Source organism: Grammomys surdaster, unplaced genomic scaffold, assembly GCF_004785775.1.
Source record: "Grammomys surdaster isolate TR1022 unplaced genomic scaffold, NIH_TR_1.0 236, whole genome shotgun sequence".
NCBI classification, from domain to species: domain Eukaryota; kingdom Metazoa; phylum Chordata; class Mammalia; order Rodentia; family Muridae; genus Grammomys; species Grammomys surdaster.
The window spans coordinates 1671930-1744018 of NW_021604681.1; the positions used below are offsets into that span (position 1 = coordinate 1671930).

General features: G+C 36.9%; 2 non-coding genes and 1 pseudogene across 2 annotated transcripts; 2 read left to right on the forward strand and 1 right to left on the reverse strand.

Moving 5' to 3' along the window:
* Window positions 1-9487: 9487 nt before the first annotated feature.
* LOC114626493 lies at window positions 9488-9596 on the forward strand. The gene has a single exon (XR_003712245.1). It is a non-coding gene; the product is annotated as a U6 spliceosomal RNA (small nuclear RNA).
* A 20002-nt stretch (window positions 9597-29598) lies between these two features.
* On the reverse strand, window positions 29599-32737 carry LOC114626464 (annotated as a pseudogene).
* Window positions 32738-41675: 8938 nt separating this feature from the next.
* On the forward strand, window positions 41676-41782 carry LOC114626492. The gene has a single exon (XR_003712244.1). It is a non-coding gene; the product is annotated as a U6 spliceosomal RNA (small nuclear RNA).
* Window positions 41783-72089: the final 30307 nt, after the last annotated feature.

Sequence of the window (72089 nt, forward strand, 5' to 3'; positions counted from 1 at the left end):
AACAACCAAAAATTTGAAAACTACTTACATCATAATGTCGTTGCACAGATGGAATATGATAATCCACTATCTATGGTGCTTTGAACTTATAGAGAAAAGAACACTGAGAACTCAAAATGGAATATACTTGGGTTGAAGAGATAGCTCAGCAGCTAAGAGAACATGTTGGTTTTCCAGAAGACCTGAGTTCAATTCCCATCAAATATTAGATGGTTCAAAACTACCTGTAACTACATATAGCTTCAGGTGATCCAAAACCTGCTTCTGGCCTCTGAAGGCATTGCACACACATACACAAACCTACAAACACACACACATGCACACACACACATACATACACATACACACATCTATACACATATATATGTGTGTATGTGTGTGTATATATATAATGTATGTATGTATGTATGTATGTATGTATGTATAATTGATAATTAGAACAGGTGTATACTGTGGAAATAAATGGGAGCCATAGGGAGAATTTTGAAGATCAAGTCATTGAATATAACCTGGCTGTATTCCATAAGTTGTAAAATTTTAAGAACTTAAAAACAAGAATATGATGCTCAATAAAATTTCTTTTCTCCACACAATATGGGCCGAATGGGACCAAAATGAGAAGCAGAGATACCACTTAATTATTGCAGTTTTTATACTAATGTCCACTGCTGAGCAGTGTCCACTAAGAAGATACATAAAGAATAGACACTTATTACTATGTGAGGCCATGTCTGTAACCCCAGCATCTAAAAGCCAGATGCAGGAGGATGAAGCATTTCTATTTATCCTCATCTACATAGAGAGTTCAAGACCAGCTATCTCCAGGGTTGGAGGGAAGGCTTGGTGGTTAAGAGCACTAATTGCCCTTGTGGAGGATCCAGCTTCAGTTCCCTCCACTCACATGGACATTCCCAAGCATCCATCACTCCAGTTCCAGGGAATCTAGCCCCTTCTATTGGCCTCTGCAGGCACTAGACATACACTTGCTGCACATGCTTGCGTGAAGGCAAACACTCATACAAATAAAATAAATAAATCTTAACTTTAAAATATTTCGAGTACTAAAGTTGTAGGTAGCAAGTTGTCTATTTGACTCTAACGACTGATTATCAGGGAGCACTGTTCAAATAACACCTCAAATAGTGGAGTACTTAATTTCCAAGCACCTCTAAAAGGAGGGAGATGGAAACAAAAATGAGTGAAAAATATAGGCTTATGTCTATTTTCAAAGATGCCTATCTATTTACGCCCTATTATGGGTTAACACTAAAGATAGCAGAGGCTTATTGTACTACTGGATGAATGTGTAAAGTACCAATTGAGATTCCTAATAAGATGTGATTCCTTAAAATAGCAAGGGTCAAGAACGTGGTCAATGCAATTTCCTTTTGATGACCGAACAAAATTTCTTCCTGTCACTCTCAGCTTCTTGTTTGTCTGGAACTCCTGACTATGAAGCAAAGATGTAGGAAACTAATTGCTCACAGCGGGACCTGCCAAGAAATTGTAGTTGCAACTTCAACCAATGTTATTCAACAGAATGCAATCTGACTTAATATAACAACATGATTTAGGATTCTTTAACTGTATACTGGTACAAAAGGTATGCATTCAGGACAAATTGTATTTCGAGTCTTGTGATGCTGGATAGTGTCAGTTGGCCCCAGGTCCCAGTCCCTAGTGGAAAAGAAGTGATACCCTGCATTTAGGTTTTGAAACAGGGTCTAGCTGTGTAGGCCAGACTGGCCTAGAGTTCTCAGGCCAAACTAGCCTCACATTTGTATTCCTCCTATCACCACCTCCAAATTGTTGTCATTACAATAGATTCATTGGGAAATAACTATATTATAAGTTGAAGCACACGTGACTGTTTTCCTCAGGGAAGTAATATTTTTTATATAATTAGAATTCCTTATGAAAATCTTTCCAAACTTCAGCAATAATAAATCTATTAAGGTCTTTCTTACTTGCTAACCAGCTCCATGTTTTTCACCTTAAAGCTAAGTGATACCTTAGGCTTTCTTAGTACAGAAAGCCTGCCTTGCCAATCTTATAACAGTCACTGGAGCAGCCCATGGGTTTCCCCTCAGAACACTTCATCATTGCCAGCCCTAAGTAGCTAATTAAGAAGACACTAAAGAAAGGCAATCTATCGTCAGTCATCTGGACTCCCAAGAGAAGACAACTAAAGATTGGATCATTCATCTTTGTCAGCGTTACTTTTATCACTTACACTGTGTGTCTGTGTGTGTGTGTGTGTGTGTGTGTGTTTCTGTGTGTGTGTGTGTGTGTGTGTGTGTGTGTGTGTGTAATGAGTGTGTATGGTGCTGACCAATCTTGGTCATAACAAGCAAGAACACTACCAAGAAGTTATGCCTCAACCACTATGCCTATTTTCAAAAGAAGGTGTTAGGGCTAGAGAGAAGAATCAGTGGTTAAGAATACTTGTTGCTCTTATAGTAGACTCAGGTTTTGTTCCCAGCAGGAACCATCTGCATATAGTGGTTCACAACCCTCTGTAACCACAGGCACTGGGAATTTGATACTCTCTTCGGACATCAGTGAGCACTAGATGTCATGAAAAGCATACGTACACATGTACAGGCAGGTAAAATATTCAGAAACATCAAATAAATCTTTAAAAATTCAAAAGGACAGACTTTAACTCTAAAATCTTCATGGGGTTTAAATTACCAATTTATTTTTTTTCCAGTTTATTATTCCAGCATATAGTAATACACCTTTATTGTTCATGGTGGCACTGGGAATAAAACCCAGACCTTGTACATGCCAAGCAGGCAATCTATTGCAAAGCTATGTCCTCCAAGCTTTCATATATAACACAAAAAAAGCTGAAGTACACAGTATGTAACCTTCATTTTAAATAAAGCATTGATAAACTTTAAGATAAATGATTTTTCTAATTTTGGTGGCACATAGCTGCCCAGCACTCAGGGGACTCAGGGAGAATAGCCTTAGTTACATGACGAGACTGTGTCTCTAAAGAATATTACAAATAAATTTAAAATAAAAATATATGACATTGAGCTTTCAACACATTGCCTTTCACATGCACGTGTTTTCTAATTTAATAATTTCCTCAGGTATGTATATTTACAGCACCTTAAAGTGTAAAAGCATATCATGAAGACAATAAAACTATTCACAGCTTCAGACTATCTGAGCCCACTAGTTTTTATGTTGCCAATAATAAATGAGAAATGCATGCTTTTTATTTTTTGACCATAGTCTCACTATGCAGCCTTGGTTGGCTTGAATAAAGACCTTAATAATCTAGGTCCTACAGGCACGTGAAATAACTGTCTTTCTGGGTTTGCAAATTCTGCTTCCAAGTAGTGTCTGTCTTTCTTTTTTTTTTTATTGGATGTTTTATTTACATTTCCTATGTTGTCCCCTTACCCCATCCCCCACCCACCCCAGAACCCCCAATCCCCTCACCCCTCCTCCTTCTTCTCTGTGGATGTAACCTCTATCTATTCCCCCCCACTCCCACCTCCCCACCCTCAAAATTCCCACCCCCTGGGGCATCCAGCCTTCATGAGGTCAAGGTTCTCTTCTTCCACCTATGCCCAGCAGGGCCCTCCACTCTTACATATTCAGTTGAAGCCCTGGATCCCCCCCCCAAGTGCTCCCAGGCTAGTGGTTTAGACCCTGGGAGCTGTGGTTGGTTGGTATTATTGTTCTCCTCATGGTGCCACAAATCCTTTCAGCTCCTTCAGTCTTCACTCTAACTCCTCTATTGAGAAACCCATGATCAGTTCAATGGCTAGTTGTGAGCATCTGCCTCTGAATATGTCAGACTCTTGAAGACCTCTGAGGAGACATCCATATCAGGCTCTTATCAGCATGCACTTCCTGACTTCCACATCAGCATCTACCTTTGGTGACTGAACATGGGATGGATACTCAGGTGGAAAGGTCTTCAGACGGCCCCTCCTTCAGTTTTTGTCCCTTGCTTTGTCTCCATATTTGCTCCCTTGAGTATTTTGTTGCTCCTTCTAAAAAGGACCGAATCACCCCCACTTGGTCTTCCTTCTTTATGGACTTCATGTGGCCTGTGAGTGGCATCTTGGGCATTTCAATCTGTCTTTCTGCCTTTCATTTGTTTATTTGAAAATACCTAACTGATATGCCAGCATACCACCACCAGATGGCAGTTGCAAGCCATGAGCCCCAGAGTGTATGCAAAGAAGCATAATCTAGACATGTTTGATTGACATGAGAAATTCTTTTTCACCTTGCTCTTATCAAACACTCATTATAAACTTAAATAATAACTCACCAGGAGAACACTTCATAACAAATGTCAGATAAATGAATCCCAGGGTTTTCTAATCATTTTTCTAAAGTTATAATAGAAACTACCTTTCTCCAACAATGTACCAGTGTTTTAACAGAATGGAAATCTTCATATCTACAATTGTATGGAATTAACTGTCCCCGACTTTCTTACCTTTAGTGGATAATATTATTCTGCATACATTTGACTTAGTTAAGAAAGAACTAGCCTCCCTGCCTAACTTACTAAACTGAAGGAATTTCTTAAGGCTTCATCTCCTTGCTATGTTCTGCTTCTTGAACACCTTCCCTTTTTTCCCTTTCATGTAGAAAACATAATTGATTGGCCTCAATTCCTGAAAGTTTTATTCCACTTTATCTAGTATACTCTTAAACTAGTTTTATATTTACTCAAATTGAATTTTAAAATGAGCAAAGTGGCTAAATGTGGACAGAAGCAGGAAATTTCTGTGACTTCCAGACCAGCCTACATAGCAAGCTTCAGGACAGCCAAAATTACATAGAAAGACCCTATCTCAAAAGAAGACAAGTCAAGAAGAAAGGAAAAGAGAAGAAAAGAAAAAAGAAAAGAAAAGAAAAGGGGCTGGCAAAAATAGCCCCGTATTTCAGAGCATGTACTGTTATTGCAAAGGACTCGAGTTTAGTTCACAGCATCAATGTGGGGTGGTTTGTAATCACCTGTAAATCCAGCTCCAGGGGACTCTGCAGGCATCTGATACAGAAATGTACATAATTAGACATAATAAAAATAAGCCCTTTTAAAAGAGAAGGAATAAATGGTGGCTCACAACTAATCCTAGCACTGGAGTGGCAGAAGCTGGGGAATTGCCTTTGGTTTAGCCCAGTTTGGTCTATATCATAAATCTAAAGCAGTCTTATCTCAAAAAAAAGTTTTAACAAGCAAAATACTTGGCTTTTCCAAAGCATATACACAAGCAGCTGATAAGCACACAGAAAAAATGCTCACAATCATTAGCCATGGGGAAATGCAAATGGAAACCATAAGTACTTCAAATCCATTGGGCTGATAAAATCTTTAAACTGTAAAATATGTGTTGTCAAAGATAAGAATAACTGGAATTTTTGCATGTTCATGGCAACCTTTTAAAATATTGCGACTCCTGATTCCTCAAAAAAATATAGAATTAGCATATGAATCTTCCACTTCTAGATTTATATAAAATATTGGAATTAGGGACTCACTCAGATAATTATACATACACATTTATAGCAGCATAATTCTAAATAACCTAGAGATAGCAGAAGCAAAAGTATGTATGAATAAACAAAATGTTCTGTATACACAGAATGCAATGCTTTTGAACTGTCAAAAGGAATGTAAGCCCAACACACGTAGTATCACTCATGAGTCATGAAGACACTCTACTGAATAATGTAACCATGGCACACAAATGGACACATGGGGTCTGATTCCACCTATTCCACTAAACTATTCAGAGTAGTAAAATTGACAGAAAGGCTGCAAAACCATGGTTACCAGATCTGAGTTTTCAAATTGTTGTGTGACTTGAGGTTTATTCTTAAAAGCAAATGAAATGAATTAGATTGGTGTGAAGTTATACCTTTAATCCCAACATTCAGGAAGCAGAGGGTAGCAGAATAATCCTTCTGAGTTTAGGCCAGCCTGGTCTATGTAATTGAGTTGCAGGTTAGCCTGGTCTATCTACATAAGCAAGTTGCAGGCCAGCCAGGTCTACTTAGTGAGACTGTTTCCAAAAATTAATTACATAAAATGAGTTGCTTAGATTTTTCTTTTAGATTTTTATTTGAATCCATCCATACTAGCAGCTAATGTTAAATGCCAATAGAATTGTTAAATGTTTTCATATCGAACCTGCATTTACAATAAAAAAAAATCAAAAAGTAGTACTCAAAGCTATTTTCTGACATGGAATGCTTAAACAGAAACTACCTCAATTTAAAAGTACAAAAGGCAGTTTGTCGTTGGAAAGACTTGGCATAACTAATGAGGAGGGAAAAACACAGTGTCACCTGAGAGTATTATAACCATTTAATTCAGAATGTGCAATAATCAATCGTATTGTTGAAGTTTCATTCTCTACCTGGAAATCAAACACAGAGCTTCATGCATGTAACTTAGGCGCTGTACCAACCAAGTTCCATCCCTAGACTAGAACAGATTAATTTAAAATAATTAGCTATGATTTTAAAAAATCATAAGAGACCATTATTTGGGGCTGGCATCTTGTACTAGACCCTAACAAACCAGACTAAAATTCAAAATGGAGTTATTCATGCTGTAATGAGCTGTCACCAAACTAAAACTATTCTATTAGTCTGACCCTTTGTGAAATCGGGAATATGATAGCCATCAAGTTAAGCAGGCCGTTTTCATTCCATACAATGACATTTCCTGTGCTTTAAACTGAAGGAATCTGATATTAAGCTATAAGTTATTTTTCTGTCGTCTGACTCACTATCCTGACTTTACAAGGAAAAGTACTTTGCAATGACTTCATCTATTTTTGTTCTGATTCTTCTTTATTCGGTTCTTCTCTGTCCATAAAACCAACTCTGCACTGCCCAGGGAGACATTTATTCTATTTTATTGAAGAAAGTGTCATTTAATTCTTCAATTACAAAGTGAAGCCAACTGTAACCCTTCAATAAATGTATTGTTATTCCCCTTTTTATCAAAGCAGTTTATATTTTCAACATTATATTAAATGCCTATTATTAATCACAAACGACTGTTCCAAATCTCCTTATGAAAATCTCCAGAGGTCAGCCAGGGCAATGTAGAGAATAAAGTAAAATGTCTTCTGAAGGTGTGACAAAGAAGGCAGGGAAGCCAGAGATTCCTGTGGATACTCTCTGTCCTACTGTCCACGAACAAGCAAAGGATCTAGGAATTGACGTGGAGCACAAAGATGAGGAAAATTCCCAGGAAATCTAAAACAAACTAAGAAGAGATGAACTGTTTGGAGAAAACACAATCTTTGGGGATCCAAAGAAGAAATATTACATTGTATTTTTGTTGCCTTCCATCCAACAATTACCTCTCATGCTACTCTTGGACCTTAACATCCCAGAGCTAATAAATAGCTGTTGAATAAATGCAAGTTCAACCCTCCTCATGGGAGAGCCCGCTCTGGCATGTCCTTAACATAATTCATGTTTCCCAGAATCCTTCTGAACCTGGTCAAGATTTGCTCTTCAGTGTGATTTATTCTCACCTAGAAACTCTCATCAAACTTTCTTGCTCAATTACTCTAATAACGATGTCAATGACTGGTAGTGATTTCATTTGTTAGTCCTACCAGATTACACAATTAAATTTCTGAGGGACTGCTGAAACTTCAGACATTTTTTTCTCCTAAATTGTTTCATTCCTTTTCTCATGTGAATCCATAAATTCAGTGATGGAGTTTTTACATCACCAATACAACAAGTATACAAGACCAGCTTATTTGTGGAAAAGCCACTTTTAGAAAGGTCTTACTATTTATCTGAAAGGACAAAACTAACATATAGGAAAATGCAAACTAGAGAACCAAAGTATAGGACTGCCTTGCTGGGTTAATTATGCAGAACTCTACATGGTGATCTGACACTGTTTATCTGAGACAGCTGAACTCAGGAAAAGAATTAAAGTAGTATCTTCAATGTATGTGACAATGACACTGGTTTCAGTGGCAGTTTCAATGATACGCTGTCACAACACATCCATAGCCATGGTACATACATTCATAAATCTCAGGAATAGAAAATTGTCCTGGTGGTGAGGATGCAATCTGGATAGACTACCTGTATAAAGATCTGCTTTGCCAATACTTCTTTACAACTGGCCTCCTTTGTTTCTCTGTAAACCCATTGGACAGATTGTTAAAAATTGATGGTGTATTCATTAATTCTACATCTAATATTTATATGATAAAGTTCAACAACTGCATAAAAACACTTTCCTTAGATTGCAACTTTGAAATTATGATTTAGGAATAAAATTTTTCAGAAGATGCTCTACAGTAAGTACTTCTGAGAGCAATGACACTCAATCAGTGACAAAAGAGGGTGGATACTGTTAAGAATAAAAGATACACACACACCACACATACACACAATTATCTGTTAAAATTTTCTTTATACTTCTGAATTAAAGAGACATAAAGGGAAACGATGTATGCATCCCTCACAAACAGGGCAGAACTGAAATCATTCTAATTTTCTTTTTCAAACAACTTCAATTTCTATCCAGTTTAAGTTAAAGGTATTTCCATACTACTTTCCTCTTTTATATTCTCTATGATGACACTGAATATCGTGCCTTTCATTAGAAGGCAAAGTTTAGCACATACTTTTCCATTTATTCATTTGTTCTAGAAATCCCAATACATGAGAAATTTCTGGTATGAAGTAAAACTTTCCTAACCTTTAATTCTTTCAAAAAGTTTATAATACTACCTTTGAAATCAGAAACACTATAAGGTTATTTTTCACTACAAGACTGGTTTAAAACAAACCACCAGTTTGCATTAGATGAAGATAAGATACTGACCAGAAGTCAGGGAATATTGTTGGAGTAGATTTTCCCCCAAGGGATATAAAAGATGAGATAAAATAACCAGCCTGCCCCTCCAACTGATAAAAGTAGTCAAGTGATACTAGATGTATAAAAGAATACTCACAGAATTAATGTGCATTGTTTCTTCTAGTAACTTCGAGGGCCTTGTTTTCTGAAATAAGAACACATTGTGTGATGTTAGTTGTAGTTTTCCATCACAGGCTTCCTATTAAACCCCTCATCCTACCCATGCTCACATGCCATACCCTTCCTGGCATACTTTCTTCTCTGACATTTGTCAATGTAAACATTGCCATGCATCTGTTTTTGTTGCTTCTTTTACTTTTTGATGCACAAAAATGTCAGATCCATGAAAACACATTCATCACTATTATGATGATAATTTAAACATATCCCTTATAATTCATTTCCTTATCTACAAATGTAAATTTAATAATACAAACTTAATGTTACAAATAGTACAAATTTAATGTTACACTAACACAACAAAAAAAAACATATGACTGCTAGTATTTTCCCTTAAAAAGAGACTATTTTCAAGACTATGTAGAATTACAATTCCCATGGAAATATAAAAATAAGCATGTTAAAAGTTTTATTTAAGTGTCCCCCCCCATTCAGCAGCATACACACTAAAATTGGAACAATACAGAAAAGATTAGTTTGGCAAGGATGACATGCAATTTCAATTCATAAAGTGTTCCATATTTTTGTATGTTTAAATTAGAGTACTCAGTTTTCAGAAAACTTGTACTGGGCTAGGATTTCACTGCTAGAGAGGGGAGATACACTAAGCTTGTTAAGAAATCAGAATAGGAATTAATGGATGAAGAAGAGTTACATTGGACAGGTGATAAGAGGACAGAGTAGAAGAGGGACCGTGAGGGAGAATAACAAACGCTAAAATCTTTGAAAATGCTATATAGAAACCTACTACTATAGAAGCTTTCTGAAATATGTACATATATGTAAGAAAATGGATTTGAATGAAGTTATCCCACAATGAGAAACAATGTCTTTCTGAGATAACATAGATCATCTAATTAAAAAAAATGAGAGTATAGGTTATCTCTTTTCATAGTATAGAACAATGGAGAACAAACCTATAAACTGCTTATTATTCTCCTTGTTCTTCCTTATCCTCTATAAATTAATGGAAAGACTCTATTGCTGAGGAAACCACATACATGAAATATAGGACAAGGGGACAAAACCAAGCTAATCAGTACCAGCCCAGCACCATAGTGATGTAAGATTCTAGGCATGGAACCAGAATAGTACAGTGATCAGCTGTCTTACTTATCTGTAGATCCCAAGAACTACAATAACAACTGACCTGGAAACATATGCCCAATGATACACTAGTCCCATAAACATTGTGAAAGTATCCAATCACTTTCTGAGTAAACTTAAGGCCAAGTCTACAAACCAGAACTCTTCTTGGTACCTCTAAATGTTGAGAGTGAGTATAAGGCTGACATCAGAAAAAACACACAATAGATTACGTTGGGCTTTGTTTGATTGATTGGAAACTTTTTGTTTGTATTTTTTCATTGTTGTTATTTTTTAAAATAACTTATTAAGTAATTTTGGATAGTTTGAAACTTATCATGTAAACCAAGGTGTCACTGAATTTCTACAATCTTCCTGTCTCTATATTTGTTTGCTTGTTTATTGAGACAAGATCTGTTATGCAATCCTGGCTGGCCTGGAATTACCAATCCTCTTGTCTTTACCTCTTGTGAGATAGAATTATAAAGTGTGTCACTATGTCACAATTTTAACATTTTTTAAAAAACACTTTCTAATTTTCCCTTCATTGACATATCAATTTTTTTTCTTACCATATAATCAGGATCTGCCATGTGATAATGAATAAAAGCCTGCTACCTTTTGCCACTGTTTTTCTCTTGGACTTCATTATATTCTTGCCTCATCAAAAATGACCTTTTATGGATCTCTCAGTGAACTTTTATTTTGAGAAATATCTAATAAATTCTTTATTGGTAAAGTATGACTTATTTATTGTTATATAATTCCCTTTTCAACAAAACTTTTATTTTTTTAATTCTTTAAAACAAAAACTAAGAGCAAGCAAAATTTCAAGTAATTAGGTGCTGTGGGAGCTATAGACTTTCTCTAAAGATCCAACAAATGACCCAACTCATTGGGACAACCTTTGATGGCTGTAAACTGTACTGGTTATAAACTTGTCCTATTATTTGTCTTATTCTTTTTAAAATTTTAACACAGGAAGTAAAAAAAAACTTTAATTAAAGTTAAAGTTAGTTAGGTTCAGTTTAATGGAGATTTTAGTCTAATACAATACACGTAATATGGTGACTTTCAGCTGTGAAAAAATTGACTAATCAGTTTTTAGGCTGCAATCTCAACTTAATGATCTATTTGAATGAGGCACACTCATGGAACTTAAAATGTGTTGTTTAGAAAGAGCAACTGATAGTGAAAATTATGTTCCCTACATCATTCTGTCAAGAAGCAATAAAGCTTTTGTTATATTAAAACTGGAAAATTTCAGGAGTCTGATTTAGATTACTGAGCCCAAGGCCTTCCTCAGCTCCAAGGCAAGTTAAAAGCTCAGTCTAAACAACAGAGAAAGACCTTATCTCAAAGAAAATGTTTCATTTATTCTGCTATTAAATTTTAAAGTAGAGTTGAGCATGAAGACTCCTGAAATCTCAGCACTCTCACTATGATGAGGCAGAAGAATCATGAGTAGCATGGGCTACAGAGGGAGCTTTTGCTTAGATAAAACCAAACAGACAAATTTTTTAAATTTATATGAAATATACTTTGAATCTAGACTAATGTTTATATTATACTTTATTTAGTCTGTGCATAAATTTTACATATCAAAAGACGTGCTGATTGATATCATAAAGAAGTAACATAAGCCAGACATGATAGAACATGTTCTCAGAGAAAGAGACAGGCAGATCTCTATGAGTTGAACCCAGCCTGGTATATATAATAAGATTCTCTCAAAACAAACAAATAAAAACTAATAAAAATTAAAATTAATTATTGTATTTATTTATTCTTTTAAGGCAGGTACTTACGAAGTAGTCCTAGCTGTCTTGGAACTTGCTATATAAACTTTTAGATATCTGTTTGCCTTTCTCCTGAATATTGGGATTAAAAGCCTACACCACCACACCTACCCTAAAGCCATCCTCTTTTATCTTAATCATTCCAAAATTATATTTTAGTTGATAGGATTTTAACTTTTTTTAATGACAAAAATCTGGGGTGGAACAATGTTTCAGTGGATCAGTGCTGCCCAGAATTCACCATCCAAGCATCCAACCATCCATAACTGCAGTTCCAGCAAATCCGACACCTTCTTCTGACCTCTACAAGTACCACGCAAATACGTGGTACACATATATACATGCAGGCAAGACACTGGTATCCATAGACTGATAAATGAAATCTAAAAATATTCTTTTATAAGATAAAACTCAGATGCGCATGTTGGCTCATCCCTTGAATCTCAACACTCAAGAGGCAGAGCCAGGAAGATCTCTGAGTACAAAGCAATCCTGGTCTACAAACTCTGAACAGCTGAACCTGCATAGTGAAACCCTGTCTCAAAAACAAACGAGCAAACAAATGCCAAAATCTAACTATGTAACTACATATATCACATACTTGTCAAAGTTTTCTTACAAATTATTAATTCTAAGAAATGTCAATAGATACAAAAGGTCATGGAATAAAATAAGTTTTGAGATCTTTGACTAATTTATTACTTACATTATTACATTCAAAGTACATTCATAAATCAAAATGTTTAAAATGTCCCACAATCTACACTAATTACATTATTTAATGAAGTATTTCCCAAATTTATTCAGAGCAGAGGAATCATTTATTTCTTGTGGGCATTTATTCCCTCATTTAAACATCATTCTATAGAAGACTTAGTGTTCCGATTTGTGGAAATTTCTGTGCTTGCTGTCAGCAGAGGTGAGAAAAGGGATTAAGCTTACTTGGCATTGGCATTAGAGAGAGTTGAGTGCCCTGTGAGTGCTGGGAATGGTTGGGTGGTTGGGTGATGAGCTCTGGACAACAAGTGCTGTGATCCTTTGAACCATCATTCCAGCCCAGATTTTTATTTTTAATAAAAGACAAAGTTATTCAATGTTCATTTTCTTTCATAAGCAGTATGTTTACTTCTCAATAAAAAATAACCACTATTCATAATCAAGATAACACAGGCCTCTAGATTACCCTTGAGATAACCTTTGATGGAAGAACGAGCAGTATTCTTAACTGCTGAACCAATACTCCAGCTCTTAGTGCTCATTTTAAACCAAGAGTTGCCTAGAACTTAGATATGAGAGGTGAGTCAATGTGTAAAGTATCTTGCCATCAATCCTGTGGACATGAGTTCCATCACCAAGGTCCAAAGGTAGGAGAAGAGAACACATTCCTATTGGTTGTCCTCTGACCCCTACTCTGTGTGTGTGTGTGTGTGTGTGTGTGTGTGTGTTCATCAGATTAATAAATAATTAGTTACAAATTTAAAAAGGTTAACTATAACTTGCTATCAACTCAGAGTATGCCCCCAGGAAAGGATCACCACCTATTTCTAAATACTGTATTGTCTTAGTCAAACAATCTGATTGTTTGCTTACTTGTAAAACTAGTCAAGAGTTCCCAGAATATTTGCATATATATATATATATATATATGTGTGTGTGTGTGTGTGTGTGTGTGTGTGTGTGTGTAAATATGTGGTAAATATGTATATACATATGCACATTTTAAATCTGTTATTTATTTTCTATTCTTCTTCTTCTCCTCCTTTTTTCTCTATTTTATGTGGGGACTCTGCACTCATAGTATGTGGGATTCAGAAGACAACTTTCAGGAGTCAGTTTACCCCCTTTGACCATGTGGGTTTTCAGAATATTTGAAATGTTAGTATTAATCTAATAATATACCCTAAATGATAGCTTATTTTCTTTCTCAAATTTCATCAACATCTCTAGAAATTGGTTATAACATAGACTAAGAGACCAACATTTTTTTTCACTGAAGAGTGAGGTTGTTTTTTTTTTTTTGGAACTAGTTGTTTTTATTATCTCTATCACAACCCTTCAGCTGCATTAAGAAAGAAACTACCAGTAGTACATCAGCAAATAACCATGGTTTCATTCCAATAGCATTTTGCTTATATAGAATATGCTGTGAGCCATATTGACTCACATGTTATAGAGCATGATAGAAATATATTAACTACTCTTGTTATCATCAAAGGTTATCTCAGTGGTTGTCCAGAGGCCTGTAATATCTTGATTATGAATACTGGTTATTTTTTTATTGAGAAGTAAACCTACTATTCATGAAATAGAAAATAAATATTAAATAACTTTTTATTTTATTGAAAATAGTTTTTTTCAAAGAATATGTTCTGAATTTGGTTCCCCACCTCTACCATTTGTCCATCCCCTCCCCACTTCCATTATGATCTACCCCTTTCTGTTTCTCTTAGAAAACAGTCATCTAAGGAATAATAATAAAATAAGATAAAACAAAACAAACAAACCACATAGAAAAAAACAAATAAGAAAAAAGGTCAGTGTAGAAGCATGAGAAATACACACCAAGCAGAGACACACACATATTTGTATACTCAAGAATCTCATAAAACCCAAAACAAGAAGCCATAACAAATATTCAAATGACCTGTAAGATGGGAGAAAAAGGAGCCCTGATCAAAAGTTATGATACAAGGAAACTTCAAAGATGCTAATAATTTTGTTTTCTGGAGGTCATTACTTCTGGGCACAGCACCTACCCTTAGGAGTGGTTTGTTTCCATCCTTTGCTTGGCTATGAATATCTGCATCTGTCTCAGTCAGCTGCTGGTAGAGCCTCTAAGAGGACAGGCATACTAGGTTCCTGTCTGCAAGCACAACATAGCAACAGTAATAGTGTCAGGGTTTGGTGCATGCCCATGGGATAGGTCTCAAAATGGGCTGGTCACTGGTTGGCCATTTCTTCAAGCTCTGATTTTGAGTTAAACGCTTTGTAGGTGGGTTTCTGTCTACATCCCTCCTCTGGAGATCTGCCTTGTCTAGCTTCAGTCACAGAGGATATACCTGTACAGAATCGATGCCCCAGGGTCGGAGGATATCCCAAGGGGAGTACCCTCTCAGAGGCAAAGGAGAGGAGGAATAGACGAAAGAACTCTGTGAGGGGGGACCTGGAGGGGGGCAATATTTGGGATATAAATAAATAAAATTTAATAATAATAAAAATGGAATTGTTTGTTTCCCCAGTGAGACTTCCTTAGAGAAAACTAATTTCTCATTTGCAAGTAGTTTTCCTTTATAGATAGATTCTAGGTCACGGATGGAGTCTTGTGTCACATCTCTCACCTCATCTGGCCCAGACCGGAGTTGGCCCTGTGCATGCTGCCACAGTCTCTGTGAGTTTATGCGTGTATCAATCCTGCTGTGCCTAGAAGGCATTGTTTCATTGGAGTTCTCTGTCCCAGCTGGCTCTTTGACTCTGTCCACTTCCTCTTCTTCAAGGTTTCCAGAGGCCAAGGTGAGAATTTTGATGTAGACATTCCATTTAGGTCTGAATGTTCCAAGGTCTCTCATTCTCTGCACATTGTCTAGCTGTGGATTACTGTATTTGTTTCCATCTACTGCAGGATGAAACTTCTCTGATGACAACTGAGAAATACACTGATTTGTGTGCATAGCAGAATGTAATTAGTCATTTGATTAGTGTGCCCTCTTAGCATAACAGTAGTATTTGTTTTTTTCCTAAATCACTACCCATTCTAGTGAGAACCCAGTCTCAGGTCCTTGGCCATGCAAGAAGTTTTGGATATACACTTCATTTTGTGCAGTAGGACTTAAATTCAATCAGATCTTGGTTGGTAACTCTCCCAGGCTTTGTGCCACTACTGTACCATAATTTCTTTCAGGCAGGTCATCATTTCAGAACAAAGTGTTTGAAGCCAGGTGCATGTTTAACTTTCTTCTCTGGTAGTGTACAGAGTTCTATCTAGTAGCATGGACACTAGTCACTAGTGGTAAAAACTATAGGTAGGCACCAGCTTACTTCTCTATATTCAATGAGTTGTATGGATATTGTATTCAGCAATGGGGCTTTACCCTCAGTTTGTGGAGACTGACCAATAACTTAGGCAATAGCTTGGGTTCTTTGGGGGGTTGAATAACTTATTTAAAAAGTGGATAGACCTGGAGGTGTAGCTCAGAAGTAGAGTGCAGGAGTCACTGGGTTAGACCTCAGTACTGTACAAGCAAACAAACAAACAAAAAACAAGAGGATAAAATCAATTTTATTAACTTCAATACATTTGACATTTGATTTCTGCATGCTAACTACTTGGAGGCACAATGTTTAATTTATAGAACTTAATGGTATATTGGTATTTTCTCCATTTTATAGGTGAATAACAGAGGCATATATAGGACAAGGAGTTCACACAACTAAAGAGTAACAACATTTTTCATTTCCGTTTCTCTAGCAGCAGATGCTTAAATAATATATCACTTCATCTATCTTTTGGGGAGATTTTAGATGAAAGATACTCCCCAAGAATAACAGAATCAACAAATCAAGAACTTATAGAGAATATTCTATATAACCAATATTATTAAATTCAATGGTAGAATTAAAGCTAATTTTATGATCTGTTTGGCAATAAAATAGAGCTCAAGAAAAGAATGAATATAAAATTGGTATTTTGTGAGAATGTATGAGGATATGAAATTATTGTATTGGATATTCTTTAATCTTAAGACTGTAAAAGGAACTGAGAGTATAAATTAATTAAAGAAAAGGCTTTAATTCCTAGTACCACAAAAATAAATAAGCTTGGAATTTTTAAATTAAAAATAAAACATTGTATCATTTCTTACTTTTTAAAAGTAGCTTGCATTTTATTGAAGTATGATTTGTATGCAGTCAAATTCTAAAATGCTCATGAGATAAAAATGCATTGAGTTGTGTGACTCCTCAATCCAGTCATTCCACAGATCATTCCCACAGTAACTAAACACTTCCTTTTGTCCCTCAGTCATCACTACTCTTTCCCAGTCTTAGTTACTAGCATCTGCTGTAACCATGAATATATCAAAGCTGTTAAGTTGAACACTCAGTTATCCCATTTTCTCTGTTCAGGTCCTTTCATGTTACGTAATGCTTCATAGAAATATCCATGTTGTGTGTCTGGTAATGGTTATTCACTGTGTGAGTACTCATTATAGTACACTTGTGCTGATTCCAGGATTTGACTGTTTTGGATAAACTCCCATAAACATGTGAGTATAAATCTGCTCCTGTTTGGTTGTTTTTGATTTTGTATGGCAGAGTCTCGCTATATAACAAAGATAGGACTGAAACTCAAAGTATTGAGCAGTACGGCCTCCAACTCAGTACAATCCCTTTTCTTGATGAGCCACTGCACACAGCAGTACAGATCTGTAAGTACTGTGCTTTCAATTTCTCATGTAAAAGTTTATAGTGTACAGCAGAAGTTCACATAGAAAGAAGTCAGAATGGAGAAATTATCAATACGTAGACAAAAATATAAGTTTATGGTAATCATCAGTCTTGTGTCTAGGGAAGGCCCTAAGATGATAATTGGAGAAGTTATCATACAGAACACTATCAGAACATTGGAACTTCAGAGAATTCTGCTACAATTGTGAACCTTACATGGGAGATGCTAAGCAGTAGAAACAAGTAGTAAGGGATGAAAAGACTGCTGTTTTAATTGTTTTTACAGTTACTAATTTGTGAATGACTATTTTTATGCATGTATCTTTGTGCTGTGCATTTGTACCTGGTACTGGAGGAGGTCAGACTAAGACCTGGAGCTGAAGTTACACAGGACTATAAGCCACCATGGAGGCACTGCAAATCAAGCCTCTAAAAGAGCTGCAAGTGCTCTAAACCTCTGAGACATCTCCTTGGTGTGTAGCTTACTCTTTTAAAAATCCTGAAAATAAGGGATGAGGTAGAGAAATGGCATGCAAATTTAGGAATTAGCCAATTTCAGAGAAAAGTATGAACAATTCTGCAGATGAGTGATCTTATTTGTAGGACGGGAAGAGAGATCAACATTGCAAGTAGGGGTTTATTGTGGTAGCAAGATATGCCAGACAATGGGACATGGTGAGAAAGAAGACCTACCAGTCTTGCAAAGATTCTTTTCTAGAGCAAAGACAGAAGGGCAATGAGTTTTATTTCTCAATAAAAACTGGTATAAAGGAAAAGCAAGAAAAGTCAGAGAGCCTATAGCTGATGGCCTCAAGCTTACTAAAGGAATTAAGCAACAGTATAGTATGAACAGTTTAAAGTTGACAGTGTGCCTTTGGAAGGTTTCAGAAAAGGCCAACAAGGGAAACAAAACTAGGAAGTAAAAGCCAGCAAAAGTTCAATAGTAGAGTGTGTGTGTGTGTGTGTGTGTGTGTGTGTGTGTGTATACTGGCTTATTGTGGTTTTGTGACTTCAAAGTATTTCAAAGCCCAGAAGTGAAAGTAGAAAAATGAAAAGGCAGGAAGTTTCTCTCCTGGGCTGAAAATTTTCTTTCTAGTCTTAACAAGGCAGTAAGGAAATAGTAGATTATTTCATTTAATGAGGAAATAACACTGGTCCCAGTACAGATAGGGAAGTAAGGAGAATAAAATGAAAATCTCACTAGTAGAGGTAATGAGATTGGAGATTATTGGGGTGGGGGAATGGCAGTGGAAGCATTCAATCGTGAATAAGGAGGATAAGGGAGTATGATCACAGAGTAGTGGTAGCTGGTCCTTACAACTGGCATACAGAAGAAACAGTTAAATGGTCTGAATAAAGAACATTTTGGTGAGCAGTTTGCTAGAAATGAAATCACTACAAATCTTCCATTGTAAAAGCTAAAGTACTGCAAAACACCGAGCAAGGAGAAATGGGATGATCAACTCAAGATCTATTAAGATAGGTTACCTCCAGAAACAGCAAGATTCTCTCATCAGTACCACATCAAATCAGAGTAGAGACAAGCCGTTGCCAGTTCTTAGATTGTCTGTTGCTTCCATTTACAAGCTACTTATCAGTCTTAGTGTATACTGCTGCTAGAGTTACCCTTTCAATTGCTAACACAGTCATAAAACAGTTGCTGCATAGTGCCGTCTGTCATTTTCCCCAAGTGTATACTTGCAACTCAAACAGAAAAGATTTGATTCTTTAAAACTCAGCTAGAATAATACCCTTATTATAAAAAACATAAACACACTCTTACTGATAGTAACAGGAACAAAAGTAAAATCATCCTGAAATAAAAACACTCAGTTGCTAAGTAGGGAGAACAGAATATACATCCAAACATAACACATGCATTTTTGCTAAGTGAATCTATTTAGAAACAACTAAGACTCAACTGTGAAATACAGCAACAGTGAATGAGTTCAATGGGGACAAGAAAAAGGACAGTCAAGAATACACAATTTATACAGAGTGCTTATCTCTAGAGATTAGGTGAAAGGTGGAGCAGAAGGACAAGAAGGAGGAGAAGGAGAAGGAAGAGGAGGAGGAAGAGGAGAAGAAGGAGGAGGAGGAGGAGGAAGAGGAGGAGAAGGAGGAGGAGGAGGAGGAGGTAGAGGAGGACTAGAAAGAGGAGATTTTTCATAAGATTTAGGCTTGTAACAATTAAGGTTGACCTTTAAGAATTTCTCAAAGATTAAGAAAGAAAAGTTAGGAAGAAGAGTGAATGAAGTTTACCATGTGTGTAACCTTAAGCAGTATATTTGACACCTTGGAACATCGGTCTTGTCAGTTGTAAAATGAGAATATTAGGATCTACTTTGCCTATTTATTCAACTAGTCACGAATTATTGACTATAGTGTCATATGTGTCATACCTCAGTTACCAGTAGTGTGGCTGTGAGGAATCCAATAAATCTGTTTAGATTATGCTTTGGGCACAGAGAAAAAGCTCAATAGGTGTTATTACTTTCCTTCCACTTCTCAGAATTTGAGGCAAGGTAAAACCAAGTAAATGGCAAATGCACAGAGTACCAGGCATATACTGCCTGTGGAGTAATAGTATAACTTCACATTGCCTGGAGGCAGGAGTTTTTGTTTGTTTCTTTGCTTGTTTTGGTTTTTAAATTTAAGGTTTCTATGTGTAACAGAGCCCTGGCTATACTGGACTCGCTTTTATAGACCAAGATGGCCTCCAACTCAGAGAGTTCCATCTGCCTCCATTTCTTGAGTGCTGGGATTAAAGATATGCACCCCAACACCTCTCCCTTCTTTAAAGTTCTGAGAAAGCTTTAATGTCCTTGGTTCTGCTCCAAACCTATTTGTTTTGTTTTTGCCTTTGCTTTTTGTCTGTCTGTCTATTTTGTTTTTGTTTTGCCTTTTAGCAAGGATCTTGCTCTGTAGCTCAGGAAGGGGCAAACTTATCAAACCTCTTATCTCCATCTCTTGAATGTTGGGAGCGTGTTTCTAATTTTAAATATTGTTAAATGACAGCAATAGATAGAATGTACTATTAAAGAATGCAAGCATCTCTAAAAATTGAATGCTGTTTACAAAAGTAAAATCAAATTTTTATTTAAGTTTGACAACCTGTGGAATGTAAAGGTGAGGGGAATCTATTCATGGTCTGTCAATGGGTTGGTTTTGAGGTAATGTGTCTGGCACACAGTAATTGTGTCTGGCACATTGATTACTATTAAGCTGACAGATTCAGTCTGCTAAATTCAGTCTCCTCTTCAGTTACCTTATAATTCTGTAATAAAACACCATTTAAATCCTTTTTTTCCAGTCTGGTACAAACATCCCATAACTTCTTTGGGAAAAAATGTTTATCTACCCCAATACAACTATGTTATTCTGTTTTCCAGGACACTGAAGAGAGCAAAATTCTGAACTATGCAGTTTTAGTTACAAGGCAACACAAGGAATGCATGTGAACTGCAGAAAAAAAAATGTTAGACTAAAAATCTATTAAATAATATTGGGTTTTGGAAGATCAAAGACATGAAGATAATTTTTTGCTGTTCATGAAAAATAGGAACTCTTATTTATTTTTATTGGTTATTTTATTTATTTACATTTCAAATGTTATCCTTCTTCCCAGTTTCCCCTTCTCAAACACCCTATCCCAGCCCCCTCCCCCTGCTTTTATGAGGGTGCTCCCCTTACTAACACTGTTCTATTGGAACCAGAAAACATTCTATTAGCTGACCACACACTCTTCAACAACTCACAGGCTGCGTTTCTGACCTGTGAAATGAACATAATGCAAGCTATCCCAAAGCTAATTGTTATAGCATCACTTAATTGTGATGGAATTTATATATGTATTTAAAATGGTGTAAAATGCTTTATATATATATATGTTTTCAAAGCTGACCATTTGGTATTAGATGATGAACTGATGCACTCTTCCCTCAGGAAGACTACTTCTGCTGTCAGCAGTCTTTTGGCATCTATAGTCCTTTCTGTATGGCTGAGGCCTCTTGCCCCCATCCTCCATGGCCATAGCATAAATAGTGTTGTCCTTGTTCAGATCCTGTTTGGGCAGTCATATTGGTGAGAATTCATTGGTATAGATTTTGACATTCCTAGGAGACACAATCTCACAACAAATATACATATAAGTAGCACAATGCAGACTGAGAAGTTTATACATATGTGTTTAGAAGTGTGTCTGTGTGTGTGTGTGTGTGTGTGTGTGTGTGTGTGTGTGTGTGTAACAAGTAATGGAAAAGAGGCTGTGAATTTGGAAGAGAGATAGGAGCAAGGAAGAGGATATGGATGGACTAAAGACAGGAAAATGAGGAGGGAAATGAGGTCATCTAAAAAAGGAAAAGGAATAATTTTCAAAATGCTGTGAAATATAAAGTGTTGCTTAATTTTTCTCTACCTATTCAATTTAAGTCACTCATTTTACAATTCTAGCACATGCCTATTTGAGCCTCTTGATATTTAATGCAGTGGTTTTTAAATATTTGTGTTTTTAATTTTTAATTTTTAATTAATCCTGAATTCAACAGAGGAGAGTTGTTCCATTAAAGCTGAACAAAAAAGCTAAACCACAAAAGAGCCTAACAAACAAATGAAAAGGGACCAAGGAAAGCAGAGGCAGGAACTGGTTCCTTATGTAAGATATTCAGAGAGGTTTTTCTGGAGAAGGGTGGAGCTCAGTAAAAGTTGAGTGAAGACAAAGGCAATTGTTAGAGAGACACAAAGGATGCCAAGAATTTCAATAGTTATGCAACAGGAAACTGTAAAGTTCATGTGTACATTGAGAAGTTATGGGAAGACTTTAAACAAACCATTAACATCTTCTATTTGTGTATTTAAAAAAAAACAACAGTCCTTCTGTGTCTTGTAGGACAGAATCTAGAGAGACAAGGATGAGAGAAACTTTGAAACCAGTTACAAAATGTGCTCATTTGAAAGAGAATGGACCCCATAGGTTCATTTATTTGAATGCTTGGTGTCCATTTTGCTAAGAATTGAAAAATGCCTCTCTCTCTCTCTCTCTCTCTCTCTCTCTCTCTCCCCCCTCCTCTCTTCCTGTCTCCAACTTGTAGATAAGACATAGGCTCTCAGCTCCTACTCCATGCCATCCTGCTTGCTGCTATGCTGCCTTCCATGATGGTCACACACTTTTCCTCTGAAACTATTAGCAAGCCTCTCATTCAATACTGTCTTTTCTTTCATCAGAGGTGCTTTGGTAGTGGTTTCTCTTCATAGCATGGAATAATAACTAACTCATAAATTGGTTCCAAGAACTGCATAATGAAGATCCATACCCTACATATATGAGCATATGTTTGTTTATATGTCCATCGACAGATACTTGATAAAATATATAATATTATGCAGAGTTTACAAAGGATGGAACTTTATGTTACAGAATATCATGATGACCCTGAGATTAAACTATCTGAAATAAACCAGTCACAGAAGTATCAATTTTTCAAATAGTCACACAATGAGATTGTCAGGGTCTATGGGGAAGAAAAGAGTGGAGGACTGATAACCAATGGACATACTATTTCAAGGTAAGATCTACAGACCTGCTGTATCACTGCCAATAAATGCAACAACACATATGCATGCATGTGCATGTGTGTGTAAAAAGTTGTTTTACACATGCCTAAATCTCTATAGATTATATATATCTATAAAAATGTAGGCATGTGTGGAGAAAACTTTTTTTTACATTTATTTGCTTATTTTATGTGTGTGTCAAGGAGGACTTGGGTGGAAGTCCGTGTATAGCTTGTGAGAATTTATTCTGTTTTTCTATCATGTGGATTCCAGGCATCAAACTCAGGTTGTCAGCCTTGCTCGCAAGTACCATAACATTGTAACCCATCTCACTGGCCCACTAGAAAAAATGTCTTTATGAATTCATACAAATTCAATAATGGTTTCTCTTAGGTGATTTCTTAAATTTGCTTTATTGTGAAGCTATTTCCATTTTTAAAAGGAACCCATATGCTACACTGAGTCTTTGTGAACTGCACTTACCATGAGAAGTCTGCCTTATGTCAGCTCGCAAATGTCATTTTTCATTACTCTAAGGATTTGGGTCTACTTCTAAATACAATGTGTGTATTATATGCTCTTCTTAGTCATGGCCCCTGTAGATTAATTCAAATTACTAGGGATTCAAGTATATGAAATTTCAATATTCAATTAGTCAGGGCCTATAAAAAGGGCTATTTTATACGTTTACTGTATTGTTTGAAGTCTGTCCTGATACTGTGATTTACAACCTGGAAGATCCTAATTAACGAATCACCCTGTAAATAGTAAATTTTTTGTCTCCATTCATGATCCTTAGAGGGTCCATCCTTATCCAAGAGCGACAACTGTGATGTAATGACAAGAATTCTAGATAAAGTCAGGCAGATTATATTTTTAAATGTTATTGAGATATGTTTGACTTAAAACAGACTTAACATATGTGAAGCCTTAAATTGAATTATTTTTGACATCAAACCATACCACTATTAAGATAGCAAATATTTCAATCTGCCCAAAGGGATTATTAACATATCTTTGTAAATCACCCTTTCTGCAACATCCATTCCCAGACAACTACTGACTTGCTTTTTCTCACTACATATTTGGTTACTCTTATTTTATATTAATAAATTCAAAAAGTATACATTCTGTAAAATTTGGCTGCTTTAATATACTACAATTTTTTTGATTTATGCTATTTTCTTTTTCAAAATGTAATACATTTATGTGTTTGTTCATTTATCTGTGTAAATGAACATGTATTCCATGATGCATGTGTGGACGTCAGAAAAAAACTTAGGATAGTTGGGGTTTTTATCCTTCTAGTATGTGGATCCTGATATTGAGTTAGGTTGATGGGCTTGACAGCTATCATTTTTACCCACTGAGCCATCTTGAAAGCCCTGTTTATATTACTTTCAGTATTATTTATATCACTGGGAGCCCTTCTATCATATATTGGCACTATTTTATTTATTTTGTTGTTTAAATACTCCCAGACCTGGCCATTAACACTTCTTTTGTTTGCTTGCTTTTTATTTGAATGTGTCCCCAGTTCCTGATATCATAAAAAGCTCCAGGCATATCTTGACTATTTCCTTCTCCAGACTTAAGTAGCGATGGATCTTTGGTTCCTTTTTTAGAGACTAGTGTTGCAAACTATGATATGAGCACTCAGTATGTTCATTTTCTTTTTTTTCTTTTTTTTTATTGGATGTTTTATTTACATTTCCTATGTTGTCCCCTTACCCCATCCCCCACCCACCCCGGAACCCCCAATCCCCTCACCCCTCCTCCTTCTTCTCTGTGGATGTAACCTCTATCTACTCCCCCCAACTCCCACCTCCCCACCCTAAAAACTCCCACCCCCTGGGGCATCCAGCCTTCATGAGGTCAAGGTTCTCTTCCACCTATGCCCAGCAGGGCCCTCCACTCTTACATATTCAGTTGAAACCCTGGATCCCCCCCCCAAGTGCTCCCAGGCTGGTGGTTTAGACCCTGGGAGCTGTGGTTGGTTGGTATTATTGTTCTCCTCATGGTGCCACAAATCCTTTCAGCTCCTTCAGTCTTCACTCTAACTCCTCTATTGAGAAACCCATGATCAGTTCAATGGCTAGTTGTGAGCATCTGCCTCTGAATATGTCAGACTCTTGAAGACCTCTGAGGAGACATCCATATCAGGCATGCACTTCCTGTTAACTATCGTGGTTTAGACATATACAAATTTTTATTATTTAATAAGGTCACAGCTATAGTGGAGTCATTTCCCTCAGATTGAACCATATCTTGAGTCTAGCCTGATTCGTGTGCTGTTTGGAATTTATATCTTGGAGTTCATGCTAAAAAGAGGCAAGAAATTTGAACCTACTGGGATGGGCTGAACACATTTTGGATGTAGGAAGGGCTTGAACTGGTAGTATAGCAAGGGAGGATGCTGTGGATTGAATGCCTGTTATCTTCAATATTCCTTTTTAGATCATGAAGACAAATGGGAAGACTAATGCCTTGTTAAAAAAAAACCTGAAATGCTGAGGGTTTTTGTTGTTGTTGTTGTTGTTGTTGTTTGCTCTAGTAGTAGAAATGGTCTGAGGCAAGAGACAATAGATACTCTGCTTTTCCCTCCTCCATTCTTTCTTTGAGAAGATTTTAGTAAATTACCCAAGTTGACCTGGAATTCTCAATCCCACAGGTTCCCCCTACCAAATATTGGTTATAGAGACACACTACTATTTTTTCCAAAGTTCTGTTTCTGTTTGTGTAACTGTGTCTCAAGAATAATTTAGACTGACCTTGAACTCAAAATCTACTCAAAGCTAATGCTGAGTTCCTGACTGTCTTGCCATCACCTTCCAAATGTTTGGATACGATCACTAGCTACCATATCTTGGCAAACAGCTTGTTTCTCAAGGCCAAAAAGTTCTGGATGTTAGTTGCACAGCAATATTCTTATCACTGACACTATGGACTTATAAGCTTAAAATGGCTGTGATGGCTAATAGTGGTTATCAATTTGACTACAGATGATCAACTAAAACTCATGCAGCTAGTCATACCTATGAGAGATTAGTCTCAGTTGGATCAATTAAGGTGGGAAGATCTACCCCAAACATGGAAGATATGAGGTCAGAATACCTACGCTAAGTCTGGGTAACACCTTCTTCTAGTCCATGTAAAAGGACTTGGGAAAAAGAAGCTTTTGTTCATGGCCTACTTGAATTCGGCCCTTCTGGCAGGCTGACATATGCTGCCGCTGAGGAATTCTTTTGCTGGTATTAAAACCCACTTCTCTGGAATGTATACATAGACTGAAGACCAGCTGTGGCATCCAGTCCTGTAGCCTTTCCTGTCTGGAGACAGCTATTGTTGGGCTAGCCAGATCACAGCTTGTAAGCTATTCTAATAAGTCCCCTTTTAATGTTTACAGATCTGTCCTACACGTTCTGCTCCATTAGAGAACCCTAATACAATAGCTAGGGCATAACAATTATTGTGTATGTTTAAGTGTACAAAATAAACAAAGGAATGATGTAGATATAACTCTGAGAAAAAAGCTCCGTTTTGTTGTTGTTGTTGTTGTTGTTGTTGTTGTTGTTTTCTAGATACAGTAGCTTATGCCTGTAATTTCGGCTACGGTGGAGGCTAAGCCAGAAGTTCAAGAGAAACATGAAGTACAAAATAAGCTTCAAAATCAAACAGAAAGAAAAAGAGAACGAGAATGGAGCTCTGTAATGGAACACTTGACTAGCACCTGGAGACTAGCTGGGTTGAATAATCAATATCATATGCACAAAACTAAAGTTTAGATCCTGTGGCTCTGCATCAATGACTTTCATGGGTATGCTTTTACCAATGCTACTGTGATTACACTTTATAGTTAGGCAACTAATGTGATTCAGAACTTTTCTTTTTGAAACTGGGCTGCAATAGTTTCACTGAATTTCCACATGTCTTTGAACAGCCTTTCTGTGTCTTTTGTTCTCAAGTGTAGCCTAGTTAAATCTATAGATCAATTTGGATGAAACTCACAGATTAACAACAGCAGATCTTCTGAGCCATGAATCTAGTTTAACCCTTCTTCAGACACACCAGAAGAGGGCATCAGATACATTACAGATGGTTGTGAGCAACCATGTGGTTGCTGGGAATTGAACTCAGGACCTCTGGCAAAGCAGTCAGGGCTTTTATCTGATGAGCCTCCTTTCCAGCCCTGTAGTTAGTAATTGTAAGCATGGGTGATATATTTTGTAAAACTCTGTATGATGCAGCGGAAGGGAATACCTTAGTAGGCCCGTGCTGAAGCATCCTCCTCCCCAGGTACCAGCCATCCAATGGGTCTAGTATAAAAAAAAAGGTTTATTTGGGGACATGAGAAGGGGAGTTGAGAAGGGAGTAGAAGTAGAGAAAGAGAGGAGAGGGGACAAAGAATGGGGGGGAGTCAGACAGAGTGAGACCAGCCAGTCTTGTTATAGCAAGCCAGGCTCCTACTTGGCTGTTGCTAGGTAACTGTTGGGCGGGGCCTAGAAGGAATGTTAACATTCTAACAATGGGTTTTTAAACTCTATTCATAACTAGTTCTGGTTGTACATGCTGCAGTGGATGACATTGTTTTTAAACCTTGATTTCCATGTATCGCCATGGTTTCTGATTCGTAGGTGCTTGAGCTGCTGTCCCATACTTAGCTGATGCTTTTACACACCTGTTTTCAGAACCTTTTGTCTTTGGACTTTTTGATTATGATCCACCTTGGTATATTTTTCTCAGAGTTACTCTGCTTTAGGTTCACTGAGCCTCCTACTCCTACGTGTGTTAATTATTTTTTTTTACCAAGTGTGAGAAGTTTCCAAGTATCATTCCTTCAAATATATTTTTGACACTAGCCTTATTTTTCTTTCCATTAGGGGCTCCAATGACATGAATGTTAGATCTGTTTGAGATTTGTATCTCACATCCCCAAAGCTCTGTTCCTTTATCTCTGTTCCCTATTCTGTCTTTCTTGTTTTTGGAGTTCATTGGGTCACAAAATATTTGCTGTTTTATTAATAGATCACTGACTGTTTCCTGTATCATCTCCAGTGTACTAACGATACTATCTGCTAAATTTTTTATTTAAAGTGTTATGGTGTGGTGTTTGCATTTCTCCCATTTGGTTCTTTTCTTCTTCAGACTGCTTTTAGTGTGAGGCAGGTCACCAATTTCTGGTCCTCCTGCCACAGTCTCCTGTATGCTGGGATAGCAGGTACACATCACTACATAGGGCTGACTGTCTTACATTGTATGCTTGGCAGTTCAAGTCTTCTATTTGTAGAATAGCTATGTGATGAAATAACTCTCAGACACAAAAAGAACAAAATATTCACTTATGATACAATATGGACTGACCTACTAACCACCGAGCTAAGGCTTCTGCAAATGAATACATATTGTATAATTTCATACATATGAAATTTCCAGAAAAGAATCTATTAAGAAGATTTGTTCTCCAGTAATAGTAAGAGCAAAAATTAAATATGCATAGGAAATAGGATCCTACTGAGATGATGAAAATATTTGTCTTATTCCTGTATGCATTTACTCTTCTTAATTACCTTATGGGAATTATTGGAAATTAATGGAGACTTGCATGGGGATTTCAGACCTTACTTCTGTTCTTAAAGCCTTTACTCTGCTCATTAGAGGCTGCCCTAGGCATGCAAAGGTCAGAAGCTAGCTGTGACTTCTGTTGAGTTACTGAGCCACTCCAGCTTTTTTCCCTTTGTAGTTCTTCATGCATTCTAAAGCTTTATGGGGAGCCTTTATCCTTCCTCATCTAGAACTCCAGAAAATAAGAGTATGCATATCAATTTTTCTTCAATTATTTTAGTGTATTGTTTGAGTTTTGATATTTACTCCTTGTTGGAGAATTTTATAAAATATGCTCCATGTCATGAAACATCTCATGAAACTATTTCCTACTTTAAATTATAAAGTACAAAATGAAGAAAAATCTCCTAAGGGGAAAAAGATATTTAAATGAAGGTGGAGGCACTGGGCCGGGCCAAAAGTTAGTCCCAATGAGCTATAGAGATACTATTTGGGCCAAGAAATGAAGAAGATATAAAGAAGGAGGCAAGGCATGACAACTTACTGAGAAAGTGGGCCCTGAAATGGACCAGGAGGCAGAACTGGGAGCTATGGAGTAGGTCTGAGTGAAGGGAGAGTCCCCTGCTGGTAACCAGAAGATGAGGTTGTGGAGGGTCAGTATATCAATGAGAGGCTTCAATGGAGGAGGTCCAAATATACCATGTGGAGACATAAGACCTGTGTGGCCCATGGGAGATCCAAAAGGAGTCCAGTAAGGGAGATGTCTAGGATGAGGCATTCCTGGAGATGGTTGAGGGTGTTGTCTGTTCCCCAGAGCCTGGAGACCCAGCATGGGGTTCCTAAGCTAAGCGGAGCATGGTGAGTCAGCTGTGTCTGAGATATCTGGTCCCTAGAGTTCTTGCTACTAATGGGCCATGTCTTCCAACCTCATATTGCATGAGTTGTGGGTGAATGGTTGAGGGTTTTCCAGAAAGGAGAGATTTAGGAGGTAGCATTAGAAGTGGAAGGAAGTCAGAAATAGGTATGTGTAAAGGAATCCCAAATACTAGGGATGAAACCTGATGGAGAATATGTGTTTTCAGACAGTTAATGAGGACAATCAGCCTGAGACAGCGGGTTCTGTGGTGCCAGAAGTGGTTTATTGATGAATCATGGCATTCACCCTTAGAGTCTTTCCTGCAGGTATAAGGCACAGAGATACGGCAGATACAGAGGTACTGTCTAATCATAGCCTCAGTTGCTGCATCCAAAGCATCAAATGAAGCAAAGTTAATGAAGGAATAACCCTTGACATTGCTTGTGTTAGGTTCCCAGATAATCTTGAGGGTATATAAGATGACCCCAAAGTGCTGAAACTGTCATACAGCAGCATCTCTTTTATAGCTGGGTACTGGTTCCCAGAGAAACTGATAGCCTCTACACCCAGATCTTGGCTTCCCACAAATTTGGTTACATTTGCAATTGTAATGACAGTCAGCATTATCTTCACTCAAGAATCCAATAAAGCCACAGGCTTGGTGCTAGCCAATGATCCTGTCCTTTGACATGTGAGCATTGACCACAAGCCTTGCCTGAAGGAAGTTCCCAGAGCAGCCAGCGGTTCTCTAACTTTCTCACCAAGGGTTTCCTCTGTATATGGTGATATCCTGATTGAATCTTTCTGGCAGCAACGGCCATAAAGCTCTCAATGTCTCTAAGCAAACTCTTAAGACATAATCTATCACTAGAACCAGAACTCAGCAGTTTACTAACATTGGCCTGTTACTGAGCTCCAGGGACCTATCTGACTCCATTCCCTAAAGCTGCTGCTACAGAGACGTGCAGCAACACCCAATTTATTTTAGATGAGTGCTAGATATCTTAACATTGTTCCTTGTAATTATGCAGCAGGCTCTTACCACACTGATTCTTAGGGCTAAGGACTTCAGTTTTTATGATGGCTTTCAATCACCAACAGTGATTAACGATGTGGGATGGTAAAGGTACTTTAGTATAGAGGGATGATTGAAGGGAAGTAAGGGAGAGAGGAAAGTGTTTTGTTTGTTTGTTCGTTTATTTGTTTTAGGGTTTTGGTTTTTGCTTCTTGATAAGGCAAATGCTAGTCTTGTTTTTTTATCGAGTTTTCATACTTAACTAAAGCCTCTCTTCAGCTTCTCTTTTCTTTCATCTTCTTAATTCCACAAAAATTACAACATCTTTTCTAACATATCCTAGAATCAATTTGGTATCTCTGAGAATAGATCGCCAACACCACATACATAAATCAGATTCTATCTGTACTTAAAATGTACTTAAGCACTCCCAAAAGACACTAATGGATGACTCCACATCTTCAGAATTCACATACACATGCACTGCACTGCTAACTAACGCTGAAATTTGCAGTCTAAAAGCCATAAATTTTTAGAATGGAGGGCATACAGAAAAAATGTAATCCAATCCTCCATTTATTTTTGCAGAGAAACTGAGCGTGTTCAGGGTTAATCGACATGACCAAGGATGCACAGCTAAATCATTGCTTTAAATAGAACCTTCACTTAGCAACCATGGAATAATATGTTATTCTCACTATTGAATTCACAAAATGATGCATTTTATCTTTCATATTCATTTTGTAAGATAGAAAAATGATCACAAATACCTTTCCATTGTGAGAACATTCAGTCTGTTGCTTTAAATCATAATCCTAAGATTACATTCATTTGGTGTTTTGCTTGTTACTGCTATAACATGCAATTCCCTTAAATATCACAGATCCATTTATTCAACAAATATTTGAAACTATGTTCCTAGTGGTTTGGTGATATGGAAAGTCTGTTAGAACAGAGAAGAAGATTCATTCTTCACTGGTACAGAAGAGCTTCTAAACTACTCAGAAGGTGGTGCAAAATATGCAGAAAATATTAAGACCAGTACAGTCAGAGGCCTTAATACTGTACCTGAAAGGTTTAAGCTGCCAGACACAAAACTCTTTGAGCCACAGGCACAAGCAAATATTTCCTGAGGACTTAAATAGCAAATGAGATAATTACAAGAATTGACAAATGGGATCAAACAAACTTAAAATCTTTTACACCATCAAGTCCAATTAACAAATGGGATCAAACAAACTTAAAATCTTTTACACCACCAAGCCCAATAACCTTAGTTTGATATCCAGAACCCATGTTAAGATGGGATGAGAAAGTCTACATCTAAAAGGTTGTTCCCTGCCTTCCACATGTGTACCTTGGCATGAATGCTCTCCAATTAACCTCAAATATATTAATAGTAAAATAAAGGGATGGTAAAAATAAAACAGAGAGAGAGAGAGAGAGAAAGAGAGAGAGAGAGAAAAAACAGGAAATGGGATAGTGAACTGGATATAAACAGTTCCTAAAAGAAAAAATACAAATTGCAAATACTTTAAAAAGCATTTAGCACCCTTAGCCATCAGGGAAATGCAAATTAACTACTATATGATCAAGCCATACAACTTCTAGGTATATACCTAAAGGTCTCTATATCAGCATGCTACAAAGGTACCTTAACCATCCATGTTTCTTTTCCTTCCTTCCTTCCTTCCTTCCTTCCTTCCTTCCTGTTTTTTGCATCTATTGCACTATTCACAGTAGATAGAAAATGGAACCCACATATGGGTCTATCAAAGGATGACCAGAGAAAGAAAATGTGGTACATACAAAAAGGTACATACGTGCAGTGGATTTTACAAAGCAATTTAAAAAATGAAATCATTACATTGGCAGGAAAAAAAATCAATGAACCTGGAAGTCATTCTATTAAATGACTTAGAAAAAGACTCCAGGCTTTCTCTCATTTATAGAAAGTAGGTGTAAAAATAAGTCTCTCTCTCTCACTCACTCTGAGTGTGTCTGTGTCAGAGAGAGAGAGAGAGAGAGAGAGAGAGAGAGAGAGAGAGAGAGAGAGAGAGAGAGAGAGAGAAGAGTCCCTGAGAGAGGAGGATAGATCTTAAGGGTGAGGATTAGAACAAAAGATTATGCCACAGATGTTACATGAGTCAGAAAAGAGACAATTTACTGTTTGGGGGAAAAGAAGGGACCAGTGCAGTGACTGGAATGACAGGGGACATGGAGGGAGGATAATGGAGAGGGAAGAAAAATGAGAACAAAGTCTAATCACACATTGTGCTAGTTAGTTCTTAGCAACCTAACATACACTAGAGATGTATGAAAAGAGGGACCCTCAATAGAGGGCTTACCTCCATCAGAACGGCCTGCGAGTCTCTGGGACATTTTCTTAATAAATGGTTGTTACATGAGGGTCCAGCATAGTGTGGATGGTGCCAACCTGAGCACGTGGTCCTGATTGGTATAAGAAAGCAAGCTGTGGAAAGCATATGTGTGTCCTAGTTTGCTTCTCTGTTGCTCTGATAAAATATTGGCCAAATCCAATTTGGGAAAAAAAAAGTGCCTTTTATTTGGCTTAGCGTTTACAGTCCATTGTCAAGAAAAACTACACCAGAACTTAAGGCAGGAACCTGGAGACAGGAACTGAAGTGGAGGACACGAAAGGTTCCAGAGATTCTGCAATTGATCTTTTGGGGGCTAAGAAAGTCCAAAAGAATAATAAGTAAGGCAATTTCATGGAAAATGTGAGTTTGATTATAACAATCATCGAGGTGCTCTGGAATTGAACAGTAAAGTGCCCTCGTATGAGGCAGTAAAGAAACTGAGGAGGGATTCAATTACAGTAACTAGTACTCTCTAAATGATCAACAGTACAGAAGCTGAATAGTGTACAGAGAATTAAAAGAAGTTGCTTTACCTACAAAAAGGGGCCAGGCCACATGCAATTAAGAGTCCACGTACTTGGGATAAATATGGAGTCGGTAGCTACATGTTCTTTAGTAGTGTGTGTGTGTGTGTGTGTGTGTGTGTGTGTGTGTATCGGTGTGTGTCTCTGTGTGTGTGTGTGTGTGTGTGTGTCTGTGTGTGTGTGTAGTATGTGCCAGAGTTTAAGGTATGAAGGACACTATGCTAAGAGATTTAAGCATTATCTCAGGTATTTCTCCCTCCAAAAATATCAGTGATATTTTAATACATCACTGTTTTAATACATTATGACATGCTGTTTGTATTGGCACACTGTAGAGGTTTTTGAGCAAGAGAAAAGTAGAATGTGTCCACTAATATGTGAAAGAAGAACATCAAAGCAAAGTTCATACAAAGTGGGTCATGTAGTAAGCATCAATACAGTCAAAATTAAAGCTTGTACTTTTCCTCCTCATAAAGTGTTAAAGATACTATATGTCTGAACTTTCCTATGTGGAAGAAGACAGATTAAAACTTCACATTTCCATTTTACAAATTGTACTCTCTGCCTAGAGATTAATGCGGTTTCAGGTGTGTAATAGCAGTTTGCATTTATTTTTACAATTTTGTTAGAACATGAAACCCTAGGCATGGAATTATATATATTTTCTTATTATGGATATAGCAAGACACACATTGAATTCAAATACCTTTTTTGTAGCAATTGCATGGTAAAAAAAATTGATAATTTAGTTTCTGCCTGGAAAAAAGTTATAAATTTAAATAAAGAAAATTCCTTCTTACTGCTCCAAACATCTTTCCTTTTCCAGTTTGAACATATCTAATCTGAAAACACTTAAAAGAACCCAAATAGAGTACACATCAGTGCCCATCGCTGCCGAACTTATATACTAACTGCCTGCCATGAGTCTGGCAAGGACCAGCAAGTCTCTTTGGATTAGTGGTTAATTTTTGTTTATTCTCACATAAATACCCCAAACATGTTATCATTTATTTAGAAGTGAAGAAAACTAGACAATTTCATCGCCAATCTCAGATTTGATGATTTCTTTAAAAATGTCCAGTACATTGTCATTAAATTTTTGTAATTGAAATTCCTTTGGATGTTTTCCTAGTCAGCTCCTTTTGTTCTGAGAGTAATCCAGGGTAAACAGACACATTGACTGTGAGCTCAGCTGCCCAGTTTTCAAAAGAGCTATTAGGGTTTTGGAGATAACTATCCAACCCCCTACAGGATTAGTCCAACTGCTAAGGAAGTGTGTGAGTCCCTTATAGCACCAGCATTTTCTAATCTGTGGAATGTCAGTGAGATCACCTTCTAGTCTCTGCCTGTAATTAGTCTTTTAGATAATATATAACCATCTCTATCTTCTTTTTGTTAAAAATGGAACCTAGAAACTCCCAAGAAATAAAATTTAAAGTTACTTTCTTCTTTTTTAATTTTATTTAATCTTTTTTTTAACACTCCAGATTTTATCCTCCTCTTGGTCCACCCTCTGACTGTTCCCCATCCCATACCTCCTCCCCACTTCCCTGTCTCCACAAGAATGTCCTCACCCCCCTACCACCCACCCCACCAGACCTCTCCACTCAACTCCAAAGATGCTGTAATGCAGGAGCACCAATAAAAGGAGAAAAAAACACACCTTTTAAACCCAGTCCTGGAACTACTGTATCTTCTTGGGTAATCTTGAGAAGTTGATGAAGCAATGCCTCACATCTTCATTCTTTTTCAAGAAGGACACACTTGGGTTTCCTTGCAAATGTTACCTGTTTCCAATGTCCTTATAGTACATGCAGTGCTATGGCCAAAAAGTGAGCTGTTTACCCTTATTTTTAGATGTTAACCAAGAGTTTTACTCAAAATTAGTCTCTAACGACCTAAGCAACTCAGAGATCTTATAGATGAACTTGTTTTATACTGTTTGCATAGAGTTAACTAGGCTGATGTAGTTCATTTTCAGTCTTTGTAACATGAAAGCTTTGCAAAGATGCTCATAGAATATAGGATCTTACCAAAAACAGATTACTCAGTCAGTCATTTCAAATTTCAGCTCAGAGAGAAGTTTCAAGCTGCCCATTTCCCAAGGCCTGGCTGGTTTCTAAAACCTATCAGAGAAAAGGGATCATTGCACACTTTCCCATCTTTTTCAGTTAAAATTGAATCTGACCCTTTGTAAATTTTTCAAAAGATCCCTGACAAGAACTTACATAATTTATAACTTCAAAAGTGTATTTATATAAAGTCAAATACAATATTCATCTAAAAACTCTCTATATAAATGTTTAAGTATTCAATTATTCAATTATATATACATATGTGTATCGAAGGTGCTGCTATGCTTAAAACTATGTGCATAGGCAATCACCAAATTAGCCTCTCAAGCATAAGTAAATGTTTGATTTTCAATAGTTTGGTAAATCTTAATGGTTTGATATTTTTCCTCCTTTCTTCAACAGACTGTTAAATATTTTACGAGATGGTACTCATATAATAGAATTAATTTTAATAAAGGAACAGTAGAAAGGTATAAGGTACTCATTTATGTAGAATCATATTATATCACAGGAGCTTAACAAAAGAAATAAAATATTTATTGGTCATTGGCCAAGATGAAGTGGTAAAATATTTAATTTCATTTTAATTGACTTAACAATTCAAAATCAAGAAGTGCCATTTATTAGGATTACAAATTCTTCCTCTAGAAAAAAAAAAATAAGACAACGTGACCACCCTAGGCCAACATCCCAGTGTGATCACAGTCAATTGGAAGAGAGTGGCTGCATTCCAAGCAAGTACACTTTAGAAACTTACAGCCAAACAATCAAGCTCATTTGAGTTTACAACCATGGACTGATTCAACTTTCTCACACTGTAAATCTGGACTGATGAGAAAATTACGTGGCTTTCCCAGAGCCATCCTAGAGAAGAAGAGGATGAGAAGATCTCCTTCTAGCTCTCAAAGAGCTTGCATCCTGACTCTAAAACAACATCTGTACAAATCTGTAAGGTAGTACAGAATATGATAACCCTCACAATGGAAGCTTGTATACAGTTGCCAGGAGGAGAGATTTTTACCTTATTGGGAGGGGAAAGGAATGCTTTAGGAATAAACACTTCCCAAGCAGAACACACCATCAGAGACCAGTTTGTCAGGTTTCTCAACATGGATTCCAGCTCTGTCAACAGCTTCCTGGCTGATACTAAGTAACAACTTCTCTGATACAATTTATTTTTCAGTAAAAAGGAAACAATAGAATGACTGCATATGATGAGATAAGAACAAAATATAGTACAGAGTACATCAAGCAAGAGGTTATTCTAGATATTTTAATTCGTCCTTCATATGTGTGAGTGTTTTTGATTACATGTATGTCTGTGTGCCATGTATGTTTCCAGTGTCCAAGAAAGCCAGAAGAGGGTCATATCGCCTGGGAATGGAGTTACAGATGGCTGTAAGCTGCCATGTGGATGCAGGAAGTCAAACCCAGGTCCTTAATCAGAGCAGCCAGTGCTCTTAACCACTGAGCCATCTCTCCAGTTCTCTAGAAAGATGTTCTGATGCTTATAAATTATATAAATTTATGAGTATAAATTATGTAAAGTATATAAATTATGAGTAAAAGAAGATGAAAGAAGGCAAGGGTTTTTCTGTCCATAAAAATGAAAATTTAGCTTGTAAAGTATAAGATACGTCAGAGAAAAATAAAAAGAATTATAGTAAATAAAAGCATCTGGTTTGATAGTAGTGAACTCTACTGTTCCTCCAATTCACGGCAGCTAAAATTGCTTCTTTCTAACCCTAACTAGGAACATGACACAGGTCACTAGGACACAATTAAATCATGTGGTTTCAGGAAAAATCTGATCTGCCTCCTTGTCACTTTCCCTCCACCCACCTTGCTCTGTCCTCTGACTCCAGAAGGGGTAGCCAGTCCATCCATGTTCAACAGAGCTTGGTCACCCAAATGAGACTCTACCTAAAACCTGAAGACACCCTTTGAGAAATATCTTGTGAAGACACGGAGGAAATCCCCTCCCTCCCTCCCTCCCTCCCTCCCTCTCTCTCTCTCTCTCTCTCTCTCTCTCTCTCTCTCTCTCCATGATCCTCAGCAAAGACAGACCCTTCCACGCTGTTCATGACTGGCATCCCCACTTCCCAACACACACACACACACACACACACACACACACACACAAGATCAAGTATCTCTCCTTCTCCCACTCTTAGCTGAACATATGCAACCAAAAGCTTGACTTCACTACTGAGGTGATACCTCCCCAAAGCACTGTTTTAGTGAAGGTTTGCATCCTGAAGCAAGCTGTAAATTCTTAATGGTTCCATTGGCACAATCAGCTCTGCTTTGAACTACAATGTTCAATTACTTGTGATTATACTCAAAAAGCATCTTAAGTATATGCACAAACATACACAGAACCATTCATATCTAACAAACATACTAATAAATTCAAGAAATGCTAAAAGAGCACAAACATGGCAACTCATCTGACACAAACACAGCCAATTAAGTGAGAACTAAAAGTAATCGCACCATAGAAATTACCATTTTTTCTTATGTTTTAAAGCAGTAGATCTTATAAAAGATGCTACATTTTTGATTATTCATCTTGCAAAACAAATTTTACTTTAAATTTATAAACCAAGGATTCCACCCTAATTGATTCTCAGTTTTAACGTAATTATTTTAATTATCTCCCTCTCTGCCCCATCTGTCTGTGTATGTGTGGTGTGTGTGTGTGTGTGTGTGTGTGTGTGTGTGTGTGTAGCAAGCAAAGACCTTATCCTGCTTATTTATTCCCTGAGCTTAGGTCACAATTTTTACACATTTATTTAACCATCCGGTTTGTTTGACTATAGTTGCTAAACAGATAAAACTTCAAAATAGAAAGCTGCTTGATTATCTTAAATAAATTCAGTATTTTTATATAAGTTCAGTTCTCCTTGGTTAATTATAGAGTAGCATTTTAGATCGATGATAGATAGATAGATAGATAGATAGATAGATAGATTTAAAAATGGTGTCCTTTAAGCTGGGGATATAGTTTAATACTAAAATGTTTATTTATTATCTACAGAGCTGGCAAGATAGTTTAGTGGGTAAAGGCAATTCCTGTCAAATTTGAAAGCCTAAGTTGATCTCTGGTCTCACAGGGATTGAAGGGAAGAGTCAACTCCTACACATTCCCCTCTGACTTTCATAAGAATTCTATGACATATATGTGCATGCATGCAGACAACCAATAGCTAAAAAATAGTCAAAATAAAAGTAGATAAAAATAATATCACCTGTCCAACAAACATTTTTAAGTAAGCAATTATTTAATTGGTTATTCAGAAAACAAATACTTCATGCATATATACTGCTAAGTAAAAGATATAGATGGCCATTATTTTAACTATACTTCTGCTCCTAAACTCCAAATGAAAATTGAAAGTGGAATCACCAATGTTAATTTCAATCTAAAATTCAATGTGATGTTGACCTTCTAACAATTATGATAAGGAAAAATACTCCCAAGTTTTCCAAAAGAATAATTAAAATGATAAAATTATTCTGTATTAATCTTTATAAAATTTTAATCTTCTAATTAAAAAAGTGACCTGACAATATGATGTTAATTTATCTCTTAAGTATAAATGACTTTCATTTTTGTATTAACTATAGATATCTATATAATATATATGTATATAAATATATAGTATATATAATATGTCTGGTATATGCTATATGATACAATATGTAATGTGTGAAATAAAATATGTGGTATATGGTAGGTGGATATGGTATATGATATATATGATGTATAATGTATGATGTATAATTCATACATATATATGTATGTATACATTTATATTATATGTGATATATAGTTTCTGACTAGTATATAAAATATAGTATTTAGTGTATAGTATATAGTATTTAGTATTTAGCATAAAATATTTAATATATGATATGTGACAAGTAACTTGTGATATGTGATGTAATAACTACATGATAGATATCTATTATCTATAGGTAAATATCACTTTTCTATTGAGCTAATGCCCTGTCTCAGAATTTTAAGAACAAATTTTAACAGAATTTTAAGAACAAAAGTACCTTGAGGGTAGAAAAGGATGGGTAAATTTTATCTAGCCACATTTTATGCATGCATGTATATTTTTAAAATATATGTTACAAAACACTCTGAAGAAATAAATTTGTCTATTTTTCTGTTTCTGTTTATTTCTACTCCTATTTTAGAACCCAACCTCTTCTGCCTAACACATTGGAACACTTTCAATTTTATGTAGTGAAATATTGACTATGTTTGTTCAAATGGAAAAGAAAGACAATTAAGATCTTTTAATTAAATCATGGTAATTTTGCCCTTTGACAAGACCACATACAAAGCACAACACAGACATTGTCCCTGATGCAGTTAGAACAGAGAAAGAGTCCTGGGAGATGAATGTATCTATTTACTTCTCATATGACAACACCAGGGGATTGATTGGTTGACAAGGCAGTGCTACTCTATAATATAGTCAAGCTGAGTCCTAAGTCAATAAAGGCCAGGCCTTTTAGAACAAACCATTTTCAAGCTCCCATGTAGGGTTAGCTCCATTCGAAATAGAATGAGAGATTCTTCATGAAAAGAAACGAAATCTAGAGCTGGCCACTTCTCTGGAGGCAAAAGCACAGCCAAGATCTGTGGGCAATACATAACCATTCCACTAAAATTCTATTATCTAGAATGATAGATACTGGATATTTACACTTGTGATGAAATGGTCTCAGTTACTAATTTTCTTTTCTGCTTTGTTTTATAAAGGTTTAATTTTCATTATGTATATGTGGGTCTCGGTGTGGGTCTGTGCACAGTAAGTGCAGTGCCTAAGGAGGCCAAAAGATTGAACTGGATCTCTTATGGGTAGCTGTGCACTGCCAGACATTGGTGCTGGAAACTGAACTCCAGTCCTCTGTAAAAGTGTTATGTGCTCCTAATCATAGAGCAACCTTTCCAGCTGTTTTGTTTTCTTTGTAAATGGCAGGGTTGTGCTATGTAGCCCAGGGTTGCCTTGAACTTCTGACCTACCTGCCTCACTGTCCCAAGTTCTGGAATTAAAGACATGGACCACTATGTATAGGTCATAGTTGATTTTCTTAGGGAGTAAGAATTATCAGACAAAGTAAAATAATGAGGTGAATTCTTAACTAGAAAAGAGTGTATGCAAATGTCCTGTGGCAGGAAGCTGTTTAGAAAGGAGTTAAAGGAAGAAACCCAGTATAGCCATTTTTAATATCTAACGCAAAATATACTTCAAACTAGAAGTAATCATAAGACATATGGAAGGGCATTAAATACTCATCAAAGGAAAAATCCACAGAATTATAAAGGTTGGGTATAGAGTAAGGGACTACTAGAGCAGGCAAATAGATCTTATTAGGAAAAAGAAATATAATGATTATGGATGGATAGGGAGGGGGCTAGAATGGGAGGATCAAGTGGGGATGGGCAGGAGAGGAGGAGATAAGGGAAGAAATACTGGAAAAGAAAGCTGAAACTAAGGGACATTGGAAAATCTAAATATAGTAGAATATTGTTAAAATATATACACATATGAAGGCAATCTAAATGAAATTGCCAAGTAATGAGGAGAAAGAGCCCCAACTGGACATCTCTTGTGACCAAGTGAATCTAAACTCATAGGTCAGAAGAAGCTTCCTCCTGCACCAAATGGGAATAAATAAAAACCCACAGACACACAGATTCAGGAACAAAAGACATACAGACTCAGGGGATCCTTTGGAAGAAGAGGCAGAAAGAATGTAAGAGACAGCATAGATAGAGGACACAGAAACACACACACACATACACACACACACACACACACACACACACACACAAGAAAAAAAAACAAGTCCCTCTATGTTAGTGGTTTACAATCTGGTGGTTGGGATTCCTTTGCAAGTTGAACAATCCTCTCATAGGGGTCCCATAGGACCATCAAAAACAGGTATTTTTATTATGATTCATAACAGTAGCAAAATGCAGTTATGAAGTATTAAACTGAATTAAAGGGTCACAGAGAACCAAGGCTCTAAATCAGTATGACCAAAGCTCATTTGAACACAGAAATTGAAGCAGCATGCACAGGTCCTCTGTGCATATATTTTGACTTCCATTTTAGTGTTGCTATGGGACTCCTGAGTATGTGGATGAGTGGGTCTCTGATTCTTGTTCCTTCTCTTGAGCTTTTTTCATTCTGTTGGTTTGTCTTGTCCAATTCGGATGTGTTCATTTTCTGTTATCGTAATATATTTTATCATATTATATTATAATTCCTTAGAAACCTGTTTACTGTGCTTGCTTCGGCAGCACATAGACTAAAATTGGAACGCTACAGAGAAGATTAGCATGGCCTCTGTGCAAGGATGACATGCAAATTCGTGAAGCATTCCACATTTAAAAAAAAAAGAAAAAACGAAACCTGTTTACTTTCTAATGAGAGACAGAAAGGGAGTGGATTCGTATGGGAGGTGAGGTGGGCAGAAATTGGGAGAAATAAAGGGAGGAGAAATTGTATTATGTATCAGGATGTATTATGTGAGAAAATTCACTTTAATAAAAAGAATAGGAAAAAGAGATAGATGACAGAGTGTATCAGAATAATGATATAGTATGGGAAGCGATGATGTTGTGATGAAGAAATGATTGACTGTGAGAATGAAAAGGAAAGAAGGAAGGAAGGGAGATGACGGAGCTTGCATACAGGTAGTGGAGAGGTAAATTGTTTTATTTTTAATACAGTGAGTTTTCGATGTGTTCACAAAAGTATATGCTATGGGAAGATAGCTATAGAACCCTGAAGCCGCAGGAATATGTGATGCAGGGAATGATATGTTGAGAATCACATGAATTTGGTGCTAATTTGATGAACAGAAATGAAAGAGGCTAAAAACAGGAATTGAAAACCAGGTATGGTAGCTCCCATCTATAATTCAAGTATTAAGTAAGCCAAGGAAGGAGAATCATGGTGAGTATGAGAGGCACCTGAACAATATAATGTGCTCTAGGCCGGCTTGGACTACACAGTGAAACCCCTGTATTTAAGAGAGTGTAAGGACGGAAACAGAAGAGGAGAGAAAGGAAGATAAGTTGAAAAGACAAGAAGACTAATAGAGAAAGAAGAAAGCCCAAATCTGGCTAGGCAGCATGTCCACCTGGTGGTTTACAGGCCTCCTATGCCCCACAATACCTATGAATGTGGCCCAGCACAGAAACAACCATGAACTTACGTAATACCTGTGAAATTCTGATCTGTTTTCTTTTGTAATTCATTTGCAAACTCCTACAGTCCCTGAGCATGAATTTTGTATAGGACAACTTTGTATGCCAATGGTAAAGGATTGTACATGCCTTCTTAAAAGAAAGAAACAGGACTGCCAGAAATACAAATGGAAAACAGCAAGAGCTTTACAGCAGCGAAGCTAACATAATAACACATTGAAAGGAGGCAGTGAGCTGAAGCATAGAGTGCTTCAAAGGAGCCAAGAAGGCCAGCATGGTTCTCTGCTTTTACCAGGAAAGCCTTTCTAAACTAGGCAGCCTTTTCTCTTCCTACGTTTCTTTGGCTTTACAGCAATCAACGTTTTGGTAAGAAAATCCTCTCCTTCTTCCTTCAGCCTAGAATCATGAGGGACAGGAAGGAAGCCAAGAGATAATGAAAGGCACCGCAATTTCTTCCGTGAACACTTGACTGTGGGTGTCTTTAGTCACAAGAGACACATACACAAAAAGAAACAAAATGTACCTCAATGAAAGCACTTTCACTTTTCCTATTTCTGTGGTCACCCCCATCAAAATGGAGCCAACCATCAAATGACCCCATCTCAGAAAATGCTGCTGTGCACAACACAATAACCACCAATTAATAAGAACATCAGTTTTGCAACTGAAAACGCTTTCCCTTCTTCCACACAGATTGGAACAATGAAATCAGTTTCAAGTTAGTGTCTATTTGCAGACTCAGTATGATTTGCAAAGACAGAAGACAAAGAAGCAACAGCTATCTGGTGCTTCCAGCTTTTTTGTTTGTTTGTTTGTTTTTGTGGTTAAGGAAATTTAAAGATGAAATAATTGTGGTAAATTTAGTTCTGCAAGCAACTCACAGTTCTTTTCTTCCTGTTTAGGAGACTATCCGTTTTATCAAATGTGACCTTTGATTTTTCTGAGTATATCCAGTCACAGGGAATAATTAAGGGGCAAGAGTATATTTCAGGCTCCATTGGGCTCCATTTGATTTCATTGTACTGTCAGCTGTTATTTATTGAGCATCTACTGTGTGTCAGGAACTCTTCTTGTGTCTGCAATAAAGCAGTAAATTAGACATAAATCCTGGCCGTGATGGAGCTTATTTGCTGCCTTGTTTGGTATTGTACTAGCACCACTTTATGCATTTGCTCTTCTGAGAAACAGGTAAGGAAGAGGAAAACGAACTTTATAGAACCCTTCCTTCTTTTTTCCAGTTGTCGCCCATGCTTGTGGAAAATAGATCCCTGATTCTCTCTCAGGAACTAAAGGAGAAGATGTTTGTATGACTTAGTCCTATTTATACCTCTTAGGACCGTCCTCTGTCCTTCCTTTGGGTTGTATTTCTTGTGATGGTGATCAAACACAAAGCCTTGTGCATTTCCTGTGATTGGTCACTGATTCCCCATACTGCCACCTGCTTTAAATCAGTATACTTACTTTGTAATTCCCTGTGATGATATGAAAAATTCTCTGCTTCCTTTAGGGGGTTGGAAGAAGATCTACTTGATCTAGTGACAAGAAGGCTTTTAATACAATGCTAGAGGACTTCAGTATATTATTTCACATCCTCAAACTCTCAATACATTTCACTACTGTTTAGTTATTCTCTGTGTCTCTCTCTGTGTATCTCTGTCTCCTCCGTCCCTCTCTCCCTCCCTCCCTTCCTCCCTCCTTTCCTCCCTCCCACCCTTCCTCCCTCCCTCCCCCTCCCTCTCCCCCCTTTGTGTGTGTCTGCCTGCGTGCGTGCGTGTGCGTGCGTGTGCGTGCGTGTGCGTGCGTGCGCGTGCGTGCGTGTGCGTGCGTGTGCGTGCGTGCGCGCGCGTGTGCGTGCGTGCGTGCGTGTGTGTGTGTGTGTGTGTGTGTGTGTGTGTGTGTGTGTGTGTGTAAAGATAGAAAAGCGTGCCCCAGAGTGCATATGTGTGATAGAGCATGTCTCCAGAAGTTAGGTCTGCTCCTTCCACCATGTGGGTGTAAAGATCCATCTCAGATTGTCAGGCTGTCACGCTCAGCAGCAGGCACATACCCACCAAACCATCTCTCTGGCCTCTACTCAACAATTTTGATAAGTACTTTTTTCTTTGAATGTCATGTACCCTTCATCTTTGTAAAACCAAATTATCCTGGCTCCCCTCTCACTACTTCTCTGGCAATCTCTCTCATTTTTGAAGATTTTCTTCCTCTGTACATCCCTTGAATGGAAGAATTCTATCTCAGAGGTCTATCCAAAGCTGGTGTCTCTTTCTCTCATCTCCTTTCTTCCCCTGTTCTACAGCTACGAAGTCTGTCTTACCTCCTGGCAATAAAACAAGCTATCATTTACCTACCAGTGATTTGTAAGCCTTTTCCTCCATACATAGTTTTGCCTGAGTTACAGTCCATATAATTAGATAGCTTCTAGACGTTTCCAGTCCTCTACACACTAAAAATTGACTATATCCATGATTTCACCTTTGAAGTGTTTTCCAAATCTTTTTATCACAATGCCAACAACATCCTACCTTGACAATCACCAACTTACACCAGTTGTCCATCCTGAATAAATGTCACAGCCATTCACTCATCTCTATTCTACTGTTAGTAGAAATGTTCCCCTTATATAAGTCATTGTTCTGTTTTTAAGGCATGAGACAATCCCCTGAAATTTTCTTTTAACCTTTTGTCTTACCTCTCTCCAGATTACAGTTAGCAGTAAAAGCTAATGTTTAAATATAATCACAGGATCTCTTCACTGCATACAGAATTTCAGTGGCTTCCTTTAAAAGATAAAAAAAGCTCTGAATAAGAGTCTAGTGACTTATATGATCTGCATTCCCTCCTTGGCCCCTGTCCTTTAGGCAAATGTTCATCTCCCATGATATACACATTATCTTTAATATTCTACATCATTGCATAGGATGTCAACTGTTAGTCTAGGTTCATCTACCCATTCATCCATTGTATACAAACAAATATAAAATGTTTCATTTCTGTTTGAGATCACTAATAACTCTTTGTATATATGTCAATTTATGCCAGAGTATTTTGCTCCTGTAGTAATTACTTTTATTACATAATTTTCTCTTCCATTCAACTGTGAAGTCATTTTGAATATTTGCTTATTATTTTTAATGTATATGTACACAGATATATAGGGTGGGTATGGGCATATGAGTGAGAAACCATAAGAGAACAGACCCCCTGAAGCAGGAGTTACCTGTGGGACTGTGTGCCACCAAAGATGGGTATTGGGAACCAAATTAGAGTCCTCTATAAGAGGACTATATACTATTAACTTCTAAGCCATCTTTCTAGCTCCAGGTTTAAATTTTTGATGATGCAATTAGGCTATATGTTTTTCAAAGCTAAAATTTTCTTGTTCAATTTTCTATTTATTATATGCAACCCTGTCGTTGGAACATAGTATTACCTTTATTTTGTTAATATATATTAGGTTGGGGTTGCAACTGATAAAAATTTTATAAAGGTTTGTTCGCTTATGTATTTTTTATATGAGTGCTCTTTCTGCATGAACACCTACACACCTGAGGAGGGCATTAGGTCCTATTATAGATGGCCATAAGTCATCATGTGCTTCAGAGACTTGAACTCAGGACCTTTAGAAGAACAGCCAGTGCTCTTAACCACTAAACCATACAGCCATACAACTGATCAAAATTTAGTAATGAAAATATTCAGCCAGATAAATCAACAGAAAATGTACTTGCCATTCAAGCCCGAAACCCTGAGTTCACCCCTGGAGCCCACAGCAGAAAGAGAGAAACAATTACTGAAAGTTGTCCTCTGATGTTTACAGGGACACAATAGCATACATTCATACATTCATCTACACACACAGACACTACAACACAAATAACAATAATAATAATAATAATAATAGTAAAATATTTAAAATATTAAAACAAAATATTTTATGTGAATAACCATAAATTCAAACTACCAAGAAAACCTCTGCCTGAATACCATCATCTTAGTTAACAGAATCTTCAGCAATTGTAAACCAAGAAGTCATAGTTGGCAACACACATATACATATGCATAAACACTGTGTTACTGTAATGTTCACATAAAAAGAAAAAAATACGTATCAATTAAAGGTAACAATTCATAAATTGATAGTAAATCATGGACATTAGTCATAAACTCAGGCTGCTTAGTAAGCAGATGGAATCTTCACAGTCAATATTTTTAGTTGTAGTCTTCTAATAATTCTGAAGCTTACTGAATCTAACCTCTTCAGAGTCGACTGAAGGGTGAAACATAATTGACAGTTATTTATCCTTGGCTACAAAATTGTCCAGAGATAAAACCCAAAGATTTAAATGATTCTTCCAATTACGTTAAAAAAGTTGTTTTGACCGAATTTATTTGTAAGTATTTTAGTTCTTTTAAAAATCATGCTACCATTTTATACTTCTAGCTAGACATTACTCTTCAAACTCTGTCTCGTTTACACCAGTCAGAAGGACTAATACAAAAGAAAAGCAAATGCCAACAAATGCTAATGTGTGTGTGTGGGGGGGACATGAACACATTTGCTGATGGTTGAAGTGAAAACAGGTGCAGCCACTATGGAAATCCCTGTGAGGGTTCCTCAAAAAGAGAGAAATAGATCTACTCTAGGATTCAGTTATTCCACTCCTGAGCATACACCCAAAGGATTGGCACTACTTAAGAGATACCTGCTCTTCCATGCTCCTTGCTGATTTATTCACGGTAACCAGGAACTGGCTATATATACAGATATATAAAAAGAGTTTAAATGGAGCTACCTTATAAGTGTAGGACAATCTATTCCACAGTCCTCTTAGGCCACTGCCTGGTATGAGTTAAATTTGGGGTACCATAGAACTCCTCCAAACATTACAAGCTGGTGCCATTGCTCTTGGTTATCATCCAGAACTCGATTATAAGACCATATTATTGAAGTTACCACATGGAGAAATCAAACTGGTTGCAACCTCAAAGTTTAATCCCTACTGGCTAGTTTTCATAGTGCTGAAAGGTTCTATGAATGCTATCAGGGAGAAAAATATTCAATAATCTTGCCCAGCTTGGAAACCTGCAAGCAACAATAACCACTGGCCAAACAAAGCATGTCCATTGCTGCAAAGGTGTCACTTTTTGTGATACATAGGAAGTCTTAGTTACTGTTCTATTGCTGTGAAGAGTCATGATGCCCAAGGCAACTCTTATAACAAAAAGCATTTCATTGGGGGCTTACTTACAGTTTCAGAGGCTTAGTCCATTCACATTAAGGCAGGAAGCATGGCACCAAGTAACCAGGCAGCCAGGCAGGGGCTGAGATATTTACATCCTGATTCACAGTCAGCAGACAGAGAAAGATGCTGGACCTGGTTTGGGCTTTAGAAAGCTCAAAGCCCACTCCCATTGACATATATCTTCCAACAGGGCTACACTTAATCTTTTCCAAATAGCTCATTAACTGGGGACTAAGTACACAAATATATTAGCCTATGGGGGCCATTTTTATTCAAACCACCATCTGGGCATAGTAAAAAACTGCCCTCTAAGGATTTAACTTTATATCATAGGTTAGGAAAGCTTTGCAGTAAGTAGTGATTAATACAGACATGCACAAATGGTCTGTATGCAGAGAATAAGGGACTTGGGAGTGTCGCTCTCTAGATAGATCTTCTATATCAGATGCCTTCTCCCAAGGCTCAGGGGTCTTGATGGAAGAGGGATGAAAAGGTTTTTAAGAGCCTGATGGAGTAGAAATCTGCTATGAAAAACTATTTGCCAGATATAACAACATCACTGCACATACAAACCCACAGCAATTTTGATCTCATGCATCAGACATGCACAGGATCAAGCCAACCAAAATCCAAGACAAGATGTTTGTGAAGCTGAGGAGAATTTATGACTGTTGGGAGAAGGAAAGGGAAAGTCAGCTTTCCTCAGGGATGTGACCATTAAGAGACCAACCATGCTCCAGTAGATTGTATTATACCTATGTACGTATAGGCAGCACTAAGCGTACACTAGACTCAAAACAAACAAACAAACAAACAAAAAGTTTGAGAAGGAAAAGTAGTGAGGGTATATGGAGGAATGGAAGGGAGGGAAGGGGAGGTAGATTTTATCAAAACATATTGTGAGTATGCAATGCCACTCTTGAGGAGGTAGGAAGTCCTAGATTGCATAAGAAATTAAAAGGAGCAGAGTAGGCCAGCAGACAGCACTGCTCCATGATCTCTGCATCATTTCCTGCCTCCAGGTTCATGCCTAGTTTAGGTTTCTGCCTTGGCTTCCCTAAAATATGATTGAGAAATATAAGCTGAAAGAAAACGTTGCTTTGGTCATGGCATTTTTATCTCAACAATAGAAAGGACACTAGGAGAGTTCTGTTATTATCCACGATAAAAGAACACTTTGGGCTGGAGAGATGGCTCAGTGGCTAAGAGTACTGATTGCTCTTGCAGAGGTCCTGAGTTCAATTCCCAGCAATCACATGGTGGTTCACAACCATCTGTAATGGGATCTGATGCCCTCTTCTGGTATGTCTGAAGACAGCTACAGTGTACTCACATATGTAAAATAAGTAAGTCTTTAAAAAGAAAAGAACACTTAAATATCACTGATGCACTAATTTAATTTTGTGAAAATGAATGAAATTTGACATGCTTGTGTTTAATGAAATAATAACTTTCAAAGCAATGGCATATCCAGGTAAGAAAAGTGTCTTTGTTCTGGGCATGGTGGAACACTCCTATAATTTCAGCCCTTGGGAGGTGAAGACACAATTATCAGAAGTTCAAGGTCATTATCTTTAGCTACAAAGCAAACTAGAGGACAGCACATGCTAGGTAATACAATCTTAAACCAAGAGACAAACAAAAGCATACCTTCATATTTGAATGGACCAGATGCTATAGTTTAGGCCATAAGTGCCTCCAAAAGGCTTGCATGTCAAAGGATTAGTCCTAGACCATGGCACTATTGAAAATGGTAGGAGTCATAGATGGACCTAGAGAAAGATCTTAGAAAATTAGAGGTGTTTCCTCAAAGGGAACTGTGGGAACCCAGTTTTTTCCTTTTCCATTTCAATCCTTGAAAATTATTTAATTGGCTTTGCTATATCCTACAATTCCTGCCATTATGTACTAGCTTGCCTGAGGACCAGAAACAAGAGAATAAACGAATCATCGACTGAACCTCCAAAATTCTGACACCCACCACACACACACAGACACACACACACAAGCACGCACGCACAAGTACTACCTTTGTTTGTTTCTTTGTTTGTAGAAAGAGTTTCACAGGATATGCTAGCTTATTTAGATCTCAGTATGTAGGGCAAGTTAGCCTTGAGTCTGCAGACCCACCCTCCTCTGCCTCCCAAAGGCTAGAATTACAGGCACATACCTTCTCCTTTTATAAGTATGTTTTCACAGATATTCTTTACACTGGTAGAAAGCTGTCCAACATACTAACCAATTAAGATATGAACCTAAGGTATCTGATAAAATTCCCATAGAGGGATTTATTTCTTGATTGTAAAGATGGAATGATTAAAAGGTGTTTCAGAGTTCCCTCCAATGTTTAACTTCTTATAATTTATTTTGCCAGCTGCCAGGTTGTTTTAGCTTTGTTTGTCTCTCTTCAGTAGAACAAATAGAAGTATCGAAATTACTCTAATTTTCCTTACACATTCTTGAAAAACAATATCAATGTGCAATTCTTTTGCCCAACAATATGTTCTTCTCAGAGGTCTGGTAATAGCCGAGCAGTCTGATTACACTGGCAGCTCCTTATCCTTGGTGTTTACTGGATTTCAGTGTTCAGCAGCAGCAGCATCTGCTTCTTTAGGCATTCTATCACCCTTGAGCTTTGGTTTTTCTGAAGCCACTCATTTTGCTTTCTTCGTAATTAAGACAGGAAAAAAAGCCATTCTGTCAAAGTCACAGGTCAGGCAGGCACTTTTTATCTGCACTCTTGGCCCCGCACACTGTTCTCTTTCTTTTAGACGTTTACATTTTCTTAATTTATCTTCACTGCCTTCAACAGCTGGAAAAGCTAAGGAAGGGGAAAATGTCTTTTTGTATCATTTCCCACAACAACAAAACACAAACTCAGAGAATGCATTTCTGAATGGTTCCTTGGTGGATAGACCTTCTTTTTTCATCCCAAAGCCAGCTACCCTAAACTCTTCAGCTATGTGCTCAGTAAGCCGTTGATTTTCTTAAAGTGCACTCGTCCTGGAAGTTCTCCCTTTTCTATCTTTCACACGTCATTTTTATTTCTATAGTTTTTTTTTCCTCTCCTATAAATCTCATAGGAATAAGCACCACTTCATTTTTCCTACCGCTAAAACACTTCTGATTCTACATGTTATTTCTCTCCACCTACCATGCCATTATCGATATTGACTGTGATGATAGTAATGATGATTATAATTAACATTTACTTAGCACTCTTTGTGAGACAGCACTGTTTCACTGAAGTGAAGTGAATGAGGAAGCCATTGGAGCCATGGAGTGCCAGGTATCTTCATAAGAATATGCATTTCAGAGTATTATGCTTCCTTCTTTGTATATTCAGTATGATTTGGGTTGTTGTCAATGACCTGTGCCAAATATTTAAAACATAGAATACAACACACTTACTAGTACTTTTCTCTTGAGTGTAAATACAATCACGAGGATAGTGTGCCTCCAGTTTCTGATTCTTTCTTCACTGAAACTGATAAACTTATCAGCGACATTCTATCTACTAAAGAGATATTTTACTGCTCACTAGATGCACGACATTGTAAGAAAAACAAAGTAGCATGATAAAAGTTGAGAACTGTTAACGGTTTCAAAATGAATGGCGTCCAGACCCTTCAAACTTCAGGAAAAGAGTGTTCATTCTTAACAGAATCTGATAGAGTATAGCTGAATCCTTAAGGTGAGGCTGGCTCACTCACCAGTGAGCCATTAGGCCCGTATCTTGGCTTTGGTCTCTGAGGCACCCCTTCCTCTCCTAATTGAAACTACAATAGCAAAAATGAACATTGATATATGAGCATAATTTGGAGAATGTCTGAACCCTGGATTCATTATTTTCTCATCTCATGTTTTCCTCCTAGTATCTAAGTCGGAAACCTAAATTGCGAAGTATTTTTTTATTAAGCAAAACTGAGGTTTATTTCTAACTTGCTTTGATACACATAATTTAGGTTTTAATTTCAACAATGTATACAGAAGGCTATATGTCAGGAGATGTAAAATGGCCTCTCCCTCCAATCTTCTCTCTGCAAAAAAAATCTATTTGTACTTATAACTAGAAACACAGTTCTTGACACATTAGTAATATCATTAATCTCTAAATTTTAAATGTTAATAGCATTTGTTCCAATAGTTTACAATAATTAGAAACCCTTATAAGGTTAGATTTTCACAAAATAGATAATCTATCTCTATGAAAATATTGAGCTGGGGCTGGAGAGATGGCTCAGAGGTTAAGAGCACTGACTGTTCTTCCAGAGGTCCTGAGTTCAATTCCCAGCAACCACATGGTGGCTCACAACCATCTGTAATGGAATCCAATGTCCACTTCTAGTGTGTCTGAAGACAGCTACAGTGTACTCATATACATGAAATAAATAAAATAAATCTTAAAAAAAAAAAGAAAATATTGAGCTTTATAAAATAATGCCCTTTGAACTGAAACAGGTTTTTGTGCCAAAATAAACATCAATCCAAGAATGCAATCCATAAAGAAGCTGGGAACCACAGTCCCCTGATCCTTTCATATATGTACCTCTACAAGATCCAAATCAATGTAATAAACCAGACAGTGATGTTTGTTCTCCTTTTCCATCTACTGTATAAACTCTGTGCTATTAGACAGCACAGAGAGTCTAATTCCAGAAACACTTAAGGTTGGCACAAAGGTGCCTCATTCTTTCTTCGGTGCTTATTTCTTCTCACTTTTTTCTTTCAAACTCACATTTTCTTCAATTATGGAGTCCTCTTATCTAAAAAGAGATTTCTTGGGATGTCAACATCTGATACTGCCTTTTACATCAAGTAAGCCTATTTTCATCACAAAGAATGCAATTACATGAGAGTGGGGTAAGATAGAAACTGATGCAGAGACCCACAGCCAAACATTAGGAGGAGCTCATGGAATCTTGTGGAACAAGAGGAGAGATGGAAGGAGCCAGAGAGGTCAATGATACTACAAGAATACCTACAGAATCAACTAACCTGGGCTCATAGAGGCCCACAGAGATTGAACCACTGTCCAGAGAGTATGTATGGGATGGACCTAGGCCCCCTATACATATGTAACAAATGTACAGCTTGGCCCTCATTGTGGTACCTCTAACAACTAGAGCAGTCCCTGACTCTGTTTCCTGCCTTTGTATCCTTACACCCTTACTGGACTGACTGGGCTGGCAGTGGAAGAAGATGCACCTAGTCCTATGGTAACTTAATAGGTAAGGTGGGTTGATATCCATGGTAGCCCCCCCTTCTCCAAGGAGAAACAGAGGGGAGCATGGGGGAAGGTGAAGTAAGAGAGAGGGGATGGAAAGTGATCAAGGAGGGGAAGCTGTAAATGGGATGTAAAATGAATAAATTATTTAACTTTAAAGAGATGAAAATAGTGGTTCTCATGACAAGACATTGTTAAGATTGAATTGTTTACAATTAAGCATTTCTACAGCTATAAGGTTTATGGGGTCACTTTGAGGAGAGATTTGTTCTAGGGATGAATTCTGTGGCTTTCTACAAGCCATTTGTTTTTAAAGATAGGGTCTCACTATGCAGGCCTTGGAATCTTGAAACTTTCCATATAGATCAAACTGGATTAGAACCTGCTTCAGTCCTGTCATGGGCTAGGATGACCAAGTATAAGTCACCAGACTTGTTTCTTCTATATCTTAAAGCCCCTCCCCAGAAAGATATAATTTTAGAAGGAAAACTTACTCTAGATTTAACATTTCAGCATTTTTATTTTTTATGTAAGGGCTCAAGAATGTAATACAGGTTGGCTGTGAACTCAGATTTTTCTGCATCATCTCCCAGAGTATTGGCATTCCAGGTGTGCACATCCATGCCTAGCTCGTTTCAACTTCTTTGTTGAAGAATTTATAAAGGGCAATTACATCAGAAATTGTAATCGAGAGCTTAGAGAAATTGTCCAACAATTAAGAACACTTGTTCTTCTTGCAAAGGATCCATCTTTGTTTCCCAGAATGTAAAAAAAAAGGCTTAAAAATCATCCGTGTCTCAAGTTCCAAGAGGCTCAGTGCCCTCTTCTGGCCTCTACAGATACCTGGTACACACATAAGTGAAAGCAAAACACCTACGCATATAAAATAAATTTATTTTAAAGCAGCTTTTTAAAGACCAAAAATTTCTAAAAACCAAAGAAAACTATAGTTAACTTAGGAAATGTTATTTTTCACATCATTTAAATGTTCAAAAAGGGGGCTAGTGAGATGGGTCAGCCGATATGGAATTTGCCATGAAAGCTTAGAAATCTTAGTTTTATCCCTAGAATTCAGTTCCACAAAGTTGTCCTCTGATCTCCACATGTATGACTTGGGTATATCTCAGGGACTGCATTAAATCCATTATAGGAATTATATCAGCTAACTCCATCAATATTCAAGAATCCAAGCATAGATACCACAAGACTATCATGCTGAAATGACATGAGAGAGATAAAATTTGAAGTTTATACCTAATGTATACTAATAACAATATCATTATTCCTGTTGTCATTATATTAATATATAATTATATTAAAACATTATTGTTATTATTATTATGACAGTTATCATATATTTAACAGAGTCTATGTGCCAATAAAAATCCTCTCCAGGTACTTTATATATAACATATTACCTTTTTCTGCCAACTTTATGAGGTTAATAATATGATTGTCCCAATTTTTTAAAGTAGTTAAATACTTTACCAAGCTGGCAAAGATACCATGAAAAAGGAAAACTAAACAACTTTAAATTGTATTGATGTAGTAGAAAACAAGAAATGAACACCCAAAGAAGCCAGAGTATCTGTCCAGAGTGATGGATGACACAAAGAATGTTGACTCATTTGCATCCTATTTTGTTTCTGTGCTTCCTGGCAAAGAGAATTATTTTAAGGCTAAAAATGGTACAAAAAAAAACCCTATCATTACTTAGAAGTAGCTGAAGTGAGAAAAAGTTGGAGAGATAATTTTAAAACAGTAAAACAGCAACAACAAAAAGCTATTATTCTAGGATGTAAACGGTACCAGGGAAGGGCTGAAGAGAAAAAAAAAAATGAAGAAAGGTAAGTGATGTCATTCAATTCCATTTCAAAACCTGTTTTGAAAAGTAAGTTGTTTATCTTCTGAGGGTGAGAGGAGGTATATTCAATTGATGGATCGATAGTGGTGATGATCTTTGAAGACTGGGCTGATAGAGATATGCTCCTTGCTTTTCTTTTTGTTAAGAAGAGATAGAAGATAGATTCTACAATTAAATATAAGTAATGTGTTTCTATCTCAGGTTTCTTTATTATTCATTCTCTGTACACAGCCAATAAAGGCTTGGGCTAGTATAAATCAAGCCATGGCCCTCTGCTGTTCTCTATAATCCTACCTAAGCTTACAACAAAGTTTTCTCTGTTCTCTTGCTGCTTTGACCTTACCTGTCTCCCCAAATCCATTACTTTTTACTTTTACCCTTGTTGACTATGCTCCAGACACATTTATCTTTCTGTTCTTCCAGCTTTCCAAAGGACCTTGCATTGCTGTTATCTTTGCTTAGGTATTTGCAGTCCAAATCCTTGGCAACAGGATTGCAGAGAAAATGCAGCTCTCCAATAGAGACTTTCATTGATATAGTTAGTTATTGTGCTGCCCTTTCTTCACCACAGACACATTCTATCTTGTTTCTTAATTTCACTTTCTTCAGAATAGTCATTACGTAAAATTATTATACTTGTGCATGTGTGGTTTTTTGGTCTGACTTCCTTACTAATAATGTGTAAGTTGAAGTTGAATGTGAGCAAACAAAATATCTTGCTTCCTGTTTTATTTTCAGTCCTCAGAATAGTTCCAGACAGACAGCAGCAGCTAAATGGCTAACTAAATACTGGCCTCTTTAAAGAGATTCAGTAATGCATTATAAGAAAAATTGTTGCTAGACCTGTGCTCCATGCCTTTTATCTGAGCACTTGAGAGGGAGAGGCATATAGATCTCTGGGAGTTTGAGACTGGCTCTTTCTACAAAGAGAGCTCTAGGCCAACCATGACTATATATAAGCCTAAATATAATAAGATTCTGTATCAAGAGAATGCAATAATTATATAGAATATCCCAATTACATAACAATACCTTTTATGGTTAATACCATTTTGAAAAATGAAATATATTAGACATGTATGAATGTGTGTATGAGTGGCATTTTTTCTTATTTTTTTTAATTCTGGTTTGCTTGGTTATTTTGTTTGCCGTTTGTGTTTGCTTGTTTTCTGAAGAGAGAGAGAAAGGATGAGAGGAGAGGTAGAATGGATCTGGCAGGAGTGGGGGGAGAGGAAACTCCGATCAGATTTTTTTTCAATGAAAATAAAGAAACGACAAAAGCATTTGATGACAAAAGCATTATATATGTCTTCATTTAAAATTAAGAGGCATTGGGTGAACACTGTACCATAGATTTTTAAATGACACAATCTTTTGATGTCCATCTATAATGAAAATCTCTTAATACTTTTAAAATTACATATATATTTGAGAATATGATAAAAGTTGTCCTGCAATGAAGTTCAGTGGCAGGACACTTACTTTGCCTTCAAGGTGCTGCTTTTGATCCCCAAAACTGCAAAACAGAGAAAAAGTATGTATTTTTCAAAAATATACATAGATGTACATATTTTGCACAAAATTAATCAAGCTACTATTGGTTTCTAGATTATGTATTAAGAGAAACTAAGGTAGAACATTGCCAGGGGAAATTTTCTTAGTTCCTTTATGATTAGTAATTTCATGTGACTGAAATTAACAAAGAAAAGATGGTAACAAGAGGTTAGGAAAGATAGATAGAATACACTGAAATATCAAGAGTACAATTGGGTAGCTACAATGAGTTGTATCTGCTAGGAGATCTAAGTTCAAATGTTAGCAACAAATAAATCTGTTAACTTGATATAATATTGCAATGTCACCAAAATAAGCTAATCTTATTGTGGGCTGAATAGAAGGAAGTAGGTGATAATCTAAATTATTTTGCACCCAGCACAGCCTTCTGGATGTTAGCCTTTCAGAAGCCCATGAACAAGTATCTTCAGAGGCACTTGCCATGGATAGAAGACAAACATGAAATAAGATCTTATAGAAACTAGTCATTAAAATTAAGCTGTTGAATTCAAAGTAGGATTTTAGTGTGGAACAGTATTTGGATACAGGAACTTGAGAGGTAGTAGGATGAAAAATAGGTAATGCATTCTACATGGTTATAACAAAAACTATAACCTCACAGTTTACAAAAGAAGATTTTACTTAATATCGAAGAACATGTAAATGCTTTTCAAAGAACATTATAAAGGCAGAATGTAGTGCCTTAATGAGAGCTAATAGCAGAGAAAACTCAAGTGTCAGAGGAGAGGTTAGAAACTAGAAAACTGCTACAGTTTCATCCCATGCATCTCTGCACAAATCAAGAAAATTAGGCAAGTGTGAAGAAAAAAACCTAAAGTCATCTATGTGATGGCTACAGTCCTCTTGCGGAGCCTCTGAAAATGTAATAATCATCTAGTTTAGTATATTATGGACTCTCATTCTGTTCATGCCTCTAGATTGCCATAGTTTCATCAGAATTCTTACTCCAAAATGAATATATTGGAAATGACTTCTTTATATCAGCATACAAAAGTGTTCAAATATCTGCTGTAGTCAAAACAAAATAATTGCATATTATTACACAAGAAACAAAACAAACCTAAAATAGTATCTAGTATTTTTTGAAAGGCAGGCTGTTGACAATTTGATAGTTTGGGGAGAGAATACAAGAATAAATTCATTTTTTTCAACACCAAAACAATTTTTGGCAGGTGAGGTTCTCATTCATATTTATATTTATATTTATATTTATATTTATATATATAAAGGTTCCATGTCTATATATCCCAGCAATGGCATACAGTCCACCCAACTGAAACTATTACAGTGATCTTGTCCATTTACTATGGACTCAGACAGAACTTGTACAAAATTGATTTCTAAGTGTCACCAATGTAATAAACAAAGGTGCTAAACCACATGAACTGTTATCAATTTCTCTGTAAATGTTGTATCTTATGGAGAGAACTGAGCTGGGTGTGACCGTGCTTGCCTATAACCATGGCACTCGGAGCCAGGAAGATCAGGAGGTTAAGGTTTGCCTTGGCAACATAAGACCCTATCTCAAAACAGGGTAGGAGTGAACAAATAACACAAATGAACTAAATGGACTTAGAGTGTGAGGTGGACACACATCTCTTATGCACAAGATCTAGGTTCGGTGACTCTGTATAGACAGACAGATAGGCCATATCTTTTCTGATAATGTTTTAATTAGCATACAAAGTTAGAGCAAAATATGTACAGTGTTTTTATACTTTGTTACAGTTGATTCTCTCCTGCTTCTCTCCTTTGCCCAGCATAGTCCCCTTTCCATTTGCATTGCATGTATTAACTTCCACACAAGCATGAAGCAAGAATGATGCATGACTGAACACACAAGTCACCCCATCTACCATGCTGCTTGAGACTTTGTGGAGGTCTGACTCCAGAATCCCAGTTGACCATCCACCTTCCTCCCAACTGCTCTATCACCATGACACTGAGACTGCATGGTGTCCCGTGACCTGGACCCCAGGTAAGGGTTCCCAGAGCCACTCTGTCACACTCACCAGAACAACCTAGGACTTGTGACTTTCTGGTTACCTAACCACAGATAGGGACTCTCAGATTGCCCTCAACCCCAGATACCTTCATCTGAGGACAATGTAGCCTCTAATACCCAACTCCGTGCAATATAATGAATTCTCTCTGTGACCCCAGTTTTGTCACCCTTTGGACCACCTGCAGGATCCAGTAAGTATTTTAAAGAATAAACAGTAAGAATGCTCTAAGGCTACAGAAGGTTAAAACCCAGCCTCAGAACTTGTACCTACCCATCACTCAGCTGGAACAACTTTTGACACAGCATTTTTACAACCATACAGAACTACTTTAAGACTGAACTTGCTGGATGAAAATCTGACAAGCAATGATAATGAAAAACAAAGGGTCAGTCACAGTCCACAAAAATCAGACCATGTATTCATAGAAAGAAACACCACAAACACCTAATTTACTTCAAACCAAAAGTAGTAGTCATACTAAAGAAAAAAAATAATTCACGATGATGGTATTTACAGTCTTCAATAGACAACAAACACAGAAGCACTCAATTTTACAAAACAAATACTATCAGACCTAAAATCACTGATTTGTCACAGGACAGTGATACTGGGTAACTGTGATATCACCCTTTCATGGATAGAGAGGTCATCAATACAAGAACTAATAGAGAAACTCTGGAATTAAATGACATCATAAATCAAATGCATCTAACAGAGATTTATAGAGCATTCTACTCAAACACTTAGGAGTATGCTTTTTTCATGAATACTTTCCAAACTAGACCAGACTTTTACATTTTATTTAAGTTTAATTCAAACTAATTTTGATTAGAATACTTCTCTTGCGCACCTCAAATAAGTAACTTGCTCTCTGCTATTCTGGAGTTCCCATAGTCTATAGTCATAACTACTCTCAGATAACTGATTTTGTATGGTTTTCACTCAACATTGTGAAAACTTTGAAAATTGGGACTGCTTTTAAAATTGTATCTTTAACATCTAGCAAATTGCCTAGTAAGCTATTGTAAATATTGAAATAATCAAAGAATGGAAAACGGTACAAATAAAGATCAGATGAACAGCTGAGACAAGCAGATCTGGTTTAATATTGAGGTGGCATGTCAGGTGTGATCCCGAGTACAGGATCAGAGGTGAACAACTTCACAATAAATGAGGGAAACCTCAAACTAGACAGGACTACTTACCCACCCCACCATCTTTTATTTTGGGACAGAGATTCTCTCTGTAGCTTTCTCTGCCTTGGAATTCACTCAGTAAACTTGGCCGACCTCTAATTGGAGAGATGCCTGTCTCTGCCTCCTCACTGCTGGGATTAAAGGTGTGTATCACCAAAGCTATATCCCAAAAGGAGCCTATGATCTCTTCCACACTTTCTTTTTCTCTTACCACAAAGGTTGACAGACTTGGGTGGTTTCCTCTCTTATATGTTAGCATGACATCTCTAGACTCAGAGCAGAGTTTCTTACAGCTCCAAAGTGGCAGGTATTTCCACAAGCGAAGCTTTGGTGCATCTGTGTATTTAGAGGGGCAGATGTACCTTCCTGTTTGCACCTCAGCAATGACTAGATATACACCTGTTGCTCTATAGAAGCTATTGAATTGTATTGCTTTGCTTTCAACTGTTATCCTACCTTCATTTGCTTCTTAATCCAGAAACAAAATTGAGAACAAAGAAATAAGCTACTTACATCATTTTTCAATTTTCCTGTGTGAAACCCTGTGCCTACATCATTTTCATCAGAAGCAAATTAGTTTTCTACTCATTAAAGTGACTTGAAACACTTGTAATTTGAAAAAGATGAAAATTTGGCTAGACATAACTACACCAAGAAAGGAATGCATGTAAGAAGACCTAAGTTATTTCTAGGCCCAGATGTATCAGCAGCCAACTATGTGACCTTGAGCAAGCTACTTAACCTGTTCAATTTTATTTAACCTGTAAAATTGAGAGATTGGAGTATATCATTGCTAAAATTTCTCTTGCTCTTAAGTTTTATCTTAGTCACAAAATTGGTGTAAAATGGATTTTATCATATTACAGAATACTACATTGTAAAGAATTACTAACCAACTCTAGGTTCAAGGCAGCATGCTTATTTTCACTTCTCAGATCTCTGATTTGCTATTTAGTGGATACATCAGACACACAAGTGAAATTCACAGTGATACTCTTAGAGTCCTAAAAAGTTATTGCTCTGGGACATATCCTTGCTATTCTGGCCCACATATACACAGTGAAGTATTTGAAGATCCTGATTTTCCTCTGTACATGCCACTGCATTAATCCTATCAGACTTGCCACACCCAGTTCACCTGACTCTGTACTGTTTCCTACCTCTCTTGATTCAAGCACTTTTAAAACAGCATGCAGAACTGGAGCTAAGGACCTTCATCATATATAATAGTCACTTTCTAAAACATCTGGGAAGATACGGATTTATAAAATCCATGAGTCATAGAGGAAGGATTACTATTACCAAGGTTATTACAAAGAACAGTCTGGGTACACAAGCAAAAAAAATATATGTATATGTACACACACACACACATGAAAAATCATTGATCAAGGCCTGAGAAGGCAAAGAAAACCTGAAGTAATTTGACTCCAAATGATAACTGGTAACGCTTTGTGTTGGTGGTTTTAGGTGTAAAATGTACTACAAGATAAAGATAAAAATATTAACAGTAATAGTAATAATAAATAAAATAACAGATTATGAGGTACAAAGGAATGTGGATTTTCTGTTCCTCTAAGAGATTTAGATTTTCATATATATAACTAGTTTCTATAGGACACAGGCACGTAGATGAGTGAGGCCGTGTGAGTAGCCAAAACTATTAAAATTTGGTGAGAGCTTAAGGCAGCAAGTAACCACCTGGTTCATAGAAGAGAATGATGCCATGGTATCTAAACCTATGGAGCCCCAGACCCCCACCCCCCCCAAAATCCATGATCATAATCATGATTCCTGCTCAACCTTTCAAAGGACAATGCCATCAACAATCAATCGGGAACTAACTGCAAATCTTTCAAAAGCTCTGTGCTGCACATATTCCATCCAGAACCTCATTTGTCATGAGGAAATATCTGGGGTTTTGTGAAAATAATTTCTTAAAAATAAAATACATTCTGAGTATACACCCCCCCAACTACTTCCAGAACTTGTCCACCTTCTTGCCCACACAAATCCACACTTTTTCCTTCTCTCAAATTGAGGTCCATACAGGTATCCAAAATACTAATAGCAACAATAATAAATTAGATGAAAAAAAGTAGGCCAAAACAAACAATAAAATGAGCCAAAGTAAAAGCTCAAGAAACACAGAGATGTACAAACACACACATTTGCACACAAAGAAATTCCACAAAAATACAAAGCCAGAAACAAATGTATGTGCAAAGACCCTACAGGGAAAAATATAAATCTGACACCTACTGCTGGGCACAGGGCCTAATTTTAGCTGTGGTTTGTATGCTCAGTGAGACTCAAAAAAGTAATTTTTCAAATGTGATTAGTTTTCAATTGGAGATAGACTCTCAGTTCAGGATACAGACTTGTATGCACTTCCCTTTCAGCAATGAGACTACCTGTGCATGCTGTCACAGACTCTGTGAGTTCATATGTGCATTGATCCTATTGTATTTCTCTATTTCCTTGATGCCCTCCATCCCCTCTGGCTCTTACATTTTATCCACAACCTCTTCTGCAAGGTTCCCTGAACCCTGAGGTGAGGGATTTGGTTAAGGCATCCCATTTAGAACTGAATATTCCATGGTCTCTTATCCTCTGCGCGTCATCTGTCAGTCGGCCCCTTCACTGAATGTGTGTATCTGCCATAGGATGAAGAATCCTTTGGGTACATACCCAAAAATGGTATAACAAGATCTTGAGTTAGATCTATTCCTAGCTTCGTGAGGAGACACCACGCTGATTTCCATATTGATTGGACAAATTTTCACTCCCACCTGCAATAAATGAGTGTTCATCATGATCTTACTCCTCGACAGCATGGGCTGTCATTTGTTTAGTCTTAGCTAAAATAGACTTAATTTGCATTTCTCTGATGAGTAAGGACAAATATTTCTTTTAAGTGTCTTTCAGTCCTTTGTGTTTCCTTTTTTGAGAATACCTTTTAGATATGTATTTCATTTTTAACCAGATTGTTTGTTTTCTTAATGTTCAGCTTTTCTAAGTTCTTTGTATATTTTGAATATTAGCCCTTTGTTGTAGGTGACAAAAAGCCTTTTTCCATTCTGTAGAGTGCTACTTTGTCTGAATGATACTGTCCTTTGCCCTACAATAGCTTTGCAGTTTCATGAGGTCCAGTGTTCTGTTCAGAAAGTTGTCTCCTACACTAACGTGTTCAAGGTTATTGAACACATTCTCTTCTATTGGGTGCATTGTGTCTTGTTTTATGTTGAGGTATTTGATCCACTCAGACTTAAGTTTAATGAAGAGTGATAAATAATATTTGTAATCTTCTGCATGGAAATATCCAGTTAGGCCAGCACCATTTGTTAAAGATGCTATTTTTTCAGTGTGTATTTTATGGCCTTATAAAAATGTCAGATGTCCATGGGTATGGAGGTTTATGTCTGGTTCATCAATTTTATTCCATTGATGAATGTTTTTATGTCAACATGCTATTTTTATTTCTATAGCTGTACCATACAACTTAAAATTTATTAGTGAGTAATAAAATAATTGCTGTATTACTTTAGCTATCATCAGTTTTTAATGTTTTCATATGATACTGAGTCTTTTCCTTTCAAGAACTGTGAAATTTTTTTCTTGGAATTTTGATGAGGATAATGCTGAATCTACAGATTGCTTGTGGTAGGATGGCCATTTTTACTATGTTAATTCTACAGATCCATGAGCATACCAGATCTTTCCATTTTCTCATATCATTTTGAATTTCTTTTTTCAATGTCTTAAATTTTTTAAGCCTTTCACTTGCTTGGTTAAAATTATCCCAAGTGGTTTTTTTTGAGGCTATTGTGAAAGTTATTTTCCTTATTTTTCTGCATCCATTTGTCATTTATATATAGGAGGGATACTCTTTTATATACTGTGTATCTTGCTTTTTGCTGAAAGTGTTTATCAACTGTAGGAATTTTATGGTTGACATTTTAAGATCAATTATGTATACAATCATATCATCTGCAAATAAAGATAATTTTTCTTCACTTCCTATTTGCAGCCCCTTGATCTCCTTTAGTTGTCTTATAGCTCTAGCTAAGAGAAGACTTCAAGACTTCAAGTACTATATTGAATAGGTATGGAGAGAGTGGACAGCCTTGTCTCATTCCTGATTTTAGAGGAAATGCTTTGAATTTGTATCAGTTTATGTCTATGGTGTCTGTGGGTTTGCTGAAATCTCCCTTTCTTATGTTGAGGTATATCCTTTCTACCCTGATCTCTTTAAGCCCTTTATCGCAAAGGGGTATTTGATTTTGTCAAAAGCTTCTTCAGAATCTAATGAGATAATCATATGTCTTTTTTTTCCTTTTAGTTTGTTGCTATGGTGAATTACATTGACTGATTTTTGTATGATGGCCTATCCCTGAGTCTCTGGGTCAAAGCCTACTTGATCATCATAGATGATCTTTTGGATATATTATTGGATTTAATTACCAAGTATTTTTGAGAATTTTTTTATCTATGTTCTAAAGGGAAATTAGTTTGTATTTCTCTTTTTTGGGTCTTTATGTGGCTTAGATATCAGGGCAACTGTAGCCTCATAAAAAGAATTGAGGAACGTACCTTCTGGTCCTGTTTTGTGTAGTAAATTAAGATGCACTGGTGTTAATTCTTTGAATATATGTTAGAATTCTGAGCTAAAACCATCTACCCCTAAACTATTTTTGTTGTAAGATGTTTAAATGGTGTTTCTATCTCTCTATGGGTTATAGGCCTGTATAAATTGCTTATAAAATCTGCAATTAACTTTTGTGAGTGTTTATTAAGAAAATTATGCATTTCTTTCACATTTTGCAATTTGGTGGGATACAGGTTTTTTTTTTAAGTAAGTCCTTATGATCCTGTGAATTTCCTCAGTATGTTGTTATGCCCCATATTTCATCTCTAATTTTGATAATTTAGATATTTTCTCTGCCCTTTAATTAATTTGGATAAGAGTTTGTCCAGTTTATTGGTTTATTTTCAAAGAACCAATTCTTTGTTTCATCGATTCCTTATATTGTTTTCTTGTTTCTACATTATTGATGTAAGCCCTGAGTTTGATCATTTCCTGTCATCTGCTCCTTTTGAGTGTTATTATTTTTTGTTTTTGTTATAGAGCACTTAGATGTACAATTAAATTACTGATATGTGATCTCTCCTGTTATTTTTCATGTAGGCACTGCTATGAACTTGCCTTCATTGTGTCTCACAAGTCTGCCTGTGTTGTGTTCTCATTGTCATTCTATTCTCAAAAGGGTTTAATTTCTTTCTTATTTTTTGTCTTGACTTACATTTCATTCAGTGGTAAGATTTTTAGTTACCAGGAGTCTGTAGTCTTCCTGTTGTTGATATCCACCTTTAATCCATGGTAGTCAGATAGGATGCAGGATTTTATTTTAATTTTAATTTTCTAGTGTTGGTTAAAACTTTGTGTCAATTGTGGAGAAAGTTATATGACCTGCTGAGAAGAAAGTATATTACTTTATGTTTGTTTAATGTTTTTATTTTTTATTTTTAAAAATTTTTATTGGATATTTTATTTACATTTCAGATGTAATCGCCTTTCCCACACACACACACACACGCACAGAAACCCCCATCTCATCCCCCCTTCTCCTTCTTCTATGAGGATATGCCCCCACCCACCAGCCCTCCCACTCTCTCCTCCCTACCCACGATTTCCCCCACACTGGGGCGTCCAGCCTTCACTGGACCAAGGACTTCCTCACCCATCTATCCCTGACACTGCCATCCTCCTCTACATATACAGCTGAAGCCATGGGTCCCTCCCTATGTGCTCCCAGGCTGGTGGCTTAGACCCTGGGAGCTCTAGTTGGTTGGTGTTGTTGCTCTCTTCATGGGGCCTCAAACCCTTTCAGCTCCTTCAGTCTTCTCTCTCACTCTTTAGGAACCCCATGATCAGTTCAATGGTTAGCTGTGAGCATCTGCCTCTGTATATTTCAGGCTCTGGCAGACCTCTAAGGAGACAGCTATATTAGGCTCCTGTCAGCATGCACTTCCCGGCATCCACATCAGTGTCTACCTTTGGTGACTCCACAAGGGATGGATACCCAGGTGGAGCAGTCTCTGGATGGCCCCTCCTTCAGTTTCTGTCCCACACTTTGTTCCATATTTGCTCCCATGAGTATTTTGTTACCCCTTCTAAGAAGGGTCAAAGCACCCATACTTTGGTCTTCCTTCTTCATGAGCTTTATGTGGTCTGTGAGTCGTATCTTGGATATTTCGAGCTTTTGGGCTAATATCCAATTGTGAGTGAATGCATACCATGTGTGTTCTTTTGTGATTGGCTTACCTCACTCAGGATGATATTTTCTAGTTCCATCCATTTACCTAAGAATTTCTCGAATTCATTGTTTAAAATGAAGGAATGTGCTTAAACATAAATTAAGAGCTGGGTAGGCAAGATAAGACATCTCTGATTGGACTAAGCCTAGAAAACAACAGAACTTCCAGTACAGGAATGACGACTCCTTTGAAATTTGCGTCTACTTCCTTCTCTCAGGTTAATGCCATTCATTGTCACCTAATGTTCGCTACTAATTATAGGCATATTCTGGCACATGAGATTAAATTATATTTCCATCTTTATTCTAATATCTTGTTATAATACCTGCATACAAAGACATAGCAAAGCTTCAGGGAGCTATTTTTTCCATGTTGATTTTTAAATAAGTTCTGTTACATTTGTTCTCTGATATTTTCATATATGCATATAGTGCATTTGGATAGCTCTTGCCATCCCTTTCTCTTCGCTCATGTCTTTTTCTCTCTTTTTTTGTGACACTCTGTCTTTAACCAGCCCATCTGTGTTGATCTTTGAGACTTTAATCCCTAACGCTCTCCTAAATCCAAATGATATTACCTGAGGTCCTGGGATTAAGGAGAAAATCATGTTACCCATGTAAACCTGCAATATAAATTTAGAATGATTGACACAACCAACAAAACTACAATTCTGCTTTGTATTTTGTGGTTAAATCCTCATGATCCATAATAATGACTCTAATAAGGTAATACAACATTTAGGCAGCAGTCTTTTCTGATGACCCAGCCTTGGAAGTTTCTCATCCTATTCATAATAATTTCTATTTTTAAAGTGATCTAATTTCCTTGTGAAATTATTTTTGTTAAATAAAAAAACAACTTTATTACCTTCTTAGTATTTCTTCAGGTAAAAGTAGTTCCTTAGGATGGTTATGCTGGCATCTCTCCAATTCAAGGAATAAAGCAGGAATTTGTTCTCCTCTAAAGGATCTCCTCTCATCAGATAAAACCCTTGCTCTTGAGATTTGCTACTGATCGTCTGGGATGAGTTACCAGCAACGTGAATAGAGATGCGATATGACCATTTTGCTGGGCTGTGTTGAAATCCATTCAGGAGAAAAGAGCTGGATGGTTCCTAGTAAGTTTAAGTTTAACCTTCAAAACTCTTTTCTTTTTCCTCTTTTTAAATTTAATGACATTTGAGAATATTTATAAATTTTTCAATAAAGCCAAAAGAATGCAGGTCCTCAGAAAGATATGTCACCCAAATCACAAATAAATAATATTAATTTTAATATTTCAAGACTTTTGATAAGAAATTAAATGTGTACTTCTGTTTACTTTCATCACAATGAGTATTTCAATATTGTAGTGACTTTTTATATGCCTTGATGTTGGTAACCTTTGGCTAAAATCTGGGTACACTGGAGATGAAATAAAAAGACAAGATTAATTCGAATAGAGAAAAATCATTTTAGTATGTCCCCTCCCTCCTCACCCCTGTAGGTGCAGGCTGTAATAATCACCTATTTCAGTTTTTTTTTAAGCAAGTTATTTTAATGTTACCTATAGGCATCTGTAAATACCTCAGTTTTACTTTATGGAAAAAAATAATGTTTGAAGAAATCAAAATTATTTTATTTCAAATAAAGCCTGCCTGTTCATAAATAGACGTTGAGTGCTATAGAACCTTCTTCAAAGTTAAGAGTGTATCCTCTGCATGAGACATATAGTTTGAAACGGTAGTAGTGACCGTTAACTGAAGCCCAGTATGTTATGTGAGACATGTCAAAAGCTTTGAGGTGATATTTAGAAAAACTGCCTATAGTGACCATTGCAGCAATTTGAAAAATATCATGTTACAATCAGAAACTTTGGTCTTTTTCAAATAAAAAATAGTTGAAAGACTAGGGTATGTAACCTAAATAATTCTGAAATACATAAACTCCATTACTATTCAGTTAACACTAAAATGAATTTAATAGTAGTACAAGTTAAATTTTTCAAGGTTAAATGGATTTTTAAAAGATTTACTTATTTTCTTATTATATTTTTTTTAATTTTTTGAAATTATAATATAAATACACCCTTTCCTTTTCTCCTTCTCAAGCCTCCTATGCAAATGATTTTGCCCTCTCAAATTTATGTATACATATATCTCACACCAGTCAGAATGGCTAAGATTAAAAACTCAGGTGATAGTAGATGCTGGCAAGGGTGTGGAGAAAGAGGAACACTCCTCCATTGTTGGTGGGACTGCAAGATGGTGCAACCACTTTGGAAATCAGTCTGGCGGTTCCTCAGAAAATTGGACATAGCATTACCTGAGGATCCAGCTATACCACTCCTAGGCATATACCCAGAAGATGCTTGAACATATAACAAGGACATATGCTCAATTATGTTCATAGCAGCCTTATTTATAATAGCCAGGAGCTGGAAAGAACCCAGATGTCCTTCAACTGAGGAATGGATTCAAAAAATGTGGTATATTTACACAATGGAGTATTACTCAGCTATTAAAAACAATGAATTCGAGAGGTTCCTAGGTAAATGGATGGAACTAGAAACTATCATCCTGAGTGAAGTAAGCCAATCACAAAAGAACACACATGGTATTCACTCACTGATTATTGGATATTAGCCCAGAACCTTGAAATGCCCAAGATGCAACTCACAGGCCACATGAAGCTCATAAAAAAGGAAGACCAAGTGGGGGTGATTCGGTCCTTCTTAGAAGGAGCAACAAAATACTCAAGGGAGCAAATATGGAGACAAAGTGAGGGACAGAAACTGAAGGAGGGGCCATTTGAAGACCTTTCTTTCCACCTGAGTATCCATCCCATGTGCAGTCACCAAAGGTAGATGCTGATGTGGAAGTCAGGAAGTGCATGCCGATAAGGGCCTGATATGGATGTCTCCTCAGAGGCCTTCAAGAGTCTGACATATTCAGAGGCCGATGCTCACAACCAGCCATTGAACTGATCATGAGGTTCTCAATGGAGGAATTAGAGTGAGGACTGAAGGAGCTGAAAGGGTTTGTGGCCCCATGAGGAGAGCAACAATACCAACCAACCACAGCTCCCAGGGTCCTAACCACCAGCCTGGGAGCACTTATGGAGGGATCCAGGGCTTCAGCTGAATATGTAAGAGTGGAGGGCCCTGCTGGGCACAGGTGGAAGAAGAGATCCTTGACCTCATGAAGGCTGGATGCCCCAGGGGGTGGGAATTTTGAGGGTGGGGAAGTGGGAGTGGAGGGGTAGGTGGGGGTTACATCCACGGAGAAGAAGGAGGAGGGGTAAGGGGATGGGGGGTTCCCGGGTGGGTGGGGGATGGGGTAAGGGGATAACATATAAAATGTAAATAAAATATCCAAAAAAAAGAAAAGAAAATTGTACTTTGCAGAAGCTAGGACAAATAAGTGATCAATCTGTAATGAAATTTGAAAAAGTAGATCTCTAAACAATGTATGTCTAATTTTATAGTTATAATTTGATTCATAGTGGCAATATGTAGCCTTGGTCAGGTATAAATTTATGATGTAACGGACACTGACATGAAAACCAGTAAATAGTTTTATTTCAGCATCCTAAATGAAAGGATAAATAATCATGTTTCAGAACTAAACCAATTGTCAAACAGTAAATAAAAAATTTCTCCATAAAAAAAAAGAAATTATAATATAAATACACCCTTTTCTTTCCTCCTTCTCAAGCCTCCTATGCAAATGATTTTGCCCTCTCAAATTTATGTATACATATATATGTGTACATATACACATATATACACATATATACATATACATAAATATATATATGTATACATATAGTGTATATACAGTATGTGTACATATGTGTATATGCATATATGTATATATGTATATATATTCATACACAAATATATATATATATTCTTAATATATAAATACAACCTGTTTAGTCTGTATAAATTTGCTTGTATATATGTCTTCAGGGATGAACATTTCATATTGCAAAATCAATTAGTATGTTCTTTCTTTGGTAAGATTATTTCCCCCACTTTCAGCATTTCTTAGTTGCTTGTAGATCTTTGTCTAGAATTAGGGAATCTATGAGCTTCCCCTTTCCACATTAATAGGTATATCGACCTCTTTCTTGTTCAGGTAATATTTAGTCAGTCATGTTGCTATGACTTCATAAATATAGCTTCTCTGACATTTCTAGGAAATACAATCTCACAACTAATATTCTGTTCTTCTGGCTCTTATAATCAATACATCCTGTCTTTGAAAACAATCCCTGAGCCTTAGGTGCAGAAATCCTGTTGTAGATATATCAGTTGGAACTAGGCCCCACAACTCTGCATTTTGGTCAGTTGTGGTTATTGTCTCCATCAAAAACAAAAACATCAAAAACAAAGAGTTGTTTTCTTTATGTGAGAAAATGAATACATTTATCTGTGGGCACTAAAATAAATATTTAGAATGTAGTTAGATGTTATGCTGTTTTAGTAAAATGGCAGTTATAACTGTTTGTCCCAGACCAATGATTTACATGTCCCAGGCTATTTCCAGTAGTAGGTATGATTCCATTTTTCTGGAGTAGGTCTTAAACTCCTAGTAGAGAACTATAAATTATCACCAAGATATGTGTGTCACTACTGCACTTGTGCAATAACTTGAGGTTATCATGGCATTCTGGCTGTTGCTATTTGTGGTCCATAGGCATAAGAGCTGAGAAAAACTGTTCATTGCTTCCCTCTTTTGAAAGCTTGCATTGCACCTCTGGTAACCAAGAAAGCTAGTCCTGGTTAAATCCAGGACTAGGTCCTCTTGGTCCTATTTATACACATACATATATACATACACACACATGTGTGTGTGTGTGTGAGTGTGTGTGTGTGTGTGTGAGAGAGAGAGTGTGAGTGTGAGTGTGTGTGTGTGTGTGGTGTATGTACAGACTCTCATCCATTAACTTACTACTTTTTGCTTATGTTTATAAAGCTGCATAAGTCTACATGCACCACCACATGAGTGCAAGTACTGCAAGAACACCAGAGAATATCAGATGCCCAGGAACTAGGGGTTTCAGGTGGTTGGGAGTTACTTGGTATGAGTGTAAGGAATTAAACCTGGGTCCGGTACAAGAGCAGTAAGTGTTCTTAACTATAATCATGTCTCTAGATCTAGAAGATTGTTTATTTGAAAAAAAACTTATATTATAGAAATAGAATAGAGCTATGATTGGCCGTATTCCAATGTCTAGTAGACTCAGCAACTCAAAGCAACCAAGAATCTCCAAATAAGTAAAAAAAAAAAAAAATGGAAGTGCTAAGAGCTAGTGGTATACATTCTAGAGGACTTTGTATTTATGCTTGTTTTACTACCCATAGAATAGGAGCTAAATTTTACACACTCTTCCCTCTCTCTTAGGAAAAAAGAGCATCACATAGGTTACTCTAGGTAGCAACAAACATGAGGGAAGAAAGAAACAGAAGGATCAGTGGGAAACAGTGGAAGGAGAACAAGCAGAGGGAAAGATCATTGATGCTGCAAAGTACAGGAAGGGGGGCATGCACGAAGCACTTAGTGACAAGAGCATAGATACAGCAGTGATGGAGAAAAGACATGAAACCTCTTCGAGTGAGTGATTTGAGGACTTACGACCAAAGGGGAAGCTAAGCCCCCACTAACAACTCAAATAATTGTGGAATTAGAGAGTCATCAGAACAAAAGAATGCAAATGTGAGTGCAGATACTCTAGGTGCCTAAGGTGCCCCCAAGGTTAGAGGCTTCTGAAGGCTTGTTATGCAAAACAGTAAAAGAGTTGACATGTATAAAGCCCCAAATCAATCAGATACATAAAAATGCTTTATGAAGGCAGTGATGCTTAGTACAATTTCTTCTGTAAACAATCATTTTGTCCTCTAACTTTTTTTTATTGAAGGAAAAAGCTTCAGATCTTTGGGGGGAAATTGCAAACTTGAATCACTTAATGCCCACATCGTGTAAGACAACTAAATGGTAATTCTACATAGAAAATCCACAAACTGTCAAATGTCCTTTGAAGTGGTGTTAATGGGTGAATATGGATGGTACTT